The 72089-nt window shown below is 46.8% G+C and overlaps 1 protein-coding gene and 2 non-coding genes across 7 annotated transcripts; all 3 read right to left on the bottom strand.

Moving 5' to 3' along the window:
• Positions 1-3288: 3288 nt before the first annotated feature.
• TRNAK-CUU (transfer RNA lysine (anticodon CUU)) lies at positions 3289-3361 on the bottom strand. The gene has a single exon. It is a non-coding gene; the product is annotated as a tRNA-Lys (tRNA).
• Positions 3362-5381: 2020 nt separating this feature from the next.
• On the bottom strand, positions 5382-5454 carry TRNAK-CUU (transfer RNA lysine (anticodon CUU)). Its single transcript has one exon. It is a non-coding gene; the product is annotated as a tRNA-Lys (tRNA).
• A 24538-nt stretch (positions 5455-29992) lies between these two features.
• LOC142472308 (uncharacterized) lies at positions 29993-67419 on the bottom strand. Of its 5 annotated transcripts, XM_075579322.1 has the most exons (5): positions 66430-67419; positions 63955-64081; positions 40567-40701; positions 40356-40469; positions 29993-32662 (listed from the first exon to the last, which is right to left on the bottom strand). In XM_075579322.1, the coding sequence occupies exons 1-5, from the start codon at positions 66484-66486 to the stop codon at positions 31248-31250; spliced, it is 1848 nt and encodes a 615-aa protein (XP_075435437.1). In that variant the 5' UTR covers positions 66487-67419; the 3' UTR covers positions 29993-31247. The 5 variants fall into 5 exon arrangements, with proteins under 5 accessions (XP_075435437.1, XP_075435438.1, XP_075435439.1 ...); XM_075579323.1 differs by lacking the exon at positions 40567-40701 and having other exon boundaries at positions 66430-67418; XM_075579324.1 differs by lacking the exons at positions 40567-40701; positions 63955-64081; positions 66430-67419 and adding exons at positions 41694-42116; positions 42374-42658.
• Positions 67420-72089: the final 4670 nt, after the last annotated feature.

The raw sequence follows: 72089 nt of genomic DNA, 5'->3' as shown, positions 1-72089 counted from the left end.
TGGGCCTTAAGTGTGACACATAGCACCAGTGACCAATAGGTAACTGCCCTAATTGTTTATGCGGGAGGCAGGAACCAAGAAACGGAGTGTTTGTTCTTCACATTTACAAGGGAAGCCAAAAGCCTGCTTCAAAGGGTTTATTGATGGGGGCAAGGGTGGGGCTACCCCAAGCAGGAAATCAGAATGAGTGACCTTATTAAATATAAGAATATTATGAGATGTCCTTGGCTGAACATGCTAAGAGTTACCTATGTGTATTCGTGACACCAAGCCCACCCTGGGCAGCTACTAAAGGCCAGATATTAATATCTCTCTTAATGTTAATATTACACTGTAATGTTTGGTCTCTCTGGAAGCGTCATGTGTGACGGAATGTATTAATATGTCTCACCTGCCTGTACGTTATACTGAACTGCAGTTATGAAGTGATTTGCAGTAAATATGAAATTTTGGTTGAGTTCTGAGAAACTGCAAACCCCCTGCTATGGTAATAAGCAGGAAGGCTAGAATTTACATAGCCTGGTCATCAACGGCTAAATTGCTAATTGTTTATGCTTGGCCCAAGTGACCAAAGGAACTGACCAGTTTAAGTGTGACATTTCACACGAAACAATGGAAGTCCAAACTCAGCTTCAAAAGCTTCAAAGGGACTTTTGCTAGACGGCTCGGCGCCGCAACTGGGAAAGAAGGGTTAAAATGATATATAAGTCAGAGCCACCCTTTTACCCATGTTCTTCATGTCTGCATGTCATCAGGCCTGTGTCTTTATGCAAGGTCTTGGGATGATGCAGGTATTGCTGTATGACCTGCCTGTCTTGCTGTGATGTCAGCTGAAATATGGAAGAAATGGCCCAGTCTGTAATCCTGATGGCTTTCTTGTCATAATCTTTAAGTAAGTGTCTATATTTTGCTGTTATTTGTACATTATTGTGTGTTCACCTTTATCAAGGAATAAATTATATTTTATCATATCTAAGTCTCGTCCCAGTTCAAACCCAGGTATATATATATATATATATATTTTTGGTGTAAATTACAGCCTGTCATAAGCTACCGTGACACTGTTGTTTGTTCTATTTCAGAGCTCCTACCTGTATTTGATTAAAAATTGTAATTTTGTAATTTTATATCTTGTTGTTTTAATAATTTGCGATATTTTTTATGCTTATATGTATAAATGCCATGTATGATCAGTATGTGAGTGGTTAAGTGGAATTCACCACAACTAGCCATCAGTGATGTCAGCACCATCTGGGTTACTGCTCAGGTGTGTGGATAAGCTGATCATGATGTGATTGGTGGTGGGTGGTCACACAGAACCAATCAAATATGACTGCTGGGGTATATATACTCCTCTGCTTAAACCAATTGTTATCCCTGAAGAAGTAGATTGTGCTACGAAACGCGTAGGATAGATGGTTAACGAGTAACTCCAATATCAGTCTAGATATCTCTAGCCCTAGTTTGAGTCTCTCTGTTTCCGCTATACGTGTATTACACGCCTTCTGATTGCCAGGACTCGTGACGAAGCTATCGGCTTCGCGACCGCCCTTGCTATACGGCGTGTCGCAAAGTGCCGTAAAGCGACGTGGAGGAACAGTGCTGCAAGCCGGACGGCGCCTACTCCAGCTCCGTTATCCTAACCGATCTCTGTAATCATCGGTCACCTGACGGAGGATCAGCAGACGCCAGAGGAAAATCCCCTGATGCTGGAATAGAAACGAACCTACAGACTTGATACTCCTGTCTGGCGGTGCAGCTGTTCTTGTGAGCGGTGTGATTTCGAGTTCCCCTGATGCTGGTGACGTGCGGTGCTGGGTAACATATGCCAGAGTGCATGAAATGCCTTCCTGAATCTGATCAGTAGATTCAGATGGTTATGGCGGATGCAACAAGACTAAGTATGATCGTCGTAATCCTAAATTTGAAGGACAAATAAAGATCTGTCCTTGGAACCTCTTACCCATGCAGTGTGTGGTCTTGTTACATGCCACACTGTGACGCGATTACAGATCATTAACTCTTAGGGCCTTATTCTGTAAGCGTTGACAAGGCACTTATCGACCACTTATCGGCCAAAATGCCTACTCGTATTCAGTAAGCCTCGATAAGTGGCCAATAACGGCCTCTATCGCCGCAAAATCTTATGACCAAAATAAAATCGCAGATCAGCCACTTATCGACCATTTTCGACCATTTTCGGAATGATCATAAAAATTTTGGCAGATTAGTGGGGAGATGCGTAGATGAGCTGCGATAAATCCAAGATGGCCGGCGTCACATGGTATTTCAGCCAATCAGAGTGTGGAATTGGTTCCCACGATCTGATTGGCTGAAATACCATGTGATGCCGGCTTCGTGACGTCATGTTAAAGGCAAATGAAGCACAGCCATTCTGATGGGCTGGCATCATTCCCTTTAAGTGACGTCATTAAAAAAAAAATTTAAGTCGGCATATGGTTTTAACAGCCAATCAGGTGGCTGTTAATCATTTTGAGGCTAAATGTGACGTCACAAGCCCTATTTAAGGCCGCGACGCCTCATTTAAGCCCAAGAAGACTATTCTCTCACAAAGAAGCATTTAAAAAGTAAAAACAAGGTATACAGATCACTGTATAAATACAATAATATGATGTGTTATCTGCATTGGATAAAATGTATAGAATTATGTTTCCAAATAAGTGTTACTGATGGATAACGTAAATATTTAAAGCAGCAATACCCACTACTGAATCACCTTCCCTATTCGGTAAATCCCTTCATGGAAAAGTATCTGTATTCTCTCGCTCTCTCGCTCTCTCGCTCTCTCGCTCTCTCGCTCTCTCGCTCTCTCGCTCTCTCGCTCTCTCGCTCTCTCGCTCTCTCGCTCTCTCGCTCTCTCGCTCTCTCGCTCTCTCGCTCCGTTTCTGTTTTAAGGATAGTACTCTTCAAGTTCAACAATAATGAACGAAGGCTGCACGGTAATGCTAAAGTTACCTTTTCCAAGCTTGGAACAGAATTTGTATTGCCATTCTGTGCTCTTACATGCATACTCAGTGTTGCAACATATGTTTAAAGTTAGCAAGGATACATGACAATTTGAAAATGTTCAGCAGGTACCGTAGCGGCCATGGAAGAATTACTAGGTTGCTATACTTATTACCCAGTATAATGCCTGTAGTGCCACATCGAAAGTCATCCCGTTTTTAATAGGATTTTTCTCTGGTCTTATAAATTCCATCCAAAAATTCTAAAACTGTGCATTTCCCATTCAAAAGTAATCAGCAAGAAGGGAAAAGAAAATGGAAACGCCCAACGTGGGGCTCGAACCCACGACCCTGAGATTAAGAGTCTCATGCTCTACCGACTGAGCTAGCCGGGCAACTTTTTGAACAGTTTTATCCGTCACCTTCGCACAATCTCATCTCTCCTTTTTTTGCATACTTATGGATGGTGCAGAGGAATCCAAGCATTGAATCATCTCACAAAGAAGCATTTAAAAAGTAAACAAGAAGGTATACAGATCACTGTATAAATAACCCAGTATAATGCCTGTAGTGCCACATTCAAAGTCATCCCGTTATTGCCTTATCTCCTTGTTTCTTCCTTGGTGAGCTTGACTCGTTCTATATGATTATCCATGGTTCCCAGATTTTATAAAAAGCTATCGTTTTTTGCTTAAGGTGCGCAGTTAGCTTCTCCATAAGCATTACTTCATTTATCCTGTTTTTTAGCTTAGTCATGGAGGGTGGGGTCACTTTCTTCCAGGAGGCCGCAACCTCCCATCTCGCCGCTGTGAGGATGAAGGAGACCAATTTCCTCACTGGACGGTCAATTTTTTCCATTGGCCTAGCCAGTAGGTAGGTCAGTGGATCAATAGGTAGGTCGAGGCTAGTAACCTCTTTTAATAGAATTTGGACCCTTTCCCAATACTTCTTAATTTCTGGACATGTCCACCAGATGTGAGCCATGTCACCCTTTTGTCCACAGACTCTCAAACATAAGCCAGAAGCCAGAGGGTAGATTTTTTTTAGTCTCACTGGAGTGAGGTACCAGTAGAACATTATTTTGTAAATGTTTTCTTTGGTTGTGGTGCATATGGAAGTTCCTGAGGCTACTTCCCAAATGTCTTCCCAGTCCTCTCTGTTGATATCTATATTCAGGTCCGCGGCCCATTTTTGCATGTAGTCATGAGTCGGAGGATCCGCTGATGTTTTCAATTCTGTATAAATCTTTGATATTAGCCCTTTTTGTAGTACTTGGATGGGAGTCATCCCGTTTTTAATAGGATTTTTCCATCCAAAAATTCTAAAACTGCGCATTTCCCATTCAAAAGTAATCAGCAAGAAGGGAAAATAAAATGGAAACGCCCAACGTGGGGCTCGAACCCACGACCATGAGCTAAAGTGACGTCATCACACTGACGGTCACGAGGGTGCGAATGGAGCTAGCCGGCAGCCCCCAACATTGGGTGAGTTGTTACTTGCGCTGAACACATAGTTACACTCACTGGCTACTAATCACCCTGCCGTTTTTGTTGCAGCTATCAGGTCGTATTGCCTTTGCATGTATCACTGTCGCTGTACACTAGCCCCTGAACACCTGTCTGTTTGCTCCCATTGAGAGATGCATTATGCACAAATGGGTCTCCAGTTAAGGGGCTTTATTTAGATCACAGCAGTATTTATTCCGGTTTGGGCTGCAGCAGTGTTAACTATTAAGTGTGATCAGTGCTTTTCATTGGTATCTTACCTACCTTTAACTTACTATTCTGCTATTTAAGTTAGGTGAAGTTATTGTGCAGGGTCAATTTATCTGGAACTTACCTCATTTAGATATTTTGTATGGATATGAATTAGATTATATCAAAGTCCAATTTATCCCTGTCATCACCTGACTGCTCCTTGTTTGCCCAGTAGGGTTTTTTTTTAGTTTATCATATTTGTAATTTTATGCATTTCGCCGGGTTTTATTTTGTATTGAAATTGTCATTTTCTGTTTGTTTACCATAGAGTAGACTTTTGGTTCTAATTTCTATTGGTCTATATTATTTGTATTTACCATTGGTGCCAGTTAAATCAACTGGCACTTTGAGTTACACATTATACTAAGGTATGAGTGCAGCTGTGAGGGACTTTTGTGACCTTTCTTGGTCACTCTGTGTATTTTTGTGGTTCATTTTCCCTCTGCACCTCCTTTGTCCTTTCAAGTGAGGAGAGCAAGGTTTTTCTCTGTGTTTGCTGCTATACTTATTACCCAGTATAATGCCTGTAGTGCCACATCCAAAGTCATCCTGTTTTTAATAGGATTTTTCCCTGGTCTTATAAATTCCATCCAAAAATTCTAAAACTGTGCATTTCCCATTCAAAAGTAATCAGCAAGAAGGGAAAAGAAAATGGAAACGCCCAACATGGGGCTCGAACCCACGACCCTGAGATTAAGAGTCTCATGCTCTACCAACTGAGCTGGCCGGGCAACTTTTTGAGCAATTTTATCTGTCACCTATGCACAATTTACACATTTATTAACATTACACAATTTTGTGTGCTTGGACATTTTCTTGTCTATCCACTATAAGACAGTTGGCATTTATAACATCTGTTCCTAGAAGCGTTAGTTCTAAAGCCAGCTGAACCCACATATCCCAAAAGATCACACCTCTCTCAAACATCAATTGTACTTGCGAGGCTTGTTTGGGCTCCATTGAAACTAATCAATGAAGGAGAAGGCGCATCTTCAGAGACACATATATCCTTTACAGTCAATGAAGCAGCCGCTCCTGTATTTATTAGTATATCCACTTGAAACACCTCCACCGTCCCTTGCACATAGGGCTGACCAACCATGATGGGATTAATTTTGGCAAGGGAGACCAAGGATGTGGGAGGTTAGGGTACATCCTTGGGACACATTTCCTCTTTGTCCCCCTCTTCCCTGCTAACCTGCTCTTCCAGTTCTTCTTCAGAAGTCATCTTTTTGCTCTGTAGAAAAGCAATAGGTATAAACCCCAAGGGTTCACCTGACTCCTGTTGCTCAGAGATGGAAAAAAAAGTCCAACTTCTCTCTTCCTATCACACTCTGTACTAGTAGCATCAATCTCTCATTTGCATTAGGGTATCTGGAATCATCATCCTCAGTTTTAGACGACATACAATGTATGTACAGTATACAATGTAATATCAACCACTTTTCCTCTCACTCATTCACTAACTTGTGAGGGTAACCACATGAGGAGTTGTGACGGTTCAGGGGATTCCTTCCTCTCCATGTGTCCCCGTCACCGCGCTTTCCCCTGCCTCTGATCTTTCCCCCTTGCCTCCTCGCTCTGCTCTCCCTTCCTCCTCCCGCACCCGTCCCTCTGCGGCATACCCTGACGCACTCCCAGCTGCCGCACACGTTCCCCGCAGGGCGCGCACATCTTCCCAAACACCCGATCCCCTCCGCGGCACTCTCTGCTCGCGGCGTCCCTCTGTCTCCCCTCCGGTCTCAATACCTTCTGCAGTCACTCCTCCGGTTCTCTCTCCTCCCTCGGCGAGCGCCCCTGCAGCGCGATGCTCTGCACGCTTTCTGACGCAGCCTGTGCGCGCGCACCCCAACCTTACAGAGGGCGCGCGCACACGCTCCTCTTGTAAACCTCCCCAGACCTCTGGCTCCACCCCCCATGCTGTACAGGCCATCTCCCTCTCTGATTTACCTGTCTCCTCCCTCTCTCCTCACCTATCCCTGTGCTTCTCACTCTACCCTCTACTCCTCCTCTCTCTCCCATTGGTGTTCCCTCCTTTATAACCCCTGTCTGTCCTCTCACTCATTGCTCTGCATAGCTTCTTGTGACCCCTGTGTGTGCAGTCCTATGCTTGGCTCTCCTTTCTCTTTCAGCGTTTGTTCCTGTTCCTGCTTACCTTTGGATCTCCCTGGCTTGAACTCTGCTTTGTACTGGATTACCCTGCTCTCTCCTGCCCTTGAACCCTGAATCCGGATTTGACTTCGCTGCCTTCTGTTACCCCTGGACTCTGGTTTACGGACATCACTATCCTGCTCTCTATTGCCCCATGACTCTGGCACACGGACATCACTATCCGAACTCTGAAACCCAAGGCGTTGCAAGTATACCTTAACCTTCTTTCTACAGGCGAGGCAACGCACTACCACACTCCGGGCACGCCCTCACTGCTGTGGGTGCGTGTTATAACCCTACCCACCTCAGTACTGGGGACTGGCCAGGTCTGCGGGCATACAGGCGTTACATTATGCAGAGCCCAATAAATGCAGACCCCCCTGAGGTGGGTCAAGGTGTTTCCATGGAACATTTACAATTTGTGAGCAACCAGTTGTCCACTGTTTCGCAACAACTTGCTAACCTGTCAATCCAGGAAACTCTAGTGGCTCCATCAACCCCTGTCTCTGTGACCTATGCTAATTCTGGACCACGTATACCACCTCCCAACCGGTCTGATGGGGACCCTCTCACTTGCCGCTGATTCCTAAACCAATGCGAGGTTCATTTTGAAATGTCTCCCTCTCAGTTTCCTACCGGCCGTTCTAAGGTGGCTTACATTTACGCCTTACTCACTGGTGACACCCTCGCTTGGGCTTCTCCCCTCTGGGAAAACAAAGCTGAATTAACCCAAGATTACCCTAAGTTTAGGCGTGAATTCCAACAAGTGTTTGACACTCCCGCATGCCGGGAGACGACCGCTTATTCTCTATTTAATATCTCACAGGCTCGAAGATCTGCTGCCAAGTACACAATAGAGTTCCGTACCCTCGCAGCGGAGACTCAATGGAATGACGAGGCACTTGCCGCCGCATACTGGCACGGTCTGTCTGACACCCCGAAAGATGATCTCGCAACCCACGCCCGGCCATACTCTCTGGAAGAACTGATTACTCTCAGCATACAAATGGATCAATGCACCCAGGAACGACGTCATGAGCGACACTGTTCCCGTTCTCTTTCTTCCCCGGTTGTCTCTCACAGGTCTTCTCCTTCGCCCTTCCTGGCATTGGACGCCCCGGAACCAATGCAAATCAGTAGCCAACAACCTCGGGCTGCGGAGAGAATGCGACGTCGTCAGAAGGGACTCTGTTTCTACTGTGGTTCTCCAGAACATCGCCTCCAGAACTGTTCCCTGAAGCCGGGAAACGGGAACACCCAGTAAAGGTAGAGGGGCTTCTACTGGGTACTATCTCTTCTTGCCCCTCTCTCCCTAAGGATCTACCAAAGAAATTCATGCTTCCTGTAATGCTAGCGGGTCCTGACCTTCTATTAGAAGTAAAAGCCTTCATTGACTCTGGATCTGGCGATAACTTCTTGGATCATACCTTCGCCTCTGAGAACCAAATTCCTCTGGTTAAGAGAAAAGCACCCATTGGCCTCGAAGCTATCGATGGACGTCCGCTTCAGCCAGCCTTTATCATTTCGGAGTCCATTCCTCTTACTTTGACCTTGGCCGACGGCTATAAGGAGGTAATAGTTTTTGATATTTTCAATTCTCCTACCGTTCAGTTTATTCTAGGATTGCCTTGGCTGCAGCTCCACAATCCGCGCATTAATTGGACCGGCGCCTTACCTATCCAATGGCCTTCCTCAGCCGAGCCAGTCTCTACTACTCCTCCTGCTGCTGTGCTCGCGGTGTGGACTCCGTTCCATCCAACCTGTCGATTCTTTCGACCGTGTATCACGAGTTCCTGGATGTGTTCAACAAAGTACAAGCTGAAGTACTTCCTCCTCATCGTCCCTAAGATTGTCCTATTGATTTAATTCCAGGAACCATCCTCCCGAAGTCGAAATCATATCCCTTATCAGTCCCTGAGACAGAGGCTATGACGTCTTACATCCAAGAAAATTTGGAGAAAGGATTCATCCGCAATTCCACCTCCCCCGCTGGGACAGGCTTCTTCTTTGTGAAAAAGAAGGATGGATCGCTAAGACCCTGTATCGACTTTCGCGGACTCAACAAAATCACGGTAAAAAATCGATATCCCCTTTCCCTAATCTCTGAACTGTTCAATCGTCTCCAAGGAGCCTCTATCTTCTCCAAGATCGATTTTAAGAGGGGCCTATAACCTCATTCGTATAAGGGAAGGGGACGAATGGAAAACTGCGTTTAATACGCGATCTGGACATTATGAGTATCTAGTGATGCCCTTCGGGCTATGCAATGCTCCTGCCATTTTCCAAGAGTTCATGAACAATATCTTCCGAGACGTATTGGGAACATTTGTTATCGTATACTTGGATGACATTCTCATTTTTTCTAAAGACTTAGATGAGCACATTCACCATACCAAATTGGTACTTTCTAGGCTCCGTGCCAATCACCTATACGCCAAGATGGAGAAGTGTTTGTTCCACCAAACGTCTACTGCCTTGTTAGGCTATATTATCTCTAAAACATACAGAACACCTACAAGCTCATATCGAACCCCCAAAATACCCACAACATATATATAAGCATATAAGCATATAAGTTTCACAGAGGAGTGCTACTGAGCATGGCAATATATATATTTAAAACCAGAGACATAACATAAAACACAGACAAAGCTCAGTGCACATCCAGAAAAACTTATATACGGTACAGTGCCTAAATATACATGTATAAATAACTAATAAATAAAATGGTCTTTTAGTTTAACATTTTGGCCAAATTGTTGTAAGCCCTTGAGCCAACTACACGGCAGACCACGTTTCAAGGGTCCCTACACTAATATAGATTCTTAATAACCTGTGCATTGCCAGGAAGAATGATTTATGTAGTTGGCTCAAGGGCTTACAACAATTTGGCCAAAATGTTAAACTAAAAGACCATTTTATTTATTAGTTATTTATACATGTATATTTAGGCACTGTACCGTATATAAGTTTTTCTGGATGTGCACTGAGCTTTGTCTGTGTTTTATGTTATGTCTCTGGTTTTAAATATATATTATCTCTAACCAAGGTTTTTCTATGGACCCAGAAAAACTGAAGTCCGTTCTCGACTGGCCGCTGCCAAATTCTCTCAAGGCCGTGCAGCGTTTTCTTCGCTTTGCCAATTATTACAGGAACTTAATCCGTAATTTTTCTTCCATTGCTCTGCCCATCACCGCCTTGACTAAAAAAGGTGCTGACCCCACGTCTTGGCCTCCCGAAGCCATTGACGCCTTCGAGTTTCTCAAAAAGGCCTTTGTTTCTGCACCCATCCTACGACATCCTGATACCTCACTTCCCTTCACGTTAGAAGTTGACGCCACGGATGTGGGAGCCGGTGCAGTACTCTCTCAGAGATCATCTCCCCAAGAAAAACTCCATGCCTGTGGTTTTTTTTCTCGGAAATTCTCGTCTGCCGAGAGAAATTATGATGTTGGGAATCGTGAGCTACTGGCCATTAAATTGGCTCTTCAGGAGTGGAGGCATCTTCTCGAAGGCACCAAGGAGCCTATTGCCATCCTCACTGATCATAAAAATTTACTGTATATTGAGGGGGCTCGACGATTAGGATCTCGTCAGGCCCGTTGGTCTCTTTTTTTTCCCCGTTTCAACTATACCATTTCTTATATTCCTGGTACCAAAAATATCAAAGCAGACGCTCTCTCTCACCAGTTCGCCACGGAGAACGAATCCATTGAGTCCGCTGAATCTATTCTCCCCGCCAAGTGCATAATCTCTGCCAATAATTTTGATGTGTTGGATGAAATCAACAAGGCCCAGGTTCACATTCCCAGGAGATTCAGGGTACCAGAGGGACGCTTATACGCAGCTCCACGTTTTCGCCACAAAATTTTACTTTGGGGACATTCTTCTAGATTGGCCGGTCATCCAGGCTTCAAGAGGACAGCGGATCTTATTAAACGGACCTTTTGGTGGCCTAAGATGAATAAGGACATTTTTTATTTCACCAGTGCTTGTCCGGTATGTGCCCAGAGTAAATCTGCTCATCACAAACCTTCTGGCCTTCTCATGCCTCTTCCCATTCCGGAGCAACCTTGGAAACACATCTCTATGGACTTCATTGTTGAACTTCCCAATTCTAAAGGAATGAATACCATTCTTGTGGTTGTAGACAGATTTTCTAAGCATTCACACTTCATTCCCCTCAAGGGCCTTCCTAATTCTGCTACTTTGGCAGATATTTTTTCTAAGGAAATTTTCAGATTGCACAGTGTTCCTGTTTCGATTGTTTCTGACAGAGGTTCTCAATTCATCTCTAAGTTCTGGCGTGCGTTTTCCCAGAGACTTGGGATTTCCCTTCTTTTTTCTTCTGGATATCACCCTCAGACCAATGGTCAGACAGAAAGAATGAATCAGACCTTAGAGCAGTATCTCCGAATCTCAAGATAACTGGGTGGATCTGTTACCGTGGACTGAATTTGCTATCAACTCTCTTAAAAATGAATCTACGCAAGAGTCCCCTTTCTTCATTAATTTCGGATTCCACCCTAGCAGTCTTCCCCTCTCCTCCCTCCCTTTTGGTGTGCCCGCAGCGGATTCTCATGTTTCTACTCTTCAGAACTCTTGGAGGAAGATCCTTAAGACCCTACAAACTGCCGTCTCAAGACAAAAAACAAAGGCAGATCGAAGTCGTCAACCGGGTCCCTCGTTCAAACCCGGAGACAGAGTGTGGTTGTCATCAAAAAAATATAAGGCTCAAGACCCCGTCTCCAAAGTTGTCCCCGAGATTCTTGGGTCCCTTTAAGATATTAGAGAGGATCAATCTGGTCGCATACCGTTTGGCACTTCAACCCACCATGAGGATTCCTTCTGTGTTCCATGTGTCCTTACTCAAACCATTTATCCAGAGCTCTCACTTCCCGGACCATTCCCGAAAACCCAATCCGGTGACCATTCACGGACAGCATGAATACGAAGTTCACTCCATAATTGACTCCCGTTGGTCCAGAAATAACCTACAGTTCCTCGTTCATTGGAAGGGGTATGGCCCAGAGGAGCGTTCATGGATTCCGTCACGTCACATTCACGCTCCCAAACTCCTCTGGCAATTTCATCAGAAATTTCCCCAGAAGCCATGGCAGGATCGCCCGGAGATCGATCCTCAAGGGGGGGATACTGTGACGGTTCAGGGGATTCCTTCCTCTCCATGTGTCCCCGTCACCACGCTTTCCCCTGCCTCTGATCTTTCCCCCTTGCCTCCTCGCTCTGCTCTCAATTCCTCCTCCCGAACCTGTCGCTTTGCGGCATGCCCTGACGCACTCCCAGCTGCCACGCGCGTTCCCCGCAGGGCGCGCGCATTTTCCCAAACACCCAATCTCATCTGCGGCACTCTCTGCTCACGGTGTCCCTCTGTCTCCCCTCCGGTCTCAATACCTTCTGCAGTCACTCCTTCAGTTCTCTCTCCTCCCTCGGCGGGCGCCCCTGAGGTGCGACGCTCCGCGTGCTTTCTGACGCAGTCTGTGCGCGCGCACCCCAACCTTACAGGGGGCGCGCGCACACGCTCCTCTTGTAAACCTCCCCAGACCTCTGGCTCTGCCCCCCATGCTGTACAGGCCATCTCCCTCTCTGATTTACCTGTCTCCTCCCTCTCTTTCTCACCTATCCCTGCTGCTTCTCACTCTACCCTCTACTCCTCCTCTCTCTCCCATTGGTGTTCCCTCCTTTATAACCCATGTCTGTCCTCTCACTCATTGCTCTGCATAGCTTCTTGTGACCCCTGTGTGTGCAGTCCTATGCTTGGCTCTCCTGTCTCTTTCAGCGTTTGTTCCTGTTCCTGCTTACCTTTGGATCTCCCTGGCTTGAACTCTACTTTGTACTGGATTACCCTGCTCTCTCCTGCCCTTGAACCCTGCATCCGGATTTGACTTTGCTGCCTTCTGTTACCCCTGGACTCTGGCTTACGGACATCACTATCCTGCTCTCTATTGCCCCTGGACACTGGCACACAGACATCACTATCCAAACTCTGAAACACAAGGCATTGCAAGTACCTTAACCTTCTTTCTACAGGCCCGGCAAAGCTCTACCACACGCCGGGCACACCCTCACTGCTGGGGTGCGTGTTATAACCCTACCCACCTCAGTACTGGGTGTGACGGGAGCTTTGTGACAGGCTGTAATTTACACACAAATATATATAAAAAATAATATATATTTATAACTGGGTCTGAACTGGGACGAGACTTAGATATGATAAAATATAATTTATTCCTTGATAAAGGTGAACACATCAGATATACAAATAACAGGCAAAATATAGACACTTACTTAAAATGGAAATGATGAAGCAGTCATATCTGGACTGGCAGTTCATACAGCACTCTTCATAGTCATCAAGACATCAAAGACATGAAAGACCTCTGGCATGAAGACATAGCATAGCGTTTCTCTCAGCAATCAAGATGGTATAGAACAGACAAAAGATAAAGGGTTGACCACAGATTATATACCTTTTGTGGCCCTATCCTTAACCTTAAGTACAGTGGATTGGTTTTCAAATAACTCTAGCCACTCATTAACGTGGGAACACAATTTGATACAGGCCCCCCTGCTAGCTGGTACATGCGCAGTAGCACTCTGGGGTCTCATTTCTGTAATCCCACATTTGCATCAGGAATGCCAGCCAGTCTACCAAACGGAATATCTGGCAGGAAACCCTTTGTTGTGAGGTGTGAAATGGAACACTTGAAGACTGCTCTGGTTTGAGTAATCTCCGCCCTCGTGCAAACAGTGGAGGTGACAAAATCCTTTGAAACATACTTAAGTCCTAGACATTGGGTCGCCTTTCTGGCCATATGCTACCCTGGTATGCAAAGGAGTTTCCTCTGGGTTTTACCCATACCTTGGAACACAGTATGAAAGATAAAACATAAACATATTAAAATATCCGGTTCCATTGGGTCCAGCATGTCCAAACTTCCCAGTTCTCAATGCCGGAACTGGGACACCCTATGGTCCAATTTGCGACTTGCTATGACATTCGGAACCGGAGATACACAAATACACTTAAAACCGTTTCACGTTTTAATACAAAAATCTCCGCTGTAAATTAAATCACGTTTTTTCACTAAATCCCCATTGAAAACAACGGGTTCCGCCGCCATAGACTTTCAATGGCAAACCGCCGCCGTTGGCGGCTATGGGAATCCCTGCCATACAGCACTCCCCCGCCAGTGGGGGGAGGTCTAGGAACTAGGGGCAGAAAGAATTTGATTTCTAGGTGCTCTAGAACTGTTTATTCCCACGCCACTTGTCATTGAACTTGGCTAATCAGTGATCAAAGCTCTCCTATTGAAAATGTATCCGCTTTGCGGTTAAGCAGTTTGGACGGCAGCCAACTCGTTCCTGGAAAGCTCCTTCGAGGATTTCCATTGAAGTCAATGAGCCCATTGACTTACAATGGGAAACCGCCGCTCCTCCTCTCGGACGCCATCTCCTGGTCTTCTCAGGAAACAGGACCCAAACAGCAAGATTCACCATTGAAACACATGGAGCTCAATGGAGGCCTATGGGAACCTGCAAAATGGTGCCTGAAAAGGCGGGAAAATTACACAAAGGGCTATAATCACTAAACAACTATTAACCCTTGTGCTCCCGGATGGATCCTAGTGTGTGTGTGATGCAGACACTGATATAACAATAAAACAGGGGAACAGTGGAATATACATTTTCAGGTTATGACAAGGGTTAAATCACATTTCTGGGCCTCAGCCCAGTTAACCCCTTGTCTCCCTGGTGGGGTTAGAGGGTGGCCAATTGGGGTGTAACCCCTTTAATCCCGGGCCAAATCCTCCCCATCATCACACCTCCCCTGCTCAATGGGTGCCTGGTGCCCCAGTTGCCTTCCCCAGGCACTGGGGTACCACTGGCGCCCTTGAAGCACTCAATAAGTCCTGAGGGGTTGGCCTGGCAAAATTGTCCTCCGGCATTGTCCAGTACATTGTCCTGGCCACAGTGGATTGTAAAGTCCAAATCCTGTGGAGCAGGGCTCCACCGTGGCTGCCGGGCATTCTCCTTTGCCTCCCTCTGCCCCCCACCCAGTGCCTTGTGAACCAAGTCCATGGTGAAGGGGCCACGTTGCAGACCAGGCTGCACACTGCCCAGAGACTGGCATGTTTCTGCACCTGCAGGAGACCAGCTATCCAGCACAGACCGTCGCTTTCCTGTCAACCAAGTCTGGGAAAGAGCTCTGTCACTATCCTGTAGGGACCCTACCTGCTCTGACCCTGTGCCCACCTGTAGCTGCTCTGCTATACTCCTGACTCTCCTCCCTGGCTGCCTATCTACCCACAGCCCCTCCTTTGGGAACCCAGAGGATTCTGTCAGAGGGGTCACTCCTGGCCTGTCAGAACAAGGGACCTTCTGCCTACCTAGCCCATCCCTAGTTTCTGCCAGCTGCCTAACACCCCACTGACCTCCTATCTCCCCCTGCTCCATGGTGTCTCCCTGCCTAGCCTCCCCTAGGCCCAGCACCTCAGCCTGCTGCTTACCTCCTGGCAGCCCACCTGCACTCCTCTCTCCCCTGGGCCATCCTAACCCAGACACTGGAACTACCTGAGTGCACCTACCTCCCTGACCTTGTCTCCCCCTTACCAGGGATGAGCTCAGGGGCATCTCTCCAGATGCAACCGCCTTAGCTCTTGGCTGGCAGGTACCCCTGGTGTGGCACAAGCCTGCCACTGCCCAGGATACCCCCAGCCCATAGCTAGGCTGCAACAGGGGGTTGCTGATCTGAGACACCCCCTGAGGCTCTGCCAGGGTAATGGGGAACTCTAGCTGCCATACCTGCTGCTTTCCCTCCCCGGCTACCACTAGCCTTTCTTCTCCCACTGAGAACTGATGCTGGCTACCTACCTGTAGCCTCCCCTCACTCCGCTTCTCCCAAGCTAATCCTAACCTGGATCCTAGGGCTACCTGAGTGAGGCCATCTCCCTGACACTGTCTCCCCATTACCGGGGAGGAGCTCAGGGTTGCTGGTGCAGATGCACCCACCTTAGCTCCTGGCTGGCAGGTAATATGGGGGTGGTCTAACTTTGCCACAACCCCTGGTACCTCCAGCCCAGAGCAAGGCTGCAACAGTGGGGCTCTTAACTGAGAGTCCCCTTGCTGCTCCGCCAGGGTAATGGGGAAGTCTAGCTGCCCTACAAGCTGCCCTTCCTTCCCCTCCCCTGGTACCCCTATTTCCTGCCACCCCTGTCACCCCTAGAGTGAAACCACAGGGTACAGTCATAGGAACAAATAAGTCAGGGTCAGTCTGCGACTTGGTCTGGCTTACCTCGCTGGTCCCCGCAGGGGGACTGGAGTGGCCGCTGCCGGCATCATCTGGGCCGGGAAGCAACGGGTCGCCTCCGCCGCAGCGCCCGGGGTTGGCACAGGGGAAACGATGCAGGACCGGGGTCCCAGGTCTTTGTGGAGAAACACAGCTCCGTGCAAACTTGGAAACATAACCCCCTCCCGCAATCCCTGTCCCTCCCCCCACTCGGAAAGGGCTCCTGCACTTTGCCGGAATCACGGCTCTGCTGCCGCCGCCGCTGCTATGGGCGAGCCCCGGGTAGCTGCCGCAGCAGTACCCGGCTTTGATGCAGGGTCGCCGGCGTGGATTGTGGGGCTCCGGTCATCGCTGGGAATCGCCGACTCCGTCAAACCATGTGAAACACCCACCTCCTGCACACCCCAACCCTCCCCCCAAATAAAATTGCCGCCGGCAGGATGCCGGAGTGGCGGCTTCTTCGCCGCCGCCGGTTCTCCGCCGGGATCCGGTGGATGGCCGCTGCTCTCCGCCGCTGTTGCTGATGCAGCCCATCCAGGTTCTCCAGGAGACGTCCCGAGGAGGGTTGTCGCCCCGGCTGGGTGGGAGCCATCAGAGGATGCCGCTAACTGGGTCATCTTTTCCACAGCTGGTGAGCGCTGGCCTTGAGGGGCTTCTTCGCCCGACCGCACACGGTCAGGGCACTGGGCATTATTGTGGCCCATTTGTTGGCAGTGCCACAGCGGCTGCCGGTACTTCTCCACCACCGGTGGACAAACCCCAGCAAGGGGCAATGGAGTCCAGAGCGGAGTCGCTGAGCGCCGGGCTCTGGGAGGGGGTAAGTGGGTCGGGACAACTCCAGTCCCAGGAGCTCGTTCCGCTCCGCCTGGGACCACATCCCTCCCCACGCAGACAACAGTGAAAGCTCTTCCAGGGAAAATGGGCTGGCCGCCGCAGCGGCCGTTACCTCTCCGGCTGTAAAACTCTCGGGGTCTCTGCGATCACCCGCTCCCTCCACAAGTCTCTGCCATCCCGGAGCTGGGTCCATTCCCTGCTCTCCGGGCGGTTTGATGGTTACAGCAGCTGCAGCTGTGGATCTTTGCTCAGCCTGCCGGGTTTCATGCTCACCGATTGCTGTCTCTCTCTCAGCCTTGTTGGCTGCTGGTCCCCGCGCCGACTTGATGCACTCCTCCGGTCTCGGTGCCCAGCTCCAGTCAGACGGATGGCCGGCACTTTGGTTCTGGAGGCAATGCTTCTCACAAGTAGGGGAAACAGTGAGGAGGTGCCATATCTTGTATTATATGTTGTACACTGTGTGTTCAATATCTTTAGTCCAGGAACTTGCAATTACCATCAAGTTCCCACTATATTACGTATCCCGCAGAACACTAGTAATACAGGTCCAGTTCAATCCCGCCGCTTGCCACAAGTTAATTACAAGCCTGTCACGGTGACTTTATGGCAGGCTGTAATTTACACAAAAATATATATAATATATAATATATATTTATAACTGGGTTGAACTGGGACGAGACTTAGATATGATAAAATATAATTTATTCCTTGATAAAGGTGAACACATCAGATATACAAATAACAGGCAAAATATAGACACTTACTTTAAGATTAGGACAAGAAAGCCATCAGGATACAGAATGGGCCATTTCTTCCATATTTCAACTGACATCACAGCAAGACAGGCAGGTCATGAAGACACATGCAGGACATTCAGACATGAAGCCATTTGCATGAAGACATAGCATAGCGTTTCTCTCAGCAATCAAGATGGTATAGAACAGACAAAGGATAAAGGGTTGACCACAGATTATATACCTTTTGTGGCCCTATCCTTAACCTTAAATACAGTGGATTGGTTTTCAATTAACTCTAGCCACTCATTAACGTGGGAACACAATTTGATACAGGCCCCCCTGCTAGCTGGTACATGCGCAGTAGCACTCTGGGGTCTCATTTCTGTAATCCCACATTTGCATCAGGAATGCCAGCCAGTCTACCAAACGGAATATCTGGCAGGAAACCCTTTGTTGTGAGGTGTGAAATGGAACACTTGAAGACTGCTCTGGTTTGAGTAATCTCCGCCCTCGTGCAAACAGTGGAGGTGACAAAATCCTTTGAAACATACTTAAGTCCTAGACATTGGGTCGCCTTTCTGGCCATATGCTACCCTGGTATGCAAAGGAGTTTCCTCTGGGTTTTACCCATACCTTGGAACACAGTATGAAAGATAAAACATAAACATATTAAAATATCCGGTTCCATTGGGTCCAGCATGTCCAAACTTCCCAGTTCTCAATGCCGGAACTGGGACACCCTATGGTCCAATTTGCGACTTGCTATGACATTCGGAACCGGAGATACACAAATACACTTAAAACCGTTTCACGTTTTAATACAAAAATCTCCGCTGTAAATTAAATCACGTTTTTTCACTAAATCCCCATTGAAAACAACGGGTTCCGCCGCCATAGACTTTCAATGGCAAACCGCCGCCGTTGGCGGCTATGGGAATCCCTGCCATACAGCACTCCCCCGCCAGTGGGGGGAGGTCTAGGAACTAGGGGCAGAAAGAATTTGATTTCTAGGTGCTCTAGAACTGTTTATTCCCACGCCACTTGTCATTGAACTTGGCTAATCAGTGATCAAAGCTCTCCTATTGAAAATGTATCCGCTTTGCGGTTAAGCAGTTTGGACGGCAGCCAACTCGTTCCTGGAAAGCTCCTTCGAGGATTTCCATTGAAGTCAATGAGCCCATTGACTTACAATGGGAAACCGCCGCTCCTCCTCTCGGACGCCATCTCCTGGTCTTCTCAGGAAACAGGACCCAAACAGCAAGATTCACCATTGAAACACATGGAGCTCAATGGAGGCCTATGGGAACCTGCAAAATGGTGCCTGAAAAGGCGGGAAAATTACACAAAGGGCTATAATCACTAAACAACTATTAACCCTTGTGCTCCCGGATGGATCCTAGTGTGTGTGTGATGCAGACACTGATATAACAATAAAACAGGGGAACAGTGGAATATACATTTTCAGGTTATGACAAGGGTTAAATCACATTTCTGGGCCTCAGCCCAGTTAACCCCTTGTCTCCCTGGTGGGGTTAGAGGGTGGCCAATTGGGGTGTAACCCCTTTAATCCCGGGCCAAATCCTCCCCATCATCACACCTCCCCTGCTCAATGGGTGCCTGGTGCCCCAGTTGCCTTCCCCAGGCACTGGGGTACCACTGGCGCCCTTGAAGCACTCAATAAGTCCTGAGGGGTTGGCCTGGCAAAATTGTCCTCCGGCATTGTCCAGTACATTGTCCTGGCCACAGTGGATTGTAAAGTCCAAATCCTGTGGAGCAGGGCTCCACCGTGGCTGCCGGGCATTCTCCTTTGCCTCCCTCTGCCCCCCACCCAGTGCCTTGTGAACCAAGTCCATGGTGAAGGGGCCACGTTGCAGACCAGGCTGCACACTGCCCAGAGACTGGCATGTTTCTGCACCTGCAGGAGACCAGCTATCCAGCACAGACCGTCGCTTTCCTGTCAACCAAGTCTGGGAAAGAGCTCTGTCACTATCCTGTAGGGACCCTACCTGCTCTGACCCTGTGCCCACCTGTAGCTGCTCTGCTATACTCCTGACTCTCCTCCCTGGCTGCCTATCTACCCACAGCCCCTCCTTTGGGAACCCAGAGGATTCTGTCAGAGGGGTCACTCCTGGCCTGTCAGAACAAGGGACCTTCTGCCTACCTAGCCCATCCCTAGTTTCTGCCAGCTGCCTAACACCCCACTGACCTCCTATCTCCCCCTGCTCCATGGTGTCTCCCTGCCTAGCCTCCCCTAGGCCCAGCACCTCAGCCTGCTGCTTACCTCCTGGCAGCCCACCTGCACTCCTCTCTCCCCTGGGCCATCCTAACCCAGACACTGGAACTACCTGAGTGCACCTACCTCCCTGACCTTGTCTCCCCCTTACCAGGGATGAGCTCAGGGGCATCTCTCCAGATGCAACCGCCTTAGCTCTTGGCTGGCAGGTACCCCTGGTGTGGCACAAGCCTGCCACTGCCCAGGATACCCCCAGCCCATAGCTAGGCTGCAACAGGGGGTTGCTGATCTGAGACACCCCCTGAGGCTCTGCCAGGGTAATGGGGAACTCTAGCTGCCATACCTGCTGCTTTCCCTCCCCGGCTACCACTAGCCTTTCTTCTCCCACTGAGAACTGATGCTGGCTACCTACCTGTAGCCTCCCCTCACTCCGCTTCTCCCTAGCTAATCCTAACCTGGATCCTAGGGCTACCTGAGTGAGGCCATCTCCCTGACACTGTCTCCCCATTACCGGGGAGGAGCTCAGGGTTGCTGGTGCAGATGCACCCACCTTAGCTCCTGGCTGGCAGGTAATATGGGGGTGGTCTAACTTTGCCACAACCCCTGGTACCTCCAGCCCAGAGCAAGGCTGCAACAGTGGGGCTCTTAACTGAGAGTCCCCTTGCTGCTCCGCCAGGGTAATGGGGAAGTCTAGCTGCCCTACAAGCTGCCCTTCCTTCCCCTCCCCTGGTACCCCTATTTCCTGCCACCCCTGTCACCCCTAGAGTGAAACCACAGGGTACAGTCATAGGAACAAATAAGTCAGGGTCAGTCTGCGACTTGGTCTGGCTTACCTCGCTGGTCCCCGCAGGGGGACTGGAGTGGCCGCTGCCGGCATCATCTGGGCCGGGAAGCAACGGGTCGCCTCCGCCGCAGCGCCCGGGGTTGGCACAGGGGAAACGATGCAGGACCGGGGTCCCAGGTCTTTGTGGAGAAACACAGCTCCGTGCAAACTTGGAAACATAACCCCCTCCCGCAATCCCTGTCCCTCCCCCCACTCGGAAATGGCTCCTGCACTTTGCCGGAATCACGGCTCTGCTGCCGCCGCCGCTGCTATGGGCGAGCCCCGGGTAGCTGCCGCAGCAGTACCCGGCTTTGATGCAGGGTCGCCGGCGTGGATTGTGGGGCTCCGGTCATCGCTGGGAATCGCCGACTCCGTCAAACCATGTGAAACACCCACCTCCTGCACACCCCAACCCTCCCCCCAAATAAAATTGCCGCCGGCAGGATGCCGGAGTGGCGGCTTCTTCGCCGCCGCCGGTTCTCCGCCGGGAACCCCTTTAATCCCGGGCCAAATCCTCCCCATCGTCACACCTCCCCTGCTCAATGGGTGCCTGGTGCCCCAGTTGCCTTCCCCAGGCACTGGGGTACCACTGGCGCCCTTGAAGCACTCAATAAGTCCTGAGGGGTTGGCCTGGCAAAATTGTCCTCCGGCATTGTCCAGTACATTGTCCTGGCCACAGTGGATTGTAAAGTCCAAATCCTGTGGAGCAGGGCTCCACCGTGGCTGCCGGGCATTCTCCTTTGCCTCCCTCTGCCCCCCACCCAGTGCCTTGTGAACCAAGTCCATGGTGAAGGGGCCACGTTGCAGACCAGGCTGCACACTGCCCAGAGACTGGCATGTTTCTGCACCTGCAGGAGACCAGCTATCCAGCACAGACCGTCGCTTTCCTGTCAACCAAGTCTGGGAAAGAGCTCTGTCACTATCCTGTAGGGACCCTACCTGCTCTGACCCTGTGCCCACCTGTAGCTGCTCTGCTATACTCCTGACTCTCCTCCCTGGCTGCCTATCTACCCACAGCCCCTCCTTTGGGAACCCAGGGGAATCTGTCAGAGGGGTCACTCCTGGCCAGTCAGAACAAGGGACCTTCTGCCTACCTAGCCCATCCCTAGTTTCTGCCAGCTGCCTAACACCCCACTGACCTCCTATCTCCCCCTGCTCCATGGTGTCTCCCTGCCTAGCCTCCCCTAGGCCCAGCACCTCAGCCTGCTGCTTACCTCCTGGCAGCCCACCTGCACTCCTCTCTCCCCTGGGCCATCCTAACCCAGACACTGGAACTACCTGAGTGCACCTACCTCCCTGACCTTGTCTCCCCCTTACCAGGGATGAGCTCAGGGGCATCTCTCCAGATGCAACCGCCTTAGCTCTTGGCTGGCAGGTACCCCTGGTGTGGCACAAGCCTGCCACTGCCCAGGATACCCCCAGCCCATAGCTAGGCTGCAACAGGGGGTTGCTGATCTGAGACACCCCCTGAGGCTCTGCCAGGGTAATGGGGAACTCTAGCTGCCATACCTGCTGCTTTCCCTCCCCGGCTACCACTAGCCCTTCTTCTCCCACTAAGAACTGATGCTGGCTACCTACCTGTAGCCTCCCCTCACTCCGCTTCTCCCTAGCTAATCCTAACCTGGATCCTAGGGCTACCTGAGTGAGGCCATCTCCCTGACACTGTCTCCCCATTACCGGGGAGGAGCTCAGGGTTGCTGGTGCAGATGCACCCACCTTAGCTCCTGGCTGGCAGGTAATATGGGGGTGGTCTAACTTTGCCACAACCCCTGGTACCTCCAGCCCAGAGCAAGGCTGCAACAGTGGGGCTCTTAACTGAGAGTCCCCTTGCTGCTCCGCCAGGGTAATGGGGAAGTCTAGCTGCCCTACAAGCTGCCCTTCCTTCCCCTCCCCTGGTACCCCTATTTCCTGCCACCCCTGTCACCCCTAGAGTGAAACCACAGGGTACAGTCATAGGAACAAATAAGTCAGGGTCAGTTTGCGACTTGGTCTGGCTTACCTCGCTGGTCCCCGCAGGGGGACTGGAGTGGCCGCTGCCGGCATCATCTGGGCCGGGAAGCAACGGGTCGCCTCCGCCGCAGCGCCCGGGGTTGGCACAGGGGAAACGATGCAGGACCGGGGTCCCAGGTCTTTGTGGAGAAACACAGCTCCGTGCAAACTTGGAAACATAACCCCCTCCCGCAATCCCTGTCCCTCCCCCCACTCGGAAAGGGCTCCTGCACTTTGCCGGAATCACGGCTCTGCTGCCGCCGCCGCTTCTATGGGCGAGCCCCGGGTAGCTGCCGCAGCAGTACCCGGCTTTGATGCAGGGTCGCCGGCGTGGATTGTGGGGCTCCGGTCATCGCTGGGAATCGCCGACTCCGTCAAACCATGTGAAACACCCACCTCCTGCACACCCCAACCCTCCCCCCAAATAAAATTGCTGCCGGCAGGATGCCGGAGTGGCGGCTTCTTCGCCGCCGCCGGTTCTCCGCCGGGATCCGGTGGATGGCCGCTGCTCTCCGCCGCTGTTGCTGATGCAGCCCATCCAGGTTCTCCAGGAGACGTCCCGAGGAGGGTTGTCGCCCCGGCTGGGTGGGAGCCATCAGAGGATGCCGCTAACTGGGTCATCTTTTCCACAGCTGGTGAGCGCTGGCCTTGAGGGGCTTCTTCGCCCGACCGCACACGGTCAGGGCACTGGGCATTATTGTGGCCCATTTGTTGGCAGTGCCACAGCGGCTGCCGGTACTTCTCCACCACCGGTGGACAAACCCCAGCAAGGGGCAATGGAGTCCAGAGCGGAGTCGCTGAGCGCCGGGCTCTGGGAGGGGGTAAGTGGGTCGGGACAACTCCAGTCCCAGGAGCTCGTTCCGCTCCGCCTGGGACCACATCCCTCCCAACGCAGACAACAGTGAAAGCTCTTCCAGGGAAAATGGGCTGGCCGCCGCAGCGGCCGTTACCTCTCCGGCTGTAAAACTCTCGGGGTCTCTGCGATCACCCGCTCCCTCCACAAGTCTCTGCCATCCCGGAGCTGGGTCCATTCCCTGCTCTCCGGGCGGTTTGATGGTTACAGCAGCTGCAGCTGTGGATCTTTGCTCAGCCTGCCGGGTTTCATGCTCACCGATTGCTGTCTCTCTCTCAGCCTTGTTGGCTGCTGGTCCCCGCGCCGACTTGATGCACTCCTCCGGTCTCGGTGCCCAGCTCCAGTCAGACGGATGGCCGGCACTTTGGTTCTGGAGGCAATGCTTCTCACAAGTAGGGGAAACAGTGAGGAGGTGCCATATCTTGTATTATATGTTGTACACTGTGTGTTCAATATCTTTAGTCCAGGAACTTGCAATTACCATCAAGTTCCCACTATATTACGTATCCCGCAGAACACTAGTAATACAGGTCCAGTTCAATCCCGCCGCTTGCCACAAGTTAATTACAAGCCTGTCACGGTGACTTTATGGCAGGCTGTAATTTACACAAAAATATATATAATATATAATATATATTTATAACTGGGTTGAACTGGGACGAGACTTAGATATGATAAAATATAATTTATTCCTTGATAAAGGTGAACACATCAGATATACAAATAACAGGCAAAATATAGACACTTACTTTAAGATTAGGACAAGAAAGCCATCAGGATACAGAATGGGCCATTTCTTCCATATTTCAACTGACATCACAGCAAGACAGGCAGGTCATGAAGACACATGCAGGACATTCAGACATGAAGCCATTTGCATGAAGACATAGCATAGCGTTTCTCTCAGCAATCAAGATGGTATAGAACAGACAAAGGATAAAGGGTTGACCACAGATTATATACCTTTTGTGGCCCTATCCTTAACCTTAAATACAGTGGATTGGTTTTCAATTAACTCTAGCCACTCATTAACGTGGGAACACAATTTGATACAGGCCCCCCTGCTAGCTGGTACATGCGCAGTAGCACTCTGGGGTCTCATTTCTGTAATCCCACATTTGCATCAGGAATGCCAGCCAGTCTACCAAACGGAATATCTGGCAGGAAACCCTTTGTTGTGAGGTGTGAAATGGAACACTTGAAGACTGCTCTGGTTTGAGTAATCTCCGCCCTCGTGCAAACAGTGGAGGTGACAAAATCCTTTGAAACATACTTAAGTCCTAGACATTGGGTCGCCTTTCTGGCCATATGCTACCCTGGTATGCAAAGGAATTTCCTCTGGGTTTTACCCATACCTTGGAACACAGTATGAAAGATAAAACATAAACATATTAAAATATCCGGTTCCGTTGGGTCCAGCAGGTCCAAACTTCCCAGTTCTCAATGCCGGAACTGGGACACCCTATGGTCCAATTTGAGACTTGCTACGACCTTTGGAACCGGAGATACACAAATACACTTAAAACCGTTTCACGTTTTAATACAAAAATCTCCGCTGTAAATTAAATCACGGTTTTTCACTAAATCCCCATTGAAAACAACGGGTTTCGCCGCCATAGACTTTCAATGGCAAACCGCCGCCGTTGGCGGCTATGGGAATCCCTGCCATACAGCACTCCCCCGCCAGTGGGGGGAGGTCTAGGAACTAGGGGCAGAAAGAATTTGATTTCTAGGTGCTCTAGAAGTCAATGGGGTTTTTCCGCCGTAGCCGGTCAATGGGGTTTGGCCGCCATTGGAGTCTATGGGAAAAATCCCGAACTTTCAAGGGGGTCCATACTCCGTCGAGTTGGTCCAAGAGGGTCAAGGATGGTTCTGCAGCGATGCCGGAGCAGTGGCTACAGATACCCCAAACCCTGATCCTCTGGGCCCTCCGGAACCGGAGCTATGGATTACCAATTTTCAGCTTTTGACACTTAGCCGTTTTCTTGAGCTGTTTCTGCCGCCGCCATTGGAACCTATGGCGCGACCCGCTCTTCTCGGTTCAACCCTTATCGGGGGTCCAGGATACGGGGACCCGGTTGTGGTCGAGTTGGGGGAGGTCTAGGAACTAGGGGCAGAATTTGATTTCTAGGTGCTCTAGAACTGTTTATTCCCACGCCACTTGTCGTTGAACTTGGCTAATCAGTGATCAAAGCTCTCCTATTGAAAATGTATCCGCTTTGCGGTTAAGCGGTTTGGACGGCAGCCAACTCGTTCCTGGAAAGCTCCTTCGAGGATTTCCATTGAAGTCAATGAGCCCATTGACTTACAATGGGAAACCGCCGCTCCTCCTCTCGGACGCCATCTCCTGGTCTTCTCAGGAAACAGGACCCAAACAGCAAGATTCACCATTGAAACACATGGAGCTCAATGGAGGCCTATGGGAACCTGCAAAATGGTGCCTGAAAAGGCGGGAAAATTACACAAAGGGCTATAATCACTAAACAACTATTAACCCTTGTGCTCCCGGATGGATCCTAGTGTGTGTGTGATGCAGACACTGATATAACAATAAAACAGGGGAACAGTGGAATATACATTTTCAGGTTATGACAAGGGTTAAATCACATTTCTGGGCCTCAGCCCAGTTAACCCCTTGTCTCCCTGGTGGGGTTAGAGGGTGGCCAATTGGGGTGTAACCCCTTTAATCCCAGGCCAAATCCTCCCCATCGTCACACTGGGGACTGGCCAGGTCTGCGGGCATACAGGCATTACAGGAGTGCATTCACATCATCTTTCTCATTCAACCACATTTTACACATTTCACCCTCAAATATCCCACCATTTTGAAGGGGGCGTTTTGTGTTATCATATTTAACAATACTCTTTGCAAATTTGGCCATTTCAATTTTATCTTTCACAACTGTATTCATCCCTCTCAACGTATCCCTTATTTTTTCTGTTTATCTGCCAAATGTGTATACTCTTCTTGAAAGGCACCCCCTTCAGATTTAATAACATCCTGTACTGGAAGTGGGTCTGCTGCCTTAGTATTTCTTTACTATTTTTAAGCATAGTAATTTGTTCTTATAATTTAGCTATATCCATATCCTTATGAATTTGATCTGAAATGGTTGTACTGTACTCATTTGCTCTTCGATTTGATCCAGGGTTATGATATTATCCCTTAAAGCTTGTACCCATTTATTTGTGGGGATTGCATCTGTATCATTCATTTTTTTATATATCTTTGATTAATTCCTAATCAGTCTTTTTTGTTACTTCGAAAGCCTGGTCTAAAGCCTCTTTCTCTGTATCGCTATTGTAAGAAAAGAGAGTACGGGTAGAAAGGGGTTAAGGAGTACAACAAAGGTATATGGAGAAGTACTAGTAGGTGTGAACAAATTGCTTTGGAGCATTTAAATAAACATACAGTACCTTGGACAATTCCTGGAACAAAGTGTCCTTTCTCTTGCTTGTTACTGTACAAAGATCACACCCATGTTTCTTTGTTTGAGTGAGGTATTTATGCATCGACTCATTAGTATGCAAGTAACCTTATGCCAATGCTCCCACCTTCTTCTTATTTGTATCCAAAGATATCCCCATTTGTATCTATTTCTTTTACATTATCCAGAAATCCCAAAATATACAATCCGAGTTCTTAAAACTCTGCGATACCCATGCTCCACTACGCAAAATAAGGGTACGGGGGGCCCACCTTCCATGGGTTACACCTGACCTTATAGCACTCTACCAGTTCAGGGATGCCTTGTGGAAAAGCTACAAAGTAACTGGCACTACCAAGGATCTCAATCACTACAGATGCCTGCGGAACGTGTGCACAAGGCAAACAAGGCATGCAAAAGCACAATATTACTCTGACAATCTCCTCCAGAATACATCAAACCCAGCTAATTTCTGGAAGGTTATCAACAATATATTCCAGCCTCCTAACCATCAACAACCAAGTAATATCACTAAGGGGGATATTACTCTGACAAACCCCACTGACATTGCAAATGCATTCAATGATTACTTTGTGGGGTGTGCCACTAACTTATTAGCGAAACGCAGCACAAACCCCAAACCTGAATCTCATCCTGGGAGTACCCCTATAGTCCCACACCCTCCCAACACTGCCCACAATTTTCAATTTAGCCCAGTATCTGAAGAGGAGATTACACAAGCGCTCCTCAAACTAAAACTAAGCAGCCAATGTGGACCCGACTTACTACAATCTAGGTTCCTACGACTTGGTGCCCCAGCCATTGCCAAACCAATTGCGTCCATAGTTACTCTATCCTGTCTGCAGGCCATATCCCTAAGACCTGGAAAACTGCCAGAGTTGTCCCAATCTTCAAAAGTGGGGACAAAAACACTGTCTCAAACTACAGGCCAATCTCACTTCTCCCAATTCTATCCAAAGTTATGGAAAAATGTGTCCACTCCCAATTAAGCGAGTTCTACACCAAGACAAATTTCCCTAGCCAATTCCAGTCTGGGTTTCGTCCCAAACACTCCACCGTAACTACCCTGCTAAAAGTTTGCAATGAAATCCAGTGTGGAATGGAACGGGGACAACTCATTGGTGCAGTATTCCTAGATTTTGCAAAGGCTTTTGACACAGTTGATCATGCTATCCTGCTTAACAAACTCCAGAGCTCTGGAATAGGGAAACATGCTTTAAACTGGTTTCAGTCCTACCTATCAGGAAGATCCCAACATGTGTCCATCTCAGGCTCTAACTCCAACCCCCTGGATATCACCTGTGGTGTCCCGCAAGGCTCTGTTCTGGGGCCCCTACTCTTCTCAGTGTTCATTAATGATCTTCCCACAGCTTGTAAGGAAGCCTCAATACACATGTATGCAGATGACACAATCCTGTATGCACACAGCCATAGCCTCTCTGACCTTCAACACATACTTCAGTCTGACTTTTTGAGACTCGAAAACTGGATTTCCCAAAACAAACTGTTTTTAAACACTGACAAGACTGTAACAATGGTATTTGGGACCAAGACTAAATTTGTAAAGCTTCCAGTGACTGAGCTCCTGATTAGAACCAACGCTAAAACCACCCTAACACCTGTCACTAGTTTTAAATACCTGGGCTTATGGTTTGACTCCCACTTAACATTCGGGATGCACATTGATACCCTGACAACCAAGACCTATGCCAAACTAGGGGTACTTTACAGGAACAAATCCTCCCTAAGTCTCCTGGTCAGAAAGCGTATTGCACAGCAGATGCTAATGCCAATTATTGACTATGGAGACATAGTATATGGCTCGGCTCCTCAAACCCACCTTAGCAAACTTGACACCCTCTACAATTCAATTTGTCGTTTTGTTCTCCAATGCAACTACAACACACATCACTGCGAAATGCTCAAAGAACTAGATTGGTCATCACTAGAGTCTAGGCGCAAAGTTCACCTTTCCTGTCTCACCCTCAAATACTTTCTGGGCAAGCTACCCAGCTACCTGAACAAGCTCCTCACCCCTACCACATGCAGTACCTATCACCTGAGATCAGACTCCAAAAGACTATTCATGGTCCCAAGACTCAACAAAGTATCCGGACGTTCCTCCTTCTCCTTCCGTGCACCCCAAAACTGGAACAACCTACCAGAGACTCTCATATCCACCACCTGCTTAAGTTCTTTCAAATCTAAGGCTGTCTCACACTTTAATCTGGTCTGTAACTGTTTCATACGCTCATAATATATATTTTCTTTAACTGTGCATGCAATGTCTTGTATATAAATGTATACCTTGTTCATTTATGTAACTGTATTTGTAACCATGTATTATTTGTTTTACTCTGTGCCCAGGACATACTTGAAAACGAGAGGTAACTCTCAATGTATTACTTCCTGGTAAAATATTTTATAAATAAATAAATAAATACTGGTCCCATATCTGAGCTGCCATTTAAATCTGGACCATTTATTTACACATATATTAACTTTCAATCTCTGTGTTGCACTGGATGGTTAGTGGAGGAATCACGGGTGCTGACCTTTCTCCTTCGATCCTTTATTATAGACCGGTCCGTGTCTGGTTTCTTTTTCCATCAGCACATTCTTCTCCTTTTTCATTTGAGTCAGAACGGACAATATTAAGCTGGTAAAGACCAACCCAACTCTTTTTGAGAGAGGCTCGATAAGTCTAAACCCACCTAGTCTGTGCCTGCATTCTCCACCATTGTATAAGAAAAAGATTGCTTCTTTCGAGACATCAGAGTAGGCACAACTCTTTTCTTCAGTTCAGTTCATCTTTATTCTTCATTCGTGTGTAGCAGCATTTCCTATGCAGTAATATACATGTTCATGCAGCAAGCATAAGAATACAAATAAACATGGGTAAAGCACTTTATTATATAGATTAGAATATTTTCCACCAAGTTTAGCTTGTGACATTATGTCATTTTAGTTAGCAATAATACAAAACAATATTAATATAATAGTTTCTACTGGGCAAGTGTGGCCACATCCTGTCTGATAAACACTATCTGGTGTTTATATGTGTATTCTGTCACATATGCAATTGATTGGAACCCTATCTTGGTCTGCCAAGTCTAGGATCCCTTTTGTCTGTATATTTTCTTTCAGGGGAGGGTGTGGACATAGTTTGGAGGTACATGTATGTCAAAATCAGAGCCATTGTTCATCTCAGACTCGGAAGCATCTAGTTGAAAATTGGAACTGAGGCCTGAGTCTTAACCCAGCCTTCTCGATTCCCATTGGTCAGTTTGAATTTCCCATACTCCTTAAGCCCGCATTTTATGGCTGTCCTTAAGCACTGTCTCTTCCCAAGGCTCTGATGGGTCTGTCACAGGCGAACCCTCACTCAGATTGTCTTCGCTGGCCAATCTCTTCTGATTGGCACCATGTCTTCTATGGAAGATGGGAAATTCTATAAACTGACTCCGATCACAAATCCACAGATTATTCTGATATTCCGAAGTTCATAGCTAGTCTTGGTGTTAGAGACTAGCGGGAGATATAAACCTGCAAGGGAGCAGCAATCATCCCATGGTCCTGAGATACCCTCAGATGAGACGGATTGTGGAAGACATCCTAGGTAAATTATATATGGCAGAGCTCTGCTTCTAGCGAGCTAGGATACACACCGTAACTCTTTTTTGGTGACTTTAAGCTTGTTTTGTGCATTGTGTTAATCCTGTTGGCTCCAGCCAAAATTAACTGTTTATTTAACTCATTTATTCTGTCGCTTACAATCCCGGTGTATTTATCTGGTCTTCTGTGACAGAGCACATACGTTTATTTTATTTGTTACTTTCAATCTTAACTATAAACATCACGTACTGCAAGATTTGTTTCAGGCACACATTTTAAAACTCAATTGTAGTGAAAAATAAAAGAGAGACACATAAATGATTGATAAAAAATGATTCTATAGGAAATTACCAACTAATAGTACTTTTAAAAAAGAAAGCACATAATACAAATTTCACACTTGTCTTACATCTTTCTAATTTAAGAAATAATAAAAAGCAAAGTATTCCATATAATTACAAGAAATGCATTATATTTGAAAAGTTTAAATATATTTTTACAAAAACAAAATCCATAATTTTCAGCATGTCACATTACAAGGTATCCTTTTCTATGTGAGTACTCTGATGCCTAATAAGGTGCACGTTTCGTGTAAAACATTTCCCACATTCAGAGCATACAAATGGTTTTTCTCCTGTGTGAATTCGCTGGTGTCTAATGAGAATTGAGTTCTGGATAAAACATTTCCCACATTCAGAACATACAAATGGTTTTTCTCCTGTGTGAATTCTCTTGTGTGTAATAAGATCTGTGTTCCTGGTAAAACATTTCTCACATTCAGAACACACAAATGGGGTTTCTCCTGTGTGAATTCTCTGATGTTTAATGAGATCTGAGTTCTGGGTAAAACATTTCCCACATTCAGAACATAGAAATGGTTTTTCTCCTGTGTGAATTCTCTTGTGTGCAACAAGATGCGCGTTCCGGGTAAAACATTTCCCACATTCAGAACATACAAATGGTTTTTCTCCTGTGTGAATTCTCTGATGTGTGATAAGATCAGAGTTACTGGTAAAACATTTCCCACATTCAGAACATACATATGGGTTTTCTCCTGTGTGAACTCTTTGATGTACAACAAGATTACCATTATTTGTAAAACATTTTCCACATTCAGGGCATACAAATGGTTTGTCTCCTGTGTGCATTCTCTGATGTGCAACGAGATGCGTTTTACTGGAAAAACATTTCTCACATTCAGAACATACAAATGGTTTTTCTCCTGTGTGCATTCTCTGATGAACAATCAGATGAGTTTTACTAACAAAAGATTTCTCACATTCAGAACATACAAAAGGTTTTTCTCCTGTCTGAATTCTCTGATGTCTAATGAGCGATGACTTCAGGGTAAAACATTTCCCACAATCAGAACATACAAATGTTTTTTCTCCGTTGTGAATTCTCTGATGTGTAACAAGAGCTGATTTAGAAGAGAACTGTTTCCCACATTCAGAGCAAGACAACGTCTCTTTGTGAATTGCCTGATGTCTAACAAGATCGGAGTTACTTGTAAAGCATTCCTGACATTCAGAGCAGTTATACAGCATGTCTGCGGCGTGTATTCTTTGGTGAAATCTAGAAGATAACTCATTATTAAAGTTTTTAGCAAGGTTACAGCACTTATACCCATTTACTGACAGTTTGTTGTTAACTTTCCCTGCATTAGTGTTTCCTATGTTACACTTTGTAATATGAGCAGATGCATATTTAGTCCCTGTATGTTCTCCGAGTGTATAAATGTGGGAGTCTGTGATATTTCCTTCTTCATGTGAGGTTGATTCATTAGCCATTATCACAGATTTTGTTAGATTCTTGCTTGGTGTATTTCGGCTAATGTGATTTGCTCCTTGGTAAATTTGATAAACACTGATATCTTCCATTACACAATCTGGTGAACAAAGTAAAAAGTGATATCCTTTAGGGGAATTCCTGCTCACAAATCCATCATCTGAGGAAAATATGGGAGTAAAGAAATTCATTAACATCCGAAAAAAATATGATTTTCAAACGTCATATGTAGTTCAAGATTATAAAGAGACACTGTGATGGTAGGGTTAGCAAGTCTACATAATAAAGGTGAAGCCCGACTGGTTACCCCTGAAAACAACGTTTTTAGCACTATATTTAGCTTAGAAGCACTATAAGCCAGGGACACTGTGCATGTGATGTAATATATTTTCTGTTGTGTAATAAACGTGGGATTTCGGGAGTGGGAGTTTCAAGAGGGATATTTGGGTAAAAATGTATTCAGAATCTGTGTAGGGGGTTGGGGAACAAAGTTACCAGTAGTCCCGTAATTCTACACGACCAGTAGGTAGGCTCTGCAGGAACACAAAGTGAATTACACTGGGGCTACAAAGTATCTCCCAAACCAATGGTTTTCGGCCCAAGGATCCCCGTCCCATTTTCCCTACATGTATTATGTGCTTATAAGTTTATTAGATGTACAAAGTGTATATCCATCTCTATACAGACAATACTAGTGTGAGGATCTGGGAGCCATGTCACCATCGGTGCGCTCCCCACTCACCGCTATCACTGCAGGTTCCTCCGCATCCTGCACTCCCACCTCCTGCCGCACCTGGTAACCTCCGCACTACACGCGCCAATCCAGAAATAGCGCTGACCGTGGACCCGCGTGGCGCGCGCACGGACACACGCTCTCACTGACGGTCTGCCTCCCTACTCTCAGAGGTGCTCCCTGCACCTGCATTCTACCCTACCCCAGCACTCGCTGGACACACATCCCCACGCTGCAGGTTCCTCATTGGACTTCCTCTCTTACTTATGCTCAGCTGCCGCACTGGCAAATTGACTGAGCAAAGAACAAGTTGCATTGTACTTACTTCTTCTCTGCCCCACAGTCTTGCCTTGTCTTGCTGTTGCTCTGTGTATTGACCTCGGCGTTCGGACAAACGACCATTCTACTCTCTCCAAACCTGACCTCGGCAACCGGACAACGAAGACTCTGCCCTCTCCAAACCCGACCACGGCTAATAACACCTGCAACGTTCCGCACCTCTCCTACTCTGACCCCGGCAAGTATATCGACAATCCGTACCTCTCCAACCCCGACCCGGCTACCCCGACCAAATCTACAATCCAGGCGTGCCCTCGTGGCTGTGGGTGGCGTTATATCCTTTCCCACCTCAGCACCGTGGTCCCGCCTTCTTTGTGGTGAGCACAGCGTGACAGTACACTCAGTCCTACAAACATGGACCCCGCTGAAGTGGAGCGAACTCTGTCTTCACATGGTAAAATGTTTTCCAGACTAGAGAAATACCTTGAGCAAAATGACTGATGGATCGACCTGCTACAGCAGAGTCTCCATTTCCTCACTGTTCAGGCACAGATGGCTTCTCCCGTACTCGCACCGCCAGCAACTGCCGCTTCTGATGCTAGTCTACTGCCCACCACAACAGCTTCTGAGTTCCGCCTTCCGACGCCTAACCGCTATGCCGGGGATCTCCAAGGGTGTAGAGGTTTCCTAAACCAGTGTTTATACAATTTGACATCACCCATTCTCGTTTTGTTTCCTCAAGATCTAAGGTGGCCTACATCGCCTCACTACTTACGGATGACGCCCTGGCTTTGGGTTCCCCCATCTGGGAGCAGAGGTTGGACCTTACGCAGGACATCAGTATCTTCGCCAAGGAGTTCAGTAGGGTCTTCGACACTCCGGGACATAAGATGACTGCAGCTTCCTGTCTCTTCCATATCTCCCAGGGAGACCGACCGGTCACCATGTACGCCCTAGAGTTCCGCACCATCGCGTCTGAGACTGGATGGAACAATGAAGCATTGTCTTCCGCCTTCCGGCAGGGCCTTTCGGAACCCCTAAAGGACGAATTCACAGCACAGGAGCGCCCTACTGATATAGAGGAACTGATCACCATCTGTATTCCGGTAGACCAATGCCTACAAGAGAGGAGGGCAGAACGTTCCCGCCATAGACAACAGGCACCTAGAGCACCTTCCCATCTCTTCGCCACTCCGCTATCTACCCACTCTGATGTTCCAGAACCCATGCAATTTGGGGGTAACAAGTTGTCCTCATCCGAGAAGCAACGCCGCCGCAGCGCTGGCCTTTGCTTATGTGTAATCCCCGAGGGGGAAGGAGAAGCGGAGTACAGCCGCTTTGGGGCGTGAAACGCGTAAGAGGAACTTTTTTCTGCACCATGTCTTTCATTCAATAAAGAAGTTTTTTTTATCAGACTTGCTGTTACCCTGGATCAACCCCTTATTGGCACGGCTGTGCTCCGCTTCTCCTTCCCCTCGGGGACTACACATCTACTGATTCCACGGGATGCACGCCAACGGAGGAACCTCAGGTCTTGGCATGTGAGTTACATCCAGTTTGGTTTACACTTTGGCTGCTGCTGGGATTTATACATAGGGTATATGGTAGCGTTGAGACGCAGTCCCAATTGGAGGTGACTTAGTGGGATATTCTTATACTTCCCATCTACAGCACTTACCAGGACTTTATACATGCTTCTCATCTTTGAGCGCTTACCTGTGTATACCAGGACTCACAGATATTGCAGTTTCCTGTATGATGAATTTTTTTCTATCAAGATTATTTGAATTGTGAATTTGATCACTTACCTTATTCATTGCAGTACTATACATCACGGAACTTGTGTTCCATATGCCTTATCTGGCCTTTGCTTATACTGTGGAAATTCCGGCCATCAAGTGCTCCAGTGTCCCCACAAGCTGGGAAATGCCAACTCCCAATGAGATTCCGGGTAGTCTCGTTGAGAAACCCTGCCCATCTCCTCTATCACCAAAGAAACCTTACCAACCAGGAATCTGATTCCTGTCTATCTTACAGGGGAGAGTTTTCACGTCTCTGCACTGGCGTTTGTGGATTACGGGTCAGGAGGAAATTTTATTGATCAGGCCTTCGCAGAACGGAATAACATTCCACTTACCCGCAAAAAGGTACCGGTAGGATTGGAAGCCATCGATGGGCGACCCCTACAACCAGCCTTCATTTCCCTGCAGACCATTCCCTTACTTTTACAGACGGGAGGGGACCATAAGGAGAAGACACATCTTGACGTGATTCATACCCCCGCCGTATAAATAATTCTGGGTCTTCCGTGGCTCCAACGTTATAATCCTTGCATCGATTGGACCAATAGAGAGCCCATCCAGTGGAGTACCCGTTGTGCAGTCTTGTATGGTGTCGGTCCATAAGGTTACTGCCTTGTGCACGCGTATTAAGGAGACAAACTCCCTACCAGAGGTATACAAAGAATATCAAGATGTCTTCGACAAGGTACGATCCAAAGTCCTATCCCCACATCGTCCCTTTGACTGTCCTATTGACCTGCTGCACAGTTTGGTGATTCCCAGGGGAAGAGCGTATGCACTCTCCCTCCTGGAGACCAAGGCTATGAACTACTATATCTGAGAGAATCTAGAAAGGGGCTTCATTCGGAAATTTTCTTCCCAGCCGGAGCCAGATTCTTCCTCGTCAAAAAGAAGGATGGGTCCCTCCGACCATGCATTGATTATAGAGGTCTGAATAAAATTTCTCTAAAAAACATTACTGTAAGAGGACATGTGCAGAGGTATGCAATGGAGACTTTTTTAAAGTGAAATTAAATAAGGCTTTTATTGCGCCTGTTTCTTGAACACAAGAAAATCATCCAAACATATGCAAATAAGGGGTCAAACAAAGCTTCTGTTCCACTTGGGAGTATTTCTGGTGAAACCTATGCAGTCCACAACTCCCTTTAGATTAGCATGTCTCCCAGCCCCAAACATATATCTTGATATGTGCAGTTATACAAAAAGTCTTAGAAAGGAAAGTCTTATCTGTCTCTTGTAGGGGAAGGCTTCTTTGTTCTCCGGGTTTAGAAGTACTTTCCCCTGTGTCTTGCTGGCAGCGTGCAGTCTCTTCTGGCAGGCTCAAGACGTCTGTCTCCTTGTTCAGCTCACAGGTGTGCTAAGGAGTCTCTCTTCCTGTCTCAGAGGCAGGCTTTTTCTAACACCTCTAATCAGCCAGGTGCTGGTCAATTAACCAGAACACTGCTGGATTAGAGGCAAGTTTTTTGAACAGGGTAAATCCCCTGTTACAATTACCCTTTACCCTTAATCACGGAGCTCTTCGACCGCCTACAGGGGGTAACTATTTTCTCCAAGTTGGATTTGCGGGGTGCCAACAATTTGGTGAGAATACGCCAAGGCGATGAATGGAAGACGGCATTCAATACCCGCGATGGCCATTATGAGTATCTGGTCCTGCCCTTTGGCCTATGCACTCTTCCAAGACTTCGTCAATGAGATCTTCTGGGACATTCTCAGCACGTCTCATCGTTTATCTAGACGACATTTTGATTTTTTTTTCTAAGTCTCTCCAGGAACACGTCACTCACGTTAACAGGTACTCTTACACCTTCGGGAGAATCATCTATTTGGCAAATTGAAGAAATGACAATTTCATCAAACCTCCATGGCATTGTTGGGATATGTCATCTCCGATTCTGGTTTCTCTATGGACCCAGCTAACATCAAGGCTATCCTAGACTGGCTCCGTCCGACCACTCAAGGCATTACACCGCTTTTTGGGCTCCGCAAACTATTATCGCAGATTTATCCGAAATTTTTCATCTACAGTAGCCCCCATCACGACCCTAACCAAGAAGGGCACAGATTCCTCCTCATGGTCCACTTCTGCCACCCGAGCCTTCGACCATCAAAAGAAAGCCTTTGTGTCTGCTCCTATCCTCATCCACCCAGATCCCAAACTACCTTTACCTTGGAAGTGGATGCGTCCGACATTGGTGCCGGTGCCATCTTGTCTCAAATAAAGTCGCCCTTGGCAAGACTACACCCCTGCGCATTTAAAAAAAAAAATTCTCTCCTGCTGATCGGAATTATGACGTGGGGAACCGGGAACTCCTGGCAATCAAACTTGCTCTTGAGGAATGGAGGCACCTCCTGGAGGGTACAGAGAATCCCATTACCATCCTAACGGACCATAAGAATCTACTGTACATAGAAGGCGCTCGTCAAGCTCACTAGTCACTCTTCTTCTCCCACTTCAACTACATCAGCTCTTTTGTACCTGGCTCCAAGAAATTCAAAGTGGATGCTCTTTCCCGTCAGTTCCTCACCGAAGATAAGTACGAGGATCAGCTGGAGACCGTGCTCTCTTCCAAATATATAATCTCTGCCAACTCCTTTGATGTTATGGACGACATCCGTCTGGACCAATCTCATGTCCCAGAGGGCCTCAAAGTCCCGGAGGGTCGCCTCTTCACCGCACCTCAATAGCAAAAGAGGGTTCTTGAGAACCTTCGACCTCGTGCAGCGAACCTTTTGGTGGCCAGGTATTCAAGGAGACATCAAAGAATTTGTTAAAGCATGTGCAACGTGTGCCTGTAAAACTCCTCGAAGCAGACCCCTGGGACTCCTACATCCTTTTCCGATTCCAGGCCGCCCTTGGAACAATTTGTCTATGGACTTTATAGTAGATCTACCCATTTCCAAGGGGATGAACACTATTCTCGTCATCGTCGATCACTTTTCCAAGCACATTTTATCCCGTTAAGAGGACTTCCTAACTCTCCCAAGTTTGCAGATATTTTTGTTCAAGAGATCTTTTGCCTAAACGGGGAACCTCAGACCATAGTCTCCGACCGGGGGTCACAATTTATTTCCAAATTCTGGCGTTCCTTTTCTCAAAAGTTGGGCATCTCTCTACATTTTTCTTCAGGATACCACCCACAAACAAATGGTCAGACGGAGTGAACGAATCAAACTCTGGAGCAGTACCTGCGCTGTTTCATTTCCGACACCCAGGATAACAGGACAGACCTTCTGCCTTGGGCTGAATTTGCTCACAATTCCCTACGCAACGAGTCCACCCATACCGACAACCGTTGGTCTCTTCTTCCTCTGGGGTAACAGCAGTGGATAACTGAATTTGCCTTCTACTGGACTCAAGGAAGAGGATTCAGGAGAAAGTCGCAACAAATAGACAAAATCTCCAAGCAGACCGCCACCGTCGCAAGATCCAGGAATTTCGCCCAGAAGAAAGGGTATGGTTATCCTCTAAAAACATACGCCTCAAGGTGCCCACACACAAGCTGGCACCCAGGTTCCTTGGGCCCTATCCCGTGATACAAAAGATCAACCTGGTGGCATATCGCCTGCGCCTGCCTCTCTCAATGAAGATCCTTTCTGTCTTTCATGTCTCATTACTAAAACCCGCATTCCAAAGCTCACGCTTCTCCGATACCACTTCTATACCTCCTCCTTTACTTGTACAAGGGCAACAGGAGTTTGAGATCCAGTCTATCATGGACTCTAGAATTTCCAGGCCCACTGGAGGGGCTTTGGACCAGAGGAACGTTCTTGGGTTCCTCACCGTCATCTTCACGCCCCCAGTCAGCAGACGCACGCTCTCACTGACGGTCCACTTCAGGGGTGCTCCCTGCACCTGCATTACTCCAGCTCTCGCTGGACACACACCCCCACGCTGCAGGTTCCTCATTGGACTTCCTCAGCTGCCGCACTGGCAAATCGGCTGAGCATAGAACTTACCTCTTCTTTGCCTTCACAGTCTTGCCTTGTCTTGCTGTTGCTCTGTGTACTGACCTCGGCATTCGGACAAATAACCATTCTACTCTCTCCAAACCTGACCTCGGCAACTGGACAACGACGACGCTACACTCTCCAAACCCGAACATGGCTAATAGTTCCTACAACATTCCACACCTTCAACGTTCCGCACCACTCCTACTCTGGCCCCGGCAAGTATATCGACCATCCGTAACTCTCCAACCCCGACCTGGCTACCCCGACCAAATCTACAATCCAGACGCGCCCTCGTGGCTGTGGGTGGCGTTATATCCTTTCCCACCTCAGCACCAGGGTTCAGTCTTGTTTGTGGTGAGCACAGCGTGACAACTAGCCATCTAAAAAGGAGCCGGGATGTCTGCACAGAGATCGGGGATCAAAGAGAAGGGAAGTCGAGAGGTGTTGAAACAGTTTTGTGAGCGGGGAAGGGCGGTGTACTAGGTCCTATAGACAAAAAAGAAAATGCTGGAAACGCTTTTGCTCTAAAATAATAATAAGTGATAGAACCTCTAGTGATTAAATATAATCAAGAGTGAAGGAAACGTATAATCATAAGATGAGCTGCTGATTAAAGACTGACCGATACAGATCAGAACAACTTAAATATAACAAATACAAACCAGTGGCTCAAAAAATGCCCAGTAAATGCGGATAAGGTTATCAAACCATATAATGTAGTCCAATCTGGAATATCCGGATTTGCTTTGGCAAAAAGTGCTGGTCTCCCGTGACAGACACCATACACAATAAAATGTGTAAGAGACATCTGGTATTTAGAGCATTTTTCAAAAGTGCAGACAATCATTTAAAATTGCAATAAACTGAATTTGTGGGGATATTTCTTACCAGAGTACAACTGAAAATCAGGAAACTTGTGTACCCCATAATTCCCCTCATTATCGGAATGGTAAAGTTGAAAAAGCACATTAGATATTATTTGCAGATATGCTTATTTGTGATCAACATTTTCCTTTTTATGAAATATGTTATATTATATAATGATTGTTCCTTGAACACCCACCACTAAAGAGTTTATTACTCACCTGTGCTGATGTATGTAGAACTTGCATTGCCATTATACTGCTGGTGACCCCTTACATATGGCTCTTTTCCTTGCTCAATCATTGATACAATTTCAGGCTTCACATTGACACATCCTGTATAAGTCAGGGGATATACATATACATTTAAAGTGTTTGCACTATAACAAATTCTTATACAGGCATTTTCAAACAAGTAGAGGAACACATTAACCTGATGAGTGCCAGATGAGCTGCAGTAGCGTGCCACGGTCCATCTGGCACTCGCAATCATGTGACCATTTCTCTGAAGCGGTTACATGATTTATCTTGTCACTGATGACGGATGAGACCTCTTCTGATCCACTTCCTGTAAGAAGGAAGCAGAGCACCTTACATTCCTAACGAAAACCAGCAGTTAGATAATGACATAGCAACTACGTCATGGGGTCCCTGAAGTACCAGGCTCCATTGTCATGATACAGGGTTGACCAGACCACAAGGGATAATAAAACACCGGGCAGTACAAGAGTTAATAAACCAGAGTTTATTAGGCTGAAACCTAACGTAATCCACACACACAGAATACAAGTAATACGTACCAAAATGCATTCCGGGGGAACGCAAAGCTCACTACGTATAGGGTGCTGCCGAAACTAGCTTACCCTAGATTTCTCCTCCAAGATATGCCCTTCCTCCCAGTAACTAATTAATGAACAATAGGTTAACTGAGGAAGAACTTCATAGGTGGCTTGAAAATATTTTAAGTAAATAAGGCACCTGGCCCCGATGGCATACATTCAAGAGTTCTCAAGGAGTTAAATTCAGTAATAGTCAAACCATTACATTTAATATTCAAGGACTCCATTTACACAGGCTCAGTACCACAAGATTGGCGAAAAGCAGATGTGGTGCCTATATTTAAAAAGGGAACTAGATCACAACCGGGGAATTACAGACCTGTAAGCCTGACCAATAGTGGGGAAACTACTTGAAGGTTTAATACGGGATAATATCCAGGAATAGAAAAGACGGAGGAAGGCCTCCTAGACCAGTGCTCTAGGGTCTGCAAATGTATCCATAATAATAATCATTATAATTTATTTGTTTTCCAAAGCCAATATTGTATCATGAAAACACATTTGTTGCTGTATCCAGGTAAATGAATGTGCGTACTATTTGATAAATGGTCATTGAGGCTCCCATATAAGGGTTGGTGATGGAGTTGATGTGTATGGGAAGCCCATGTAAATGGGGATCCAGACCTGTTAATCCGCTGACACAATAACCCCTAGAGCTGGACCAATATTATGTAAATTTGAAAGTCCATAGCATATCAATCAAAAATAAAGTAGTCACGACCTTTGTTTTCTGGAATCCTGGAGGGAGCGTGCTCTCAGCCCGAAATGATCATAAAAAGAGTTCTCCCAATGGGGAGGGTGAAGGTGGTGCACAACATGCCAAATGGTGCAGGAACTGCGTTTCAAATGGAGGGAGTGAAAACAGATGCTGGATCGCTACGATAAGTTATTTATTGAACAAATGGCATCATAGAAGCCAACAAGAGTCTTGAGAAGAACCTCTGACGCGTTTCGTGCAATCCATGCACTTTGTCAAAGGGTAATGTTCTTCTCAAGATGCCGACATTTGTAGGAGCCATCGATCTGAAGGTCCGCCCCCATACACATCAAAAGTCCTCCCCCACAATGTAAACACCAATGGTGAGGCATGGTGATTGAGTAGCAGCTCCCTCGATGACGATCAGCCAATGATGTCTAGGCACCACTGAAAGGAAAAATAAAAACATATTAAAAAGAAAATAGGATTCCTGTTAGATACTGTAAGTCCTTTGTTAATCAAACAAAACTTAACAATAGGTGATATGTAATAAATGTTTGTAATTTAAGTGACTTATGGGCTTAACATGAATAAATACCAGTCAATGTATATTATAAGTATATTATAAGTATATTTGGCTTTACCCGATAGCCTATAGGACATTTTTATGTTTATGGGAGAATCTTTATATTGATTGTACTTACTGTATGTGTATTTCAGTGGTGCCTAGACATCATTGTATAGGGGCGGGCCTTCCGATCGACGGCTCCTACAAATGTCGGCATCTTGAGAAGAACATTACTCTTTGATAAAGTGCACGGATTGCACGAAACACGTCAGAGGTTCTTCTCAAGACTCTTGTAAGCTTATATGTTGCCATTTGTTCAATAAATAACTTTTAACGTAGCGATCCAGCATCCGTCTTCAGTTCCTCCATTTGTAAAGCAGTTCCTGCACCTTTTGGCACGCTGTATATCGCCATTACCCTCCCCCTTGGGAGAACTATTTTTTATAATATTCAGGAATACCTAATAGAAAACAAAATTAGTTATAGTCAGCATGGATTTATGCAGGATAGATCATGCCAAACTAACCTTATTTGTTTCTTTGAGGAGACAAGTAGGAATTTAGACCAGGGTAATGCAGTTGATGTGGCCTATTTAGATTTTGCAAAGGCTTTTAATAAGGTTCCACACAAGGTTGGTGTACAAAATAAAGCAAATTGGACTCAGTAAAAATAAATGCACCTGGATTGAAAACTGGTTGAAGGACAGAGGGTTGTCATAAATGGAACTTTTCAAATTGGGCTAAGGTCGTGAGTGGAGTACTTCAGGGATCGTAACTGGGACCCCTGCTTTTTAACTTGTTTGTTAATGACCTTGAGGTTGGCATTGAGAGCAAAGTCTCCATCTTTGCTGATGATGCTAAATTATGTACGGTAGTAGAATCAGAGCAGGATGTAATTTCTGTATTTGGGAAGCAAGAATAAACAGGCGACTTACAAATGAAATGGGGATAAAATGGGGGAATCCTTGATGGAGAAGGATTTAGGAGTGCTTGTAGACAACAGGCTTAGCAATAGTGTCCAAAGTCATGCAGTAGGTACAAAGGCAAACAAGATCTTATTTTGCATTAAACGCGCAATGTATGGAAGGGAAGTAAACATACTGTAATTATGCCCCTTTACAAAGCATTAACCTTGAATATGGAGTAAAATTGTGGGCATCAATCCTTAGAAAATACATTATGGAACTAGAGAGAGTGCAGAGAAGAGCCACCAAATTAATAAAGCAGATAGACAATCTAATTTATGAGGAGAGGCTAGCTAAATGTAGATTTATTTACATTAGAAAAGAGGCATCTAAGAGCGGATATGATAACTATATACAAATATATTCGGGGAGAGTACAAGAAGTTTTCAAAACAACTATTTATTCCAAGGACAATACAAAGGACTCAGGGTCATCCTATAAGGTTGGAGGAAAGGAGATTTCACCAGCAACAAAGGAAAGGGCAGTTAAAATGTGGAATTCATTACCCATGGAGACAGTGATTGCAAATACAATAGATTTGTTCAAAAAAAGGTTTGACATCTTTTTTTTTTTAGAAAAGAAAGGTATACAGGAATATAGGAAGGATGTTGATCCAGGGAGTAATCCGATTACCAATTGTTGGAGTCAGGAAGGAATTAATTTTTCCCCTGATGAGATATCATTGGATGATATGACACTGGGGTTTTTTGTTTGCCTTCCTCTGGACCAATAAGGAAGTATAGATATAGGATAAAGTATCTGTTGTCTAAATATAGGATAAAGTATCTGTTGTCTAAATTTAGCAAAGGTTGAACTTGATGGACGCATGTCTTTTTTCAACCTCATCTACTGTGTTACTATGTAACTAGGGATGACCATCCGTGGGTCCACAGTTCTCACAAAAGTTGGTCTCGACACTGAGACCAACCAAGAAAAACAATGGAGCCCTAATGGGCTTCGGTTTACATTCTTACCCGGCCCCATCTGGAAAAATGGAGAACTGGGTGACAACCAATCAGCAAAAGGTTATAACATTGCATCTTAAGAGTGAACATCTTAAAGTGAATATGTAGTTAGACTGTAATAACATATTTATTGTTCCCCATGCAAAACTATAACCTCAGCTGATGTGATATGGAGCTAATTGCATTATCTCTTCACCCACATACATGTTTAACCCACTGAATCCTCTGTAACCCCTTCTGATGGAGCACCCTGTAGGCAGTCAGTAAGAACTCATACATGCATTTAGGGTGAACTAAAACATTGAGTGGTTTATTTCCCCACAAAAACAAACAACAAAATATTGGGCATACTGTCCCATTAAGGCAAAACACAAAACAGTATCAGGGTGCAATATATATCATACAACAAAAGACAGGGGTGTACATTTGCCACGCTCAGTAGCACTCCTTTTGAGATATATATATAGATATATATATAGATATAACAAAATACAAAAGGCACAAATCAGAGACAACAGTGGTTGAATATCTAACAAGTGTGGGATAAATACGTAGAATATCCTTATAAGAACCCAGGACAAGATATGATCTATAAAAGAGAAAAATGCCAATATGGTGAAGTACGTTTTATCATATAAATAAAGCGCAAGAAAAGTGGCTACTTACAATGTAACTGAAATAAACAGGCATGTAAGGATAAAATCCTTTCAGTGACTGCAGCAGAGAGGCTGGTGATGTCAGGAACTCCTCTCAGGTTACACCCTGTGTTTACAATCACAGAAGTTCCCTTGGTTGAAAGTGAACTACACAGTCCCAATAGCCTTGAATAAGGCTTTGCAGCACAGGCAGGAGAATAACATGTTCTTACTTCAGACAGACAGGGAGATTTGTTCAGAGACCCTCACCCTACCGGTTTCATCTGTGAAAGACTTCATCTGGGGTACCCCCTGCTCCTCACCTGTGGCTAACACTCCCCCGCATTAGTGCCTGAGAATGCGCGCATTCCCGCTCTGCTGTCAGAACATGCGCGCACATGCAGCTGGACTAGTCGTGTCTCTGAGCTTGGCTCTACACCTCCGGACGTGTCACGCATTCTCCTGCGCGCTAACGTGACTACGTGCGCCGATCCCCAGCTGCGCGGCAACTTCTCCTATATCGTGTCTCCTGCAGCTTCCCCACCTTGCTATTGGGACCCTCCCGCTCTCTCGGCTTGTGTGTAGGAGCACAAGCGTAGCATTATGCTCGGCCAAACAAACGGACCCCCAGAGGTGGCCTCGCCATTCCTTCTGTTCCTGAACCCCTTCACCGTTGGGAGACCCACATTTATCTCCTTTCTTCTCTCCAGAATTTTTTTCTCTCCTACTCCAGGAGGGAGCCCTTGAGGTCCGGACAATGGAGTGCTGTACGGGAGTTCCCTGTCCGTGCTACTTTTAAGTCCTGCCCCTGTTCATAGTTCCTGTTCCTACAGCAGCCCAGACACTCTGCGGACCGCTCCTTGGAATCTCCCGAGACCCAACTGTGCTGACCACTGTGGTAAGAACTCTCTGGAATATTTCCCCCTAGTCTAGTAAGGATCGCTCAGAGTTCGATCCTGAAGGGGAGGGGGGGGGTACTGTAAGGAATCGGGGAACTCGCCCCCTGCAGCGTGTTCCCTCCATACCTGCCGCATCTCAGTTCCCGCTCTCCTTACAGAGCATGCATGCAACCGCGGCTCCTCTACTCGTACCACGGAGGCCGGCCCACCCCCGGTCGCGTCACGCATTCTCACGTGCGGCGCGTGCACCGCCCTCTAGCTGCGAGTCAATGTTCCCAGAGGCCTGCTGCTACTCTCCACGCAGAGGCCTGTGTTCCCGTGTTCCCAGAGGCCTGCTGCTACTTTCCACGCAGAGGCCTGTGTTCCAGTGTTTCCTGAGGCCTGTTGCTACTCTCCACGCAGAGGCCTGTGTTCCAGTGTTTCCTGAGGCCTGCTGCTACCCCCACGCAGAGGCCTGTGTTCCTATCTTCCTATGCATCGCTGCCCCATAGTCTGGTATGGATCGCTCGGAGTACTGTGACGATGTGTGGAACATGCCCCCTGTGGTGTGTTCCCTCCTTACCTGTTGAACTTCTGATCGCTGCCCTCTAGTGGCGAGTCAAGTTTATCTGATCTCTCTGTATGGTGGGCGCCGCCTTTTAGCTGCGAGTCAATATCCCGTGTCTAAGTATTCTGAAGCAAGTGTCGCCATCTTGCTTTTTGACAAATCTTGCCCTCTTCCTGCTGACAGGAAGTAAGCCTCCCTCTGGCTCTCAGTGCTTTCAGCTGCCGCTGCCCTTTAAATAAGTCAGTTACTACCTGCCCTGGTTCCAGCTAGTTCTACCATCACATGCTGTTCCTGCCTGGACGTCCGTGGAACTTTTACTTTCCTCCTTTGGATTCCTGGAAGTCTGGGACAGTCACTCATTCTACTTCTGAGGTTAGTTACCGTGCGGGTAGTGTAGGACCTGCTGATTAGGGTTTACCTTGACGTGGTAGCAGGCTTATAATACTTTGGTCAAAGGATTAAACTAAAGAACCCTTACTTTGTATTTAGTTTAGCTGCACTCTTGTTACTGGCACTATGCCTTTTAGGAGGCTGGACCTCCTCCTAGAAGCAATTCTATTGTTACCTTGTGCTCTGGACTCTACCATCCCCTGCTCCTCACTTGTGGCTAACACTCTCCCGCGTTAGTGCCTGAGAATGCGCACATTTCCGCTCTACTGTGAGAGCACGCACGCACATGCAGCTGGACTAGTCGTGTCTCTGAGCTTGGATCCGCACCTCTGGACGTGTCGCGCATTCTCCTGCGCGCGGCATGCTCACGTGAGCCGATCCCCAGCTGTGCGGCAACTTCTTCTATATCGTGTCTCCTGCAGCTTCCCCACCTCGCTATTGGATCCCTTCCCCTCTCGGTTTGTGTGTAGGAGCACAAGCGTAACATCGCTCCGCTGCGGAGGACAGGTGTGGGGAGGTGCCCAGGTGAATTACTGACGGCTTGTCTCTTGCGTGTGCTGGTCACGTGCAGCACGTGTTCGTTGCGCCCCGCTAATGGTGCGGTGTGGGCGGAGTCCAGAGGCAGGCCGGAGAGGGAAGCATAAAGCTTTGAACGGTGAGAGTACGAGCAGCAGGTGGAGCGAGAGAAGCGGGACTCCCGGCAGCGGAGGAGGGTAAGCAGGGAGCGTGCCAAGGGAGGAGTGACTCCCCGATCCTTACAGTGTATTCATCTCTATACAGACAGTCCTGGTAATTCAATAAGCCAGGATGTCTACATGGAGGATCAAAGTGGGAAATGGAAGTCGAGAGGTATCAGGCCATTTGGTGAGTGGGGAAGGGCGGAGTACCTTGTTCAGAGACAAAGACTCTCCACGGGGGAGCCTCTTTATTCTCCAAGACTTGGTGGAGCATACCATATGGGAGGTATAGGGCTGGACGGGGGATGCCATTTCTCGTAGGCATGCTTCCCATTGACCAATTAGCATTTTCCGCTAACCAGCTACAAGAGCCCCCAGCTCCTGACTTGCTGTTGCAGTTACAATCTGTTCTCTGATTGGTCACCAGCCCCTTCTCCTTGTTGAACATAGGACTCCGAGGTCCATGTAAGGAGAATGCCGATTAGAAAACCAGACTATTCCTAAACCTGGTCCGGTGAAGTGCTGGCGGGCTTTTAAAAAGTGCTTTGCTCGGAAAAGCAAAGCACTGGGCATAGAGGTGCCGGGAAAGCCTAGCTTAGCTGAGGACAAGTTCTAGAGATGCGGCCAAGTTTTAATATCCAACGAAGATCCGTTCAGCGGGGAAAGCCAGGTAGCTCTCCCGAAAAGAGTACTGTGGTGTTCCTGGACATGAAGCGGACAGGGTAAGCCTTCTGAAGCAGGCGCCCTGCACCTAGTCAGGCTAGAGACACTCCCCAGACACCCAGTAAGCGTGTATTCACTGTATTTTGTGTTTCATTGTATGTCTGATGGTTTTACCAGAATAAACTCCATTTTATTCCACTATCTTGTCCTGCCTAATTAATTGATCCCGGAAAGTAAAAGGTGTTAAAAGTACTGGTCTCCCGTGACACATCTTTCCATTCCATCAACTCTTCTTTAACTCACTTGTCAACGAGTTATTCAACGAGTTGTGCGTTCTCTTTTTCCCTATGACCATTTGCATCTAGTTCCGCATCATTAATCTTTGTCCTCCTACTTTGCATTCTGTGAAAAGCATACTGTATCACTGCAACGGCTTTGCAGATATGTTAATAAGAGTGCACAGCTTGCTTGGTTATGATGTAGGATCTGCACCCAGACTGAATCACACCAGCAGCTCTCTTCACATCCCTGTAGTGTCTTTGTTACTGATACTTCCTAACAGACTGTAGCAGAATCACACATTCCTTCAAGTATTCATACTTCTTTCTTTCTTTACTGCTTCATTCTCCAAAATTACTGAATAATGCAGGCCGCTTTATTCTGGCAATATAGCGGACGAGCCTTCATCCCTATGTGGGAAGCCTGTACGATGACAGTCGCAGAGCGTTAGTGGAAAAAGCTCTACCTCTCAATCATTCCTTGAATAAGGGTTCTATAATATTTCTGAAGTGTTAGAGTGCGAGAGACTGTTCCTTGAGTACATCATGCAATTCTATCGCCATCTTTTCCATGGACACCTTCTATAAGCCAAGTGTCTCTTTTAGTTTTGCAATCTCTTTATCTTTGACCTAAAATGGCTTCAGAGCTTGTTCCATTTTCTTTTTTTAAAGATTTAGCTTGATCCTGCAATTTTACTCTTAGAACCTCCACCTCTTTCATGTGCTTGCTCTGAGTTTGCATCAATGCCATCTTCGTATTTTGAAGCTCTGCAGATTGTGTCGCTTAGGTCGCGGCAGCTTGCCTTTTCCACACTTCTTTCTCCTGGGCGTACAGAGTTTTGGGGATGGAGCAGCCTCTCTGCTTCTCCAGCTCCAGTTTCTGGACTGCTTTGTGCTGCCCCTAATACAGAGTTACCTGGCCTATAAGCTCCTCCAGCAATGCTCTGGTTATGCTCAGTGAGGCCTTCAGCTCCTCATGCTGCTCTTTGGGAACACACTGGATACTCAGCTACTGTAGCACTTTTACTTTGTAAGCAGCATGGATAGTTTCTCCCTGCAGAACTCGCTGCTTCTCCTCAGCGTCAATCTGTTTCTCCTTGGCCTCCTGCAGACTCGCACGCAGCTCTTGCAGCTGGCTCTGTAGCATGTTTTCTGCTTGTGTGCGTTGCTTCAGGGAGACACATCCTTCTTGCAATGCTCTATCTGCATTCTGCAGTACTTTCTGCACGTCTAACTTTTCCTGGGTCAATTGTTCCTTCACTTCTTCTGCTTGGTGAAGCTTCTCATTTCCTTCACTGGCCTGGTCAGTCAAATCTGAATTTTCCTTATTTAGACTTGCATTTTCTCTCTTTACAGTGTCTAAATTTTGTTTTCTATTAGGTATTCCTGAATATTATCCCGTATTAAACCTTCAAACCTTCAAGTAGTTTTCCCACTATTGAAGTCAGGCTTACAGGTCTGTAATTCCCCGGCTGTGATCTAGCTCCCTTTTTTAAATATAGGCACATCTGCTTCACGTCAATCTTGTGGTACTGAGCCTGTGGAAATGGAGTCCTTGAATATTAAATGTAATGGTTTGGCTATTACTGAATTTAACTTCTTGAGAACTCTTGGATGTATGCCATTGGGGCCAGGTGCCTTATTTACTTTATTTTTTTTTAAGCGGTCTATGAACTTCTTCCTCAATTAACCAATTTTTCATTAATATGGAGGTTGTAGTTTCCTCCTGCGGCACTACTATTGAACTTGATTTGTCCCTGCTAAACACAGAGGCAAAGAATTTAAAACCTCAGCATTTCCCTTATCTCCAATAATCTGCCTACCCATCTCACAGTGAAAGGCCCTATATTTTCTTTCCTATTTTTGTTGTTGTTATTAAGGTACTTAAAGATTTTTTTAGAGTTATTCTTACTTTCTATTGCAATCCTTTTTTCATTATCCAATTTTTCTAATTTGATTGCCCTTTTGCATTTTTTGTTACATTCCTTATAATTCTGATACGATGTCTCCGTCCCTTCTGACTTAAAGAATCTAAACGCCTTCCTCTTCTTTTCCATTTCCTCTCCTACCTGTTTATTTAGCCACACTTTTCTAACAATGTTTTAAAGATTGCCCATTTATCTTCTATATTTTTCCCTGCAAAAACATCATCCCAGTGTATTACTTGTAGATTAGACTTCAGTTGACTAAAATCTGCCTTTCTAAAGTTTAAGGTCTTTGTTGAACCCAAATAATCTGTTTTTTGATCATTTATTTCAAATGAGACCATGTTATGATCACTGATAACAAATATTCAAGTCCTGGAACATTTGGTTATTACTTCTACATTGTTTGATATTACCAAATCCAATATTGCTCCTCTCCTGGTTGGTTCCTCAATAATTTGGGTCATATAATTGTCTTTAAGCACCCCGAAAAAACGGTTTCCTTTTGCTGTTATGCAAACATGACCTAATTTTGATGCCTTCTCCATTTGCAAAAGTATTTTAGCTTCCTCATTGATATTTGGTGGGTTTATAGCATATCCATACAAACATTTTCTTTATACTTTTACCTCCACTGCTAATTTCAATCCACAAGGTCTCTACATTTTCATCGTTCCCTTCGTAAACATCATCCCTTATAATAAGTTTTAGATCCGGTTTAACAAATAAGTATACTCCACCTCTTCTATTTGCTTGATACTTCCGAAAAAGGGAATAACCCTCTAAATTAACTGCCCAGTCATGAGTTTCATCCTACCATGTTTCAGTAATGCCTATGATATCATACTTCTCCCTTGTAGCTATTAATTCAAGCTCCCCCACTTTATCTGTCAGGCATCTTGCATTAGCAAGCATGCATTTAAGTTTTTTTTTTCAGCCTGTACTATTATCTTATCTTCTTCCTTTCTGCACCAACTTGGTTTAGTCTTTAGAAGTTTTCTACTACTTGCCCCCATTCTACCTTCATAAACCCAATGTCTCATCTATTCAATCTAGTTCGTTATCAGTTTCATTCCCTTCCCCCCCTCCCTATCTGGGATATGACTTCCAAGAACAGGGTCATTTTTCAACACATGCCAGTGTTAATTGAGGATGTTTTATTTTTCCTGCTTCTTTATTATACTGCGTGATGAATTACACCTCAAGTTTCTTCTTAGTCTGAATTCTGTTCGGAATAAGGATGGAGTCTCTTGTTAAAGATATAGTTTTATTAAGAGCCTCTTCAATATTAGTTTTCTTGTATTTCCTTTCTACAACATTGAGAGTGAGAATAGTAGATTATTCTAGGAAGACTTTATTCTTGGTACAGTCCCTTTTTAAATCGTCTGTACTGACCTAAGGAATACTGTCGATCCAGTTTTTCTGGTGGCAGCTGGACTGTAAAATAAAATATTCTGTCCACTTTTAAATAATTTTTGTTTTAATTTTATTGTCTTCAGTATAAATAGTTAATCGGAAATTAATTTCCTGGTTTTAACTAATAGTAGAAGTAAATTTTAAAATTGACCAAATTTGAATCTAAAATTCAAGAAACCTATCCAAATCTTCGAGACCCCTTCAAAACAAAAATAATATCGTCTATGTACCTGTGCCATGTGACCAGGTTCGCGTCGAGTCCCGCCCATGACCAAATATGGTCATCTTCCCATACACTCATGAAAAGGTTTGTGTAACTCGGCATGAACTTGGTCGCCATAGCCATCCCACATAGTTGGAGATAAAAAAAAAAAAAAAAAACTCAATTGAACCAGAAAAAAATCCTCTTCAACATCTATTCAATAAATTCCATAAGAAATTGGATCTGTAATTTTGGCATTTTTCCACTTTTCTTCAAAACTTTCATCACCGCCTACATTCATCTTGCGGGAGATTAAGTTCCTCAGTCCGGCTTACAGCAGAACTCTGAATGGACTAGCAGAACTAAACCAGTCTGTATGAGGGGCCATGTTTCATACACTCTGGTACGTTCTGAGCCAAGAAACCAAGCCAAAGCTACCACTGACTTTTTGAAGAATTTCTTCAGCCATCAGCTTCTGCCTGTCACAGAGAGCTGATACCTTTAACCCTTGCACAGTACCAGTGGAGGTCGATCCCTGGACTAGAGATCCAAGTGGCCCGAGGACATTGCTGTACCTCATAAATGGACTGTTTACCCAACCCGGAGACAGAGGGCAATTGCGGATAACCCTAGCACCACTTCCTGGTAATCTACTCGGTTGGGAAAATCCAATCCTTTCCCAGGTTAGAGGTGGGTCACAAAGTGGATAATTGTGTGTTTTGTGTGTGTATGTTTCTATGCTTCTATTCTGTTGCCCTTGCAAATAAACAGTTTCTTGAACTCTGTCTTGGGTTGGCGATCCAATGAACTTGCGGGGTCTGCCAAGTACCGTTATGTGACACGTGTCTAGAACCTCCTTTGTAAGTTGTGGAATTCTTTTCTTTTACCTTAGAAATTCCCAAGGCATCAGTGGTACTGAAGGTATACACTCTGTAAAGGACTTCTGCATTTTCCTTGTGTCCCTAGTGCATTGCTTGCTGATGAAGCTGTCCTTTTCACGGGGCCCCATGGTAGTCCTCCTTCCACTCATCATACGATCTGCAGGAACAGGGTTAGTTGTGGCCAGGCTCGAGACCGTAAACACATCTGGTACGGTTCCTTTTCCGGGGCCACGTAGGGACGCTCATTACACAATAAACACGTTATTTTCTCAATTTTTGGACTTTAAGGAGTATTCCTCACCCTGACCTCTTGGGATGCTATTGCATCTACACTTTCCCTACATATACTCCAAGCAAAGCGCATAGTCCTCTGCGCTGAGGCAAACGTTACTTCCAGAACTAGAACCTTGTGTAGGACACCGTCTGTATTCGTTTCCCTGCTTCAGCGCAGTAATTTTTAAAACCTGCTGTGTTTTTGTTCCCCCACACACCTGGTGGTGCAGACTTTACTCCCAGAATCAGTACCTCACATGGGTCACCGTCTGTAGCCGTCTTGCTCTCTTTGCTTCCAGAATCAGTACTTCACGTGGGTCACAGTCTGTTGTGCAGCCTGGTTTTGTTGCTTCATCCAGCGCAGTGATCTTCATCTTTCAGCCTGGATGTGTGGCTCTTCGTTCTGGTGCCCTCTGTATGTTTCTTCTGCCGAACTCTGGAGACACATGGTATGTGAAGTGGAATTGCCTTACGGAACGGCCTGTAGGCGAGGTCAGTTAAGAGTCCACACATGCATTTTATGGTGAAACAAAACATTGAGTGGTTTCTTTCTCCACAAAACATTGTGCACACTGTCCCTTTAAGGCAAAACACAAAATGGTATCAGGGTGCAATATATATATATCAAAGTCTTATCTTAATATGCTGGTCCGGCATACTCTGATTTCTGCAGGCTTCCCTGCTATTCCCAGGTAGATTCCTATGGGAACAGGATGCCTGGGTCTCTGCAGGCTTGGAGCTGTTGCTGGCATTTGGGTCCAGCTGGTCACAGACAGTCCTGCTTGCTGTACCAGGAACAAGGACACTGACTGGTGCTCACTTCCTGCCTTTTGAACCTTTTTTAAAATCAGTTTCATTTCATGTAGCTCAGGTAGGAAACCCGACACCCGGGTGTAGTTTCATGATCCTTACAGAGGGAATTAACTGCTTCCCTCCCTCACACCCGTTTCCAAGAATCACCGCACCTGACTATATTTGTGATCTGTGGTATGTTTATCCCACTGAATCATCTGTAACCCCTGTAGTACGTGAAAGTACCACCCACACACACAAAGTATACTATGACATGTGCTTTGTGTGAGCAGAACACACACACACACACACACACACACACACACACACACACACACACACACACACACACAGTTGTTTACTACAAAGGAAGTGTGACTCATCAGCTTTCTTAAGTATACATTTTTTTGCTACAACACTCAGCACTGGTTGAAGGAAGCCTAAAATATATGCTAAAAATAAGAACATAGGCTGGAATAACGTCAGTAGCCTCTCCACGGACCGTGCAGATGCCTGGCCAAGAAATCCCCTTGTTCTCTCGGGATTAGGCTAGACTGATGGGGCTTCCCCAGGTGTTTGGAGCGCTGTTTCTGTTGTATGCTATTTAGCTGTGCAAGCCATAACTGAAAACATAACTGAACGCAAGTAAAATCCCTTTTTTGATTACATCTGTAAGACAATTTACTGACTCAGAGTGTAAAAGTTATTGGCTGAATCCAGAATCTTTGCATTATATTTGGCGTAGTCGTCAGGATTCACCCAAAAACTGGCACGTCTGATTTAACAAATTTGGTGCGAGTAAAGGAAACAGACACTGACGTGTTTATTCATTATGGTGTATTTGGTTGATGTTAAATTTAGCTGTCTGCAACTGATTATGCTCAAGACAGGAAATACGGGGGAGGGGAAAAAAAAGTCCCCATTCCCGAGTTGGCTAGATCCGGACCCTGGTCACCCTTAGCTGAGTAACTAATTAAATGTATCCCCAGAAGTAGGTGAAAAGCTGGGATATCAATTTACCAGGTTAAAATTATCGGGCTATAAGGAAGGGGACCAGAAAGCCGTAGCCGAGGTGGGAAGGATAATGTTGCAGGCACTCCAGAAGGAAGCCCAGGTGAGGGAGACAGGAGACCTGGAACTGCAGGCAGTCCAGGACCAATTGTCTATAGCAAGAGCGTATGAGGGCGGCAATTGAGAAGGCTGAGAGCCTTGAGGGTAAATGTGCCACAGTGGCAGTCAACGCCGTCAATAGAAGGCCTAAGCAGAAGAGGAAAAAAGGGAGTCACTGTAGCCAACGAACGGTAGTAGAGATCGCAGAGTGGGAACCTGTATGTCCACTGGGTGACTCAGAGGACGAAAAGTGAAGGTAGAGTTGTCTGATGAGTCGGAAGCGAAGGGTGTGGTGGGGTCAGCATGGAAGGTCAGGCCCATAATGACAAGGCAACGACGACATATGGCGTAGGGAGGAATATGCACATGGCAAGGTCCGATACTATGACGGGCAAGATATTGAGACAAGATGTATTTGACTACACCCAGTCAGAATTAACTGATATGGCGAAGGCATATCGCCAGCAAAGGGAGAAGTCACTACTCTCATGAGTGCTGTGCCTTTGGGAGAAGGGTGGGGACAGAGTAAGGTTCTCAAGGAAGGCAGCAGTGGCGATGGTGGCTATGACTAATGACCCACTACCGAAACAGATTATTAGGCGTGCTCGTGGACACACACAACTTCAGTCTCTTGGATTTTGTGCAGGACGCTATAACACAAGCGTGCCCTAATCCAAGTGACTTGAAACCAACAGACAATTGGAAAACAATAGGAGAAGGAATCGCTCAGCTACATATTATGGCATGCGTTAGAGGCCCAATGGGAAGGTCCCAATCATGAGAATTATAGCCCGGGGATGCGGGCAAAATTACTGAAAACCGCCCCTTTCTCTCTCAAGGCCCCGATTTTCTTACTCCTAGGGGGTCTGATACAAGGGAGTAAGGTACATGAGGCTACCAAACTGCTTGGGCAGCTTGGTGAATTGGAAGACAAATCGACCCAAACCTGTTAGAAACAGAAAAAGGGGAACATAAAAAAACTTGTATTAATGTATCCTGTTGACAAATGTGGGTGGATTAACTGAAGGTGGGGTTCCCACGGGAGAAAGTAAATGGGAAATCCAACGCCTAGCTGCTAAAAAAGTGGAAGGATATAGCCCGAAAAAAAAAACATGGCCAGGGTGTATAAGACGGCTTTGTGAAGACAGTGTGGAGGGTGACAGAGTAAAGCCCTCAGATCCGTCCTTATACCCATGGAAAGACTTGACACAAGCCACGCACCCCACGATCAGTGGGAGGTGGTCAAACCCTTATGAAAAGAGGAGGGAGTTCCACTGGTACGGGTGCAAACAGTGACCGCAGGGGATAGGTGTCCCTATGTACCTGTCCAGGTGTGGAGGGGTAAGAAATGAGCACCACAATCTGCTATAGCCATTGTGGATATGGGAGCTGAAGTGACAATCATACATGGGAACGCTGATGGAGGAAGAAAAAAAAAATAAAAAAAGGGGGAGTAGTGCACATAGAGGGACTAGGTGGGGCCATCACCAGAGCAATTCAGGTTACAGTGCACTTGGCAATCAATAAAGGTCCCTCTTTCACCGCAATCCCGGAAAACATACTTGTTATAAATGTGTTGTTGGGTCAAAGCACAAACTACTGTTATCCTGTGAGTAGGCTGCACATACGAGCCAAGACATCCAGTGAACTCTTACACACTTGATTCTACCGTCTGCATTTAGATTATTTCTCTTGTTGTTGTTTTTTTCCATATGCTCCCCCTGGGTTGTGAGAGTACAGGTCAAAGCACAAAAACAGAGTGGGGTAGGGTGTTCACCTTTGGGTTTCTTCATAAGGCCTATTTGTGACAGTAGGGGGTAGCCGGTCTGCATAATAAAGGTTAAGTCTGACTGGTTACCCCTGAAAACTGTGGGTTCCTGGCAGATAAGTAGAACAATAAGCCAGGGGCCATGTAATGTAACCTGTAATAGTCAAAGTGTGACCTGCTTTTCCACTTTACATGTTCCCCTTGCCCCAGAAACATGAAACTTCAGGAGAATACATTTTAGGTGAGATATTTGGGTGGAAATGCAGTTACTTTGTTTGTAGGTGTTTGGGGGCCAAAGTTACCGATAGTCCCCAAATTCTTCCCAGCGTGCAGGCATGATTTGCCAGTACACGGGTTGAATTACCCCAGAGCTACCTAGTGTCCCCCAGACTCCTGGTTTCCGAGCCTAGATATTCCAGACCAATTTCCGCCACAGGTATGGGTCCCCCAAAGTCATATGTATTAAAAGCATTTGATTGTGTTTGGTGCATTTTTTATAAATGTCTATGCAATTAGCCCGGGAATCCACATAGGTGCCAAGATGTCTGGATAGACATCGGAGTTCAAAGGAGGGAGGATGTGCAAAGGTGACAAAACCGTTTGGTGGCCGAGGAAGGGCAATTTGACAGGTCCCGAGAACAAAAGGAACCCTGTGGGGACACCTTTTGTGTCTGTCAGACCCGGTGGAGCCTGCCCAGATTGTGGCGATGAGTTAGCTGGGGGAAAATACAGCTCGTAGGCACATTTCCTATTGGCTATTTCCCACCCGGCTTTGAGCCAGCTTGAAACACCGTTTCTATTGGTTAGTGAGAAGGAATTCCCACGCAATGACTGGTCGCTCCTCCTACTTTCATGCTGAAGATACAACAGCGGTGGGTATGTAAAGAGTTGGCCGAGCCAGAGAACAAGAGCATTCTGTGACTTGGGCCGGTGATTCAAAGGCGGGCTTTTCAAAGTTGCAATGTTGCGCATACCAGAGCAACCGGCTTCATTTTTGGAGCTAAGAAAGCCTGCCTAGCTGAGGCAAAGCCAGACGCGAGGTCCAAGTTCTCATTTTAGAACGTAGTGGTCGCAGCTAGGGTTTCTAGCCAAAAAGAGGACCAGGATGCTGGAAGGGATTTCCTGGTCACGGTAAGCCTTCCGAAGCAGGCGCCCTGCACCTATTTTAGCCTAGTTTTCACCTCCAGACCTCCAGTAAGTGTGTATTTCATCTGTACTTTGTATATTCAGTGTGTACGTGGGTTTACCAGAAAAATAAAAAAAACAACTCATTTTATTCCACTACCTTGTTTTGCCTAGTGAATGATTCCGGTTAAAAAAAAAAAAAAAAAAAAAGTGTTAAAAGTCCTGGTCTCCCGTGACACTATTATTTACAAGCGATCAAGGAAATAATAGGACATGCCAAAGGGACCCCCATATGAATACCCACTCCAGGACAGCCTGTGTGAAACAATATTGAAACAATATTGTTTGCCAGGGGGACACAAAGAAATAGGAGTGCAAGCGTTGTAACAATCAGGTGTTATTGGGTCTGAGAGTAGCCCATTCAATGCACCGGTATGGCCGTTTAAGAAGCATGATGGCTTCAGGTGGATGATGGTGGATTATCGCGGACTAAATAAAACGGCACCACCTCTGGCTGCGGCTGTCCCAGACATGTTTACAGTGGTGGAAGGGAAGTCAGCTGGGGAATGGCATGTGGTCATAGATTTAGCAACTGCTTTTTTTCTTCTGAAGTCCCATCAACTCCGCTTCACAGGAACAATTCGCTTTCACGTGGGAAGGGTGACAATATGCCTTCCAGGTAGTGCCCCAGGGGTATTTACATTCAGCCACGGGCTAGTGACGAGGGACTTGGGAGAGCATAAATTGGACAATCCCCTTTTCCTTATATTGATGCTATGATTATGGGCACAGAAGAATAATAATAAAAAAAAACTCATAGGTTTTGGATGTCACAGTAACAATGTGCATCCAAAATTTTAAAGGGGAGTCAAACCATATGTCCAAGTATTTAAAACTAGTAACAGGAGTTATAGGGTGGTATAGGGTTGGTTATGATCTGGAGCTCAGTCATTGGATGCTTTAAAAATTTAGCCTTGGTCCCAAATACCATTATAACAGTCTTGTCAGTGTTCCAAACAGTTTGTTTTGGGAAATTCAAATTTTAAGTCTCAAAAAGTCAGATTGAAGTATGTGTTCAAGGTCGGGGAGGATAGGGCTGTGTGCATATAAGATGGTGTCATCTGCATACATGTGTATTGAAGCTCCCTTACAAGCGGTAGGAAGATCATTGAAGAACACTGAGAAGATTAGGGGCCCAGAACAGAGCCTTGCGGAACACTATAGATGATACTCAAGGGGTCGGAGTTAGAGCCTGAGATATACACATGTTGGGATCTACCTGATAGGTAGGAATGAAACCAGTTTAAAAGCATGCTTCCCTATTCCAAAGCACTGGCGTTTGTTAAGCAAGATAAACATGATCAACAGTATCAAAAGCCTATGCAAAATCTAGGAATATTGCACCAGTGAGTTGTCCCAGTTCCATTCCACACTGGATTTAATTGCAAACTTTTAGCAGGGTAGTTAACGTGGACTATTTGGGCCGAAAGCCAGATTGAAATTGGCTAGGGAAATTTGTCTTGGTACAGCAGGGCCCTGCTTCTCAGCGCTCCGCTTTCCGGCGATCCACCAAAACGGCGGCACCGAGAAGGGGGCCGCCATGTTGTATCAAAAGTTGCGCATGCGCAGAACGGGTGGTTGCGCCCGGCACACATGCGCAGACCATAGGCCGCGTCCCTAGAACTGAGGTGGCAGGTATGAAAACACACACCGACAGAACGAGGGACGTGTCCGGGTTGTGGTATTAGATGGTGCCAGGCCAGATGGGGTGTATTGCGTAAATACTTGCTGGTACCGTTTTCCCAGAAGAATGGTCGTTGCCGTTGCCGAGATCAGGGGTAGGAGACGTATGGAAGGATCGAGATGAGTGCCGTGGTCGAAGGGAGCCAGAAGGTACATAAACAGGAACAATCCGAAGTCGAGAGCCAAAGGGAGTAGTCTGCCAAGCCGCGTCAAAACCGAGAGAATCAAAGAACAAGCACTGTGAAACACCCATACAAAAACTATGACGAGCGAGGAAGCACAGAACAGAGAGGGTATATAAAGCTGGAACAGCCAACCAGGAGAGGGGGCGTGCCTGGAGGAGCCCAGGGAGCTTAGGTGCATTGGATGCAGTTTTTAGAGCTCAGGTGACACTCAGCAAGAGCCAGATTGTAACCGTGCGGTGTTTGGGGGCGGAGCCTGAGTGGGGATAAGTTCAAGGGCTTGTGTGTGTGCACTGAAAGTCCGACGTGCGCATGAGAGGAAGCAACGTGGGGTGCGCACGTGGCGGCGATTCCGCGCCGACGGCTGCGGCGCAGAGCGTGGAGGAAGCACCTCGTGGAGCGTCCCACCATGCCGAGGGGTAAGTGCTGAAGATGAAGGGGACTTGCGTGGTTGTAGTGGAAGGGTCTGAGCAGTGTAAGGAGAGAGCCGTGAGCTACGCCTGAGGCGCTGTGTGCTCACATTCCTAACAGGTCCATGTTTGTGGTATGGGTTGCGTTTCGCTAATAAGTTTGTAGCATACCCCACAAAGTATTAATTGAATGCATTTGCAATGTCAGTGGGGTTTGTCAGAGTAATATCCTCCTTGGTGATATTACTTGGTTGTTGATGGCTAGAAGGCTGGCATATATTGTTGATAACCTTTCAGAAGTTAGCTGGGTTTCATGTATTCTGGTGAAGATTGTCAGAGTAATATTGTGCTTTTGCATGTCTTGTTTGCCTTGTGGACAATTAAGAAAAAGGCTGCACACCTCAAATAGAAAAAAAATTGATAGTTACCCGTGCTCCAATGTTTGAACGAAAGTCTGCCTTGTGCACATATTCCCCAGGCATCTGTAGTTAAGATCCTTGGTAGTGCCAGTTACTTTGTAGCTTTTCCACAAGGCATCCCTAAAATGGTAGAGCGCTATAAGGTCAGTTGTAACCCACGGAAGGTGGGCCCCCCGTACTCTTATTCTGCGTAATGGAGCATGGGTATCACAGAGTTTTAAGAACTCGGATAGGAAATAGTCGAGTTCAGAATAAGTGTCGAGAATTAAGTCGATTCAGTACCAAGGGCAGTTGGTACGGTCAGCCAGAAACAGTTGTGGGTCCAAGTTTAAGTGTTCTAGTGAGGAGAACTTTAGGACTTGATTGAGGTGGTTTAATTTTCTTTACACAGTACAGGCATACCCCGCATTAACGTACGCAATGGGACCGGAGCATGTATGTAAAGCGAAAATGTACTTAAAGTGAAGCACTACCTTTTTCCCACTTATCGATGCATATTCTGTACTGCAATCGTCATATATGTGCATAACTGATGTAAATAACACATGTGTAATAGGCTCTATAGTCTCCCCGCTTGCGCACAGCTTGGGTACAGGTAGGGAGCTGGTATTGCTGTTCAGGAAGTGCTGACAGGCGCATACGTGAGCTGCCGTTTGCCTATTGAGCGAGATGTACTTACTCGCGAGTGTACTTAAAGTGAGTGTCCTTAAACCGGGGTATGCCTGTACACTATTGCATGATCACTGAAAATGTCAGGAAGGATGCCAGAGGATTGGTTTCTGCTGGGATTTGAAGAGAGAATCCAGTCTAGCAAGGAGTGGTTGTGAGATTTCAGGTTTGTCCATGTGGGTTGGGAAATTAGTTACGTTAGGTTAAGTGACATGAGTTGCATCTGGATTGTGTGGTTTTTAGGGTTGAGCCAATTGTAGTCGAAACCCAAGAACTAGCAGCTCACTCTTCTCATTCAGAGAGGAAATGGAGCCAAGAAACTGGGTGACAGTCAGGGACTAGTATATGGCACAGCACCCGGAACTCACCTTAGCAAACTAGACACCCACTACAATATGCTGTGTTGTCCCCCAATAGATAAAGAAAAATCGCAAGACCCTCATAGTGTAGTATATAAAAAATAAATTGTATTCATAAAAAGGTGAGATATGTACGTACAAGATGTATAGAACAAATAGGCATTTGGGTATACTAACCAATATCAGAGCGTCTATCCCATGTCTGCTGCACAGGATCCACAGATTTCAGCGCACACTCTCCCAGTGGCTCCAATCCTGCTTCCGGGGTGTCTCTGCTAATCGCCTCCGTTTCCACTCCTTCAAGGTGGCCAGTGTGTGGGGTGGGCTCGGCGCTGACCAGCCTACTCAGTGTGACAGTTGATCTTCAATTGCAGCACGCACTCGCAGGCGTCTGTCGGTCACTGCAGGGTGTTACTGCATTGGGGGGGAGGGGGAGGTGGGAACGTCCTCTCTGGTTGGCTGTTTCGGAGTAGCACCCAATACACGTCACAGCCCACAGCTGATCGTAACCCCGGCCAAAGGATACTAACCAGCGAGGCACAGCACGGGTTTCAGCGGCTCGGTCTTGATGAGACAGTACCATGTTTTGCCCTCCAATGTAACTACAACACACATCACTGTGAAATGCTCAAAGAACTAGATTGGCCATCACTTGAGTCTAGGCGCAAAGTTCATCTTTCCTGTCTTGCCTTCAAATACTTCTTGGGCAATCAACCCCCATATTTGAACAAGCTCCTCCCCCTACGAGATATAGCACTTAACACCCGAGATCTGAAACCAAGGGATTTTGCTTGGTCCTAAGGTTCAACAAAGTATCCTGCCGCATGGTATCTTCTCATACCATGCACCCCACAACTGGAACAATCTACCTGAGACTCTAATAGCCGCCACAAGTCTAAGTTCCTTCAAAACTAAAGCCGTTTCACATATTAATGTGGTCTCTAACTGTTACATACGCCTATAAAACTTATTTTATCTTTAACTGTTCATGCAATGTCTTCATATATAATGTATAACCCTGTTCACCTTATGTAACCATGTATCTGTCATCATAACTCTATGCCCAGGACAATCTTGAAAATGAGGTAACGCTCAATGTATTACTTCCTGGTAAAACATTATATAAATAAAAAACAGGAGTATTTCTCCACTGGGTCAATCAAGAGCAAGGGGCGCATTCAGGATGGACCAATAAGGACCCAAAGGGCAGGGTCTTGCGGCAATATGGGAAATATGAACTGGCCAATAAAGAACAGGCCGACAGGACTAGGACCCAGCCCCCATTCTCTGGTTTCAATTCTATGAATCCCCCATGGTGAGTACTTTCCCAGCAGGCCAGCACGGTCCACCTCAACTTCCCATTGTCCCAGAACACTGCACCTGACGCCACACAAAGAACGCCCTCCGACTCATTATTTGCCTGCCACTTAGACATTGTTGCTAACACAGGCACACTATTAAGTTCCTTAACCATTACATAAAAAAACAGTAGATAAACATACTCAAGTTGGTGGCCATTTTGTCCCCCTCAGATGGCTTTGTTAACGCTTGCTTTGTGTTGCTATCTTGACCGGCAAGGGCAACAAGCGGGCTTGACCTTCATTGTAGCTTGCCATGATGCCCTGGTCATCACATGACATAATAGCTATCTCAATGTGAAAAAGAATACAGCAGGGCCCCGCTTCTTGGCGCTCTGCTTTTCGGCGATCCGTCGGCACCGAGAAGGGGGCCGACATGTTGAATCCTAAATCGCACATGTGCAGAACGGGCGGTTGCGCGCGCAGACCAGGTCGCGAATGCGCAGAACGACGAAAATGCCGGTTTGCGCATGCGCAGAACTGAAAATCGCCGGATCCGCTTTCCGGCGATTTTCACTATGCGATTTCCAACTGAAGGACGACTCTCCAAACCGGACACTAGTGACGTCAGACGCCGTGCAGTCAGCCACGTGACAACCCCAGCGGCCGCTTTCTGGGACCACAGACGGAGGACGCAGGCACGATGCGCAGGCACGGACTCACACCGGGCAGCATTTGCTGTATCAAAGAAACCTTTATGTCAGTACCAGATTGTGAGTACCCACTCAGGGAGGGACCTTTTTATTTGTGTGTGGTGTATTAAAAAGTTTGTTTTTAGCATACTGCACCATTAGTCCCTCTTTATCTCTTCCTCCTCCCCCCGTCTCTCCACAAGTGGTGCTGCAGAGATTGGACATCACCAAGAAGCTGCTGGCAACCATTGACTCACTTGTCCACGACACACTCCCTCATACCTATAATAACTATCTCAAAGTGAACTCAAAGGGTTTAGCTATGCTAAGACTGTGTTAACCACAGAGCTTCTGTTTTGGAAGTCAAATGACGTTTTTTTTAAATGCATCTTCTCATTTTACATATTCATTATAATTAGGGTAATGTTTTCTTACCTAGAGACTTGAGGACCTGGTAATTCTCCATCATCACATCCTTGTAAAGTTCTTTCTGTTCTTCTTTTAAATAATCCCACTCTTCCTTGGAGAAGTAAATTGCAACTTTATCAAATGGATCTATTTCCTGAAACAGAGAATTCTTAAACTGTTGTTTGTTGGGCAGGGGGGGTGGGGGACAAATCATCAGTATCAGAGCAGCCTCTGTAATTTGTAAGAGCCTTTTACTGTTCAATAAAGTATATCTTGTGGTATCACCCAGACTCTGCAATCAGCACATTTGTGTATTTCCTGGTATATTAGATTATCTGTCCAATTAGGGGAGTATCTCACACAGTATTACTGAAAAGATACAATGTGATGAGAATATATCAAGTAACCACCAAACAATACATCTATATAATGATTCATTGTAAATTGTGAAATTAATATGGTTATACAAATGGGAAATGCTGTAAAATGTACAGCTCAACCCCGTTATAACACGATCCGTTACAACGCAAATCCGTTTATAACGCGATGCAAGAGTGGCTCCCAATTTTCGTATTTATGAATACTTTACAACAGGATTATTGGTTGTAAGGATCCGCGCTGCGGGTATACCCGCCTCCAGCGCCTCCTTACCTCTGCTCCATGCCGCCCAGGTTCTTTCGCTCCTTGCGGCCCCCTCTCCCGCTGTTCCCACACTTCCGGGGACGCACGCGGACCCAAGCTGCAATTTACTGGCGCCGGGCGCTTGACCCCACCTCCGCTGACGCGGCGCGCACTTCCCTGCCCCTGCCCCGTCAGGTCCGCCCCCCAGGTCCTTCTCTTCTATCACGCTCCTCCCCGGGCCGCTCCTCCACTCCTCCCCTTACTGTGACAGGCCCCAGCTACCCTAACACTTCCCTCCCATCAGGTCTTCCCTCGGACCACTCCTCCGTCCCAACCCCCTATTTAGTCTCCCCTCACCATTACCTCCTTGCTTTGTATAGCTTCTGTACCTTGGTGCTGTCTGCTGTTGCCTGGCCCCTTTTGTCTTTCAGTCCCTGTTCCTGTCCTTGGATATACTGCTGACCTCCCTGGATATTGACCTTTGGCTTTGGACTTCGTTTATGCTGCACTCTGTTACCCTTGGAATTGGCGTTGGACTCTTTACCTTGCAGACTTCTATATCCCTTGGACACGGCATACGGACAATCTACTACGCTGCTCTCTCCACTCCATGACCATTGGCTTATGGACTTTACCTTCCACCGCTGGAGTTGGCAAGTACTGTACTCTTTCTATTGTTGTTACCCGGACCATCTACGCTACTTCCACACTCCGGCCGTGCCCCAGTTTACTGTCAGGTGTGTGGTATTATCCCTTTCCACCTCAGTCCCTGGGTCTCGTCTGGCTTGTGGGCAGGCCGAGCGTTACATTGGTATCTTAAATACTTTAATGTACATTGCATACAATTGTACATTATTTCTAATGCGATCCACTTATAACGCAATGTAATTCTTTGGACCCCAAGCACAGCATTATAAGGGGGTTGCGCTGTATTTACATATTTCTAAAATTAGAATACATAAAAATAAAAAGGAAAGGGAAATATACCAACTATAAAACAGCACCATTTGTGTATATTTGTCTTCTCGGTTCACATTTTTGATGGCCAAGTTTTACACCTTGATAAAATTATCCCATTCATTTATGTGCAACACCCATTATTTTGTATTTGCTGGAAGATTATAGTAGAAAAGTATTGTAAATTACTGGGGGTTTTGACCCATTAACCTAAAAGCCATTAAAATTGACTGAAATCATTAGTCAGTTTTTTTTTTCTGTTGATTTTTCTAACTACTACTGTAAGTGAATATATTTGGAAGTTTCAAATGTTTCTCCAAAATCATGCTGTACAAATCAGATCTGCAAGCATTACATTAATCAGCATTTATATTCACTGATTTAGGAGTATTTCATTTGCAACAAAAAAAATGTAAATGTATACAGGCATACCCCGCATTAACGTACGCAATGGGACCGGAGCATGTATGTAAAGTGAAAATGTACTTAAAGTGAAGCACTCCTTTTCCCACTTATCGATGCATGTACTGTACTGCAATCGTCATATACGTGCATAACTGATTAAATAACGCATTTGTAACAGGCTCTATAGTCTCCACGCTTGCGCACAACTTCGGTACAGATAGGGAGCCGGTATTGCTGTTCAGGACGTGCTGACAGGCGCATGCGTGAGCTGCCATTTGCCTATTGAGCGATATGTCCTTCCTCGCGAGTGTACTTAAAGTGAGTGTCCTTAAACCGGGGTATGCCTGTATTGTACTATAGAAAAATAAACACTATTTAAACATAACAAAAAAACGTAATTAGTACAAGTTAATTGAAATATAGCATCACATTTTGCATTCTAACAAAACAGTTATGCCAAATAAAGTTCAATATTAATAAAATATCAAAATATTAATTGTATATTAGCTAAATACTCACCATGTGAAGCTGCTTCAGGAGCTGGAAGACAAAGGGAGATGTAGAACAATGATTCATAAACCGTGAAAATATAGGTCATAGACACTCAATTTGGAAATATGAAAGAAGGGCGATAATTAAACAGAAGTAACTGGTGCAACGGGCAAGAGTAACCAGGCTATATAAAACAAAGGTTAAGCCCTCTGGTTACCTTTGGGCCCCTGGCAGCTACCTAGTACTACAAGTCATTACATAAGTTATAGTGACCCCTGCTTTTCCACTTTCCATGTTCCCTTTACCCCCGACTCATGAAACTTTGTGTGCAAGTGTTAGGTGAGATATTTGATTAAGAATACAATTATTTTGTTTGCAGGAGTTCGGGGGCCGGAGCTACTGGTAGTACCTCAATTCTACACGGCGAGCCAGCATGATTTGCCGGTACACGGGTGAAATTACACCGGGGCTGCACAGTGTCACCCAGACTCCTGGTTTGAGCCCTGATATCCCTGACATCCCTTAGTCATGAGTCTCCCCAAGGTCCCCCATGTATTAAAATATGTTTTATACATTTCTTATAAGACTAAGCAGATGCCCGGGCTGACTGCAAAAGGTGCCAGCAAGTCTAAATAGAGTCTGTAGTTCAAAGAGGAGACGGGATGTTGAGAGATGTTGGGGTGCTAAGTGGCAGGGCAGAGTACTGAGGCCGGAGAACAGACTCCCCGCGGGGAGGACCCTCTGGTCTGCCACTTAGTGGAGCCTGCCCAGTAGGTGGCAATGGGTTGACTGGGGGAAGCGGCAGAATGTCGGCGCGTTTCCCATTGGTCAACTCATATGTTCCGTTCACAGGGCATCCCGAGCCGGCTTGGCACGCCTCCTCCTCAGACGTCAGCCAAGAGACGAGCCCCTGTTCCTATTGGGATAGGGTTCCCATGCTCTGATTGGTCGCTCCTCCTACCTCCATGCTAAGGATAGCTTAGCGGAGTGTATGTAAGGAGAGGGCCGAGGCAGAGAACCAGACCATCTAGTGACTTGTGTCAATGAAGCCAAGGCAGGATTTTAAAAAGTTGCTCTGTTGCAAATAGCAGAGCAACCGGCTTCGTTTGGAAGCTAGGAAAGTCTGCCTCACAGAGATTAAGTCCCGCATCAAGACCATGTTCTGAGAATCGAATGTCGCGGCTGGGATTCCAAACCGAAAAGGAGGACCAGGAGAGCTGGGTGTATACCCTGGTCAGGGTAAGCTTATCCAAGCGGGCGCCCTGCACCTAGGAAAGTCTAGAAAGTCTAGCACTTGCTGTTTGCATACCGAAAAGGTACCACAAGAGTCCACCGGGTTCTCACTTTTTGAGCTTCTATATGGTCGCAGGGTCCGTTGACCGCTTGACCTATTCCGTGATGGGTGGGAAGGGGAGACTACTGATACTTCTGTGCTACAGTATGTAGTAGAGCTCAGGGACTGATTAGAAAAGCTCATGGGGTGAGCACAGGCTAACCTGAAGGATGCTCAGACCAAGCAAAAGTGAAGGTATGGAAAACATGCACGTAGCAGAGAGTTCATCCCTGGGCAGCAAGTGCTTGTTCTGAAGCCCACTCGGCAGAACAAACTCATGGCTGCCTGGGCTGACCCGTGTACGGTACTCCGGGGGATGAACGAGTGCAACAATGTTCTGAAGATAGAGGAGGAAACAGGTAGACTTAGGAGATACCATATAAATTGTTAAAAGCATATTTTACGAGTGAGCCAGCACTGATGGCTATCTGTAGCCCACCGATGGGGGACCTGGCAAGCCAAGCTCTGCGCAATCTCCTTGGGGAGGCTAGGAAGGGGGGGGGGGACAGTAGAGCAGGTAGAGATAGGTCCCCAGCACGAGGCACCGCAGCGGGTGCAGGCGCGAGCCATGTTATAGCTGTACAAGGCCCTGTTCACGGATAAGCAGTAGGACCCATATTACTGATCACCCAGTCCACACTGGGGATCAGTGACCTCTGCATAAGAATGCCTATCGGGTATCAGCCGAGGTGAAGAGCAACATAGAGGTAAAAGAGATGCTGGTCATAGGCGTAATTGTACTGTCTCGGCGTCCTTGGGCATCCCCGGTACCCAAGAAGGACAGGACCACTCTGTGCTGTGTGGACTACCGGCAGCTCAATGCTCAGGCAGTGTAGGATGCCTATCCCATGCCCCACAGGTACGAGCTACTAAATGAGCTCGCGGGGGCAAGGTATCCGACCACCATGGATTTGTCCAGTGGGTACTGGCAAATCCCTCTGACCATGGAGGCACAGCAGAAGTCAACCTCCATCACTCTGAGTGGCTTAAATGAATTTGTAATTATGCCATTCAGGATGAAGAATGCGCCAGCTACCTTCCAACACCTGGTCAATAGGTTACTGGAAGGCATGCAAAGCTTTGCAAGGGCATACCTGGATGATATCGCTGTGCTCAGTAATTCCTGGGAATCACATCTAGGGCATGTAGCAGTAGTGCTAAAGAGGATTAGGGAAGCAGGGCTGACACTCAAACCATCCAAGTGCCTAGTCAGGATGGCAGAGGTATTGTACCTCAGGCATAGAGTGAGCATCTCAAGCCGGAGGCGGCTAAGGTAGAGGCAATTCTTGAGTGGCCAGTGCCCCGAACCAAGAAGCAAGTTATGGCTTTCTTAGGCACCGCTGGCTACTATAGGAAGTGTGTCTCCAGTACAGTGCCCTGGCCAAACCCCTGACTGACCTGGCCCAGAAGAAACTCTGTTCTGGTTGCCTGGTCTCCCGCTTGCGAGGAGGCATTCCAGGCTCTTAAAATCTGCCATGGCTAGTGCTCCCATCCAGGCAGGACCCTTACAGCAAGCGATTCCTGGTACAGACCGATGCCTTGGACTATGGTGTTGGCGCTGTACTGAGCCAGGTAGGCGAGGATGGGGGAGAACACCTGATCGTCTACATGAGTCGCAAGCTGCTGCCTCGGGAAGTGGCTTATGCCACCATCGAAAAAGAGTGCCTCGCAATTGTGTGGACACCGAAGAAGCTCCAGCCCTACCTGAATGGTAGGGCTTTTACTGTTATCAAGGATCACAATCCCCTGAGTTGGCTACAGAGGGTGTTGGGGGAGAACAGGAAATTGCTTAGCTGGAGCCTTGCCCTGCAGGAGTTTAATTTTACAATTCAGCACAAAAAGGGCAGCGAGCACGGCAATGCTGATGGACTCTCCCAGCAGGACATCCCGTGACCAGCGTACCTCCAAGCTTGCGGAACAACTGGATGAGGTGACTGCCCAGAGCCTTTGTCTTGGGGGGGTGGAGTGACGGGCAAGGATAACCAGGCTATATAATAAAGGTTAAGCCCTCTGGCTACCCTTGGGCCCCTGGCAGCTACCTAGCACTATAAGCCAGGGGCCAGGTGTCGTTACATGAAAAGTTAAAGTGACCCCTGCTTTTCTACTTTAAAATGTTCCCTATACTGCAGACTTATGAAACTTTCTGTGTGTAAGTTTTAGGTGAAATATTTCGTTAAGAATACAATTATTTTGTTTGCAGGTGTTTGGTGGCCGGAGCTACCGGTAGTACCTCAATTCTATCCGGCAACCCGGTTTGATTTGCCGGTACGCGAGTGGAATTACACAGGGGCTGCCCAGTGTCACCCAGACTCCTGGTTTTCAAGCCCCGATATCTCAGTCCTATATCCCTTACAGTCATGAGTCACCCCAATGTCCCCCATGAATTAAAATGTTTTATACATTTCTTATAAGACTCTATGCAGTCAGCCCAGGCATCTGCTTAACTTGAAACAGTGCCCCTGAGGAAGAGAACACAGTTCTCGAAACCGGTAGGGCTGACATTGCTCCGACTGCCAGTGAGCCCCCACTTAGTTGCTGTGAGGTCGCAGTTTGCAGAGCCCCAGGAGCGCCATGTTTGGAGGGAACTGAAGCCCGCCCCCAACCCAACCACCGTCCGACACTGCACAACGACGTCACGGCGTCACGACGTCGCGAGTCACCTGACACGGAAGTGCAGGCTTCGTCGCTCGAGGAGGAGAAGGAGGGTTAGGACTCAAACACCCCGACCATCAGACTATCTATGTGCCTCTGTTCCTGCGGTCTATCACAGTACCGAAGTGCCTTAAAACAACTGTATTGTTGTAAGTGTTTTTAACCGTTTTTTCTTGTGGATAAATTAGACTATACTACTCTATGGGCCTTGCGCTTTTTTTCTTTTTTTGTTTCCCTTTCTGTAGTTTCCTCTGGTTCCGAGGTTGGTTCCAGACCCTAAGAAGCAGCATACCCATAGCCTCATTCGTGATTGGACTCTATACCTATCTGCATGGGAACACGATTTTGGACATTTTTCTAAGTATCAAAATATATCTTTATTGTATTGTGTAAACCCCATCCTACATATGTGACTAATGTGTAAATGCCTTTACCAATTGTATTAATTTAGAGCGCTGGTGGATACTCTCAGGGACAGTGGGGTTTTTCCCATCTAGTTCCCCATTGTGTCTAACCCATTTCAAACCCCTATTCATCTGCTTAACGTGCCAGCAAGTCTAAACAGTCCATAGTTCAAAGAGGAGACGTAATGTTGAGAGGTTTCGGGTTGCTAAGTGGCCAGGCAGGGCGGAGTACTGTGGCCGGAGAACAGAGACTCCCCGCGGGGAGGACCCTCTGGTCTGCCACTTAGTGGAGCCTGACCAGTAGGTGGCAATGGGTTCACTGGGGGAAACGGCAGAATGTCAGCACATTATCCATTGGTCAATTCATATGTCCCACCCACGGGGCATCCTGAGCCGGCTGGGGGAAGATCCAGCTTGTAGGCGTGTTTCCCATTGGCCAATTCATATTTCCCGCCCACCCGGCTTTTTGAGTCTTCCGTCAGCCAAGAGATGAGCCCCTGTTTCTATTAGCTAGTGGGTGTGAGGATTCGCCATCCTGGCGGTCGCAGACCATCTCCTCACCTCAACAAGCTTTCCGTGACGGATACCCAGCACGCGCGGTTTCATGGTCCCAGTAAGCGCGCGGACCTTGCGCACGCTGTACAACCGCCCGCAGATTCAGACCCCGTCGCCATCACTATCACACAACGTGGACGTTTGGCCAGCCATCCTGCTGACGCGCGAGTCAGGCCCCCTCTGGTCCCAGGAATCGGTGTGGAAGTGATGCGCGCTCTAAACTCCGCCCCCTGGCCTCTGTGACGCACGCAGGACGGCGTGCGAGCAGTTTCACCCTTAACCCCAATTAGGCTGCATCATAGGGCATACCTGTGTGCACCAGCAGCCAATCGACTCACTTCATGGTTCCGCCCTGGCTGGTTATTGGAGGCTCCTCCTATATATACCCTCAGTTTGCAATCAGTAATTGCTGAGCATAATCATTGTGACGCCGTGCCTTGCCACATCCTTGTTGCTGTATCCTGCCTTGCCTTGTATGCTATTTAACCTCTTGTTGCCTGAACCCTGCTAGCTCCTTGGACTCCGCTTCTCTACACCTGATCCGGCTTGCACGACGATTCTCCAGTCTCCAGTCCTGACCTTGGCTAAGCACTCCAACGATACGACATTCTCCTATCCTGAACCTGGTTACGAACTACGATAATCCGAAACTCTTCACTCCTGAACTTGGCAAGTACCTTAACCATTCTCCAATCTACAACCCTGACCTTGTTTGAAAGACTACTCTACATCCTAGGCGCGCC

Source organism: Ascaphus truei, chromosome 21 (genome assembly GCF_040206685.1).
Source record: "Ascaphus truei isolate aAscTru1 chromosome 21, aAscTru1.hap1, whole genome shotgun sequence".
Taxonomy (NCBI): Eukaryota; Metazoa; Chordata; class Amphibia; order Anura; family Ascaphidae; genus Ascaphus; species Ascaphus truei.
The sequence above is the reverse complement of the archived record's forward strand: the minus strand, read 5'-3'. Positions and strand labels throughout refer to the sequence as shown.

Bases quoted from the DNA above. Each gene is read 5' to 3' on its own strand.
- LOC142472308 (XM_075579322.1), bottom strand. From the start codon at position 66,486: ATGAATCATTGTTCTACATCTCCCTTTGTCTTCCAGCTCCTGAAGCAG. The intron at 64,082-66,429 runs GTGAGTATTTAG...TCTCTGTTTCAG, and splicing joins TCCTGAAGCAGCTTCACATG to GAAATAGATCCATTTGATAA. The intron at 40,702-63,954 runs GTAAGAAAACAT...TCCTTCTTACAG, and splicing joins CCAGGTCCTCAAGTCTCTAG to GAAGTGGATCAGAAGAGGTC.